Here is a 63,206-nt window from a genome sequence, read left to right on the forward strand (position 1 = left end):
TTGCTGGCACGGCCACTCTCCCAACCGCGTCACAACCACAGCTATCAGAGCAGAAGAATGACATTTTGCTAGATTGTGTAGTCAATCATCTGTAAGGACAAGGTGCCTTCACACACAGTCCCATTATAATGTGTTTATGGGCAATTTGCCAACTCACGTGTCTGTGATGAAAAAGACTTGGTAATAAACATCTTCAGGTGTGGCAAGCCCGGGCTCCCATGTTAGCATATGAATAAAATTATTGGAAGTTAGGGCAATGTTGACAGGTTGGGGAAGTTCACTCATCGCTGCAAAACAAATACAATCATTAAAAAATATATATTCATCACGTCATTGTAATGTACAGTGGAACCTTCAAATAGAAATAGTCCAAAGGCCATACAAAGTGACTAAAATGCAAGAACAGCGAGCCTCAAAAGTCACAAAAAAACTGTAATGAGCTTAAAAAAAATGTACAAAAAGCACAATTCAACATTCCTGAAAAGGAGTAGGAATAAGTTGTATAAGGGGTCATATTATGATTTTTCACTGTAGTCTACACAACATGTAATGGTGGGTCAAAAGAGTGGGAAGAAGTTTTAAATGGGTTATATTTCCTTTCTTTCTGACCGTCTCTCCAGGATGTGCCATTTTGTGGGCGGTATTATTTACGTGCGTCCACGACTGTGTCTTCTGCACGCCATCTTTGTTGTAGTTTTTAGCCTTTCCATAGCGAGTCTACTGACACATCCAAGTTAGAACTATACGCCACTTTTGTGTTAGAGATGGACGAATATCGGCCGGGCCTTTATTTGGCATTTTGACGTACAGTCGCGATCAAAAGTTTACATACACTTGTAAAGAACATAATGTCATGGCTGTCTTAAGTTTCCAATAATTTTGATCGCGACTGTATATCTGTATCGGCCTTTTTCATCTTTTTTTTTTTACAGCTCAACAGAACTACATCAGCAGATACAATATATAAACATATGATACAAGTATTTAGTATTTAAAAGAATAAATAAATAATCAAGTAGACTGCTCAAGCACCAGTCTGTTTGCCCTGCATGTCAAGACATGCCTTTTTTTTCACTGCAGCGCTCATGCGTCGACACAGATATCTTGAAATGCTCCTCTGACCTGCACCATTAGACACACGTGTTTGTGAAATCCCCTGATGTTGTTTGGTGCTACATTAACCACAACATTAGTGTCGCTTTACACATTATGTTGCTACGAGCTTGACGTTTCCTGAAAAATAATGTTTAAAAAACAACTTAAAGCCCTGCCCAGCTGTCTACTGACATATACTATTTATGTGTAAATAACTTTTACTGCAAATTAATATCAGTTATCATCAGTAGGGATGATGTTCGAAACCGGTTCTCCCGATTGTTCGATAAGAAAAGAACTGATTGTATGGATTTGAATCCCTTTTTTGAGAAACGGTTCCCCTTATTGAAGCCACTATATAGTAAAGAAAAGGTTTGTTTCTTTATTCTACTCCAGCAAGATGAGTGAGGAGGAGAGTAACAACATTAATCGCAAGCTAACGAGAATGATGGTGAAAAATCTCCTCCCTTCAACTTGGTCAACACAGACGAATACAAGTAGGTTAATAATTGTACTTTGCTGACATGTAATGGAGCAAAAAGTAAACAACACCATTACTCTGAGATTTTCCCTGCATGAATATTTCTTAGGTGGCCCACTTAAAGAGGCACTAACAGTCAATATTTTTTTCCATATACAACAACCTGTCTGGATTCGATAAAGAATCGGTTCGATAAGAGGATTCGATAATGGCGTCGAAATCGATAATTTCTTAACAAACATTATCCCTAGTTATCGGCCTCTTTGAGTATCAATGATTGGTATCGGTCCTGAAAAAAACCTATTGATCGATTTTTACTTTGTACCAGAAATGGCAACGGCTGAGGATTTTAACATGCATGTGCATGTACAAGACAGTCAGCCCCACAACAAGAAAATAGTGAAAAAGAAGGAGATTATTGATTACCGCACGGACTACAATGGCGGACTCGCACAAAGGGTTTTGGGTAAATTGATACCATATATGAAAATATCGGCTGGGGAAACATTTCACAGAAACATCAAAACTGCGCATTCTGAAGAGAGAGTCAGAAAGCGGCTCAAAGATGGTCTGTAAAACAAAATGTATGCAAAGTTTTGACCAAAAAAACACCATTACATGTTATGTAAACCACAAGGAAGTGTTTTAAATGGTGAAAAAAATCATAATATGACCACTTCATGTTGTGGGCATATATTTAGATAACAAGCCTTCCCACTCCTTGTTGCCGTGGTAATTGTCAGAATAAACTCCATAAGAATTATAATTACTAACTGTAGCTTATAGCTAAACACTTTGCCGTACATTTTTTAACGGCCCACGGCACATTCTAAAAATACTATTAAAAAAAACGGAAAAAGTGGAATAAAAAAGATAACAGCTGAAATTTAACGACAAAAAGTTACAATGTTGACTCTAATAATACAAAGCTGCCATGCAAACCTTTTTTTCTTTAAAGCTGGCATTGCTCAAAAAATAACATTGAATCCAAATGAATGCTGTTATGAATTATTGAACTATTTAAAAAGGAGCCATATGTAAGAATTGCATGTCAAGTCATCATTAAATGGCCCTGATATGTCAAAAGGCAATAATAAATCATGTTCTTTTCAAATACCTCCATAACTGATAACAGTAGTTCAGCCGGGATATGCTCATTTCCAAATTACATTTACAGCCCTGAAATCTTGTTATTGTTTTAATTTCAATGTCCCACCCTCCACCATTTGAGGTGGGCTGGGTTGGGGAGGCGGGGTTTGGTGATAGCGGGGGTGTGCATTGAAGTGTCCCGGAAGAGTTAGTGCTACAAGGGGTTCTGGGTATTTGTTCTGTTGTGTTTATGTTGTGTTACTGTGCGGATGTTCTCCCAAAATGTATTTGTCTTTCTTGTTTAGTGTGGGTTCACAGTGGGGCGCATATTTGTAACAGTGTTTAAGTTGTTTATAGGGCCACCCTCAGTGTGACCTGTATGGCTGTTGATCAAGTATTCCTTGCATTCACTTGTATGTGTGTGTGTAAATACCGCATATATTATGTGACTGTGCCGGCACGCTGTATGTGTGGAGGAAAAGCGGACGTGACGACAGGTTGTAAAGGATGCTAAAGGCAGTGCCCTTAAGGCACGCCCCCAATACTGTTGTCCGGGTCGAAATCGGGAGAAATTTGGGAGAATGGTTGCCCCGGGAGATTTTCGGGAGGGGCATTGAAATTTTGGAGTCTCCCGGGAAAATCGGGAGAGTTGGCAAGTATTGATATGGGTAGTGTTAGTGCCAATTTCGTTCTTAATGTTCTGATACGCTGAGGAAATGGATTCCAACATTAGCACGGCTGTTATGGCAATGTGAAACGTATGGAGACAGCCAAATCACATGATAAAATAATTCCTCATTCATGTTTGCATATTGTGGACTACATGTACCAAGTTATATGGCAATCTGAAATGTTTGAAACAGTAGCCTATAGGCATACCTTGGTAAAATGTCTCCTCTTTAGTTTTGGGCGTACATCAGTCTGCTAAGCATGCACTACTTATTTTCACCAGTATAACCATTGCTAGCGTGGGTTGTAGTTTGTTTTAGTCTTTGTTTTTTGATAGTGCTGACAATAACTATATGATTGTTTTGTCCACTAACGACGCCAAGATCATTATCCATGCATTTGTTACGTCTCGTCTCGATTACTGTAACGTATTATTATAGGGCGGTTTAGCTCGGTTGGTAGAGTGGCCGTGCCAGCAACTTGAGGGTTGCAGGTTTGATTCCCGCTTCTGCCAACCTAGTCACTGCCGTTGTGTCCTTGGGCAAGACACTTTACCCACCTGCTTCCAGTGCCACCCACCCTGGTTTGAATGTAACTTAGATATTGGGTTTCACTATGTAAAGCGCTTTGAGTCACTTGAGAAAAAGCGCTATATAAATATAATTCACTTCACTTCACTATTTTCGGGTCTCCCCATGTCTAGCATTAAAAGATTACAGTTGGTACAAAATGCGACTGCTAGACTTTTGACAAGAACAAGAAAGTTTGATCATATTGCGCCTATACTGGCTCACCTGCACTGGCTTCCTGTGCACTTAAGATGTGATTTTAAGGTTTTACTACTTACGTATAAAATACTACACTGTCTAGCTCCAGCTTATCTTGCCGATTGTATTGTACCATATGTCCCGGCAAGAAATCTGCGTTCAAAAGACTCCGGCTTATTAGTGATTCCCAGAGCCCAAAAAAAGTCTGCGGGCTATAGAGCGTTTTCCGTTCAGGCTCCAGTACTCTGGAAGGTCCTCCCGGTAACAGTTTGAGATGCCACCTCAGTAGAAGCATTTAAGTCTCATCTTAAACTCATTTGTATACTCTAGCCTTTAAATAGACTCCCTTTTTAGAACAGTTGATCTGCCATTTCTTTTCTTTTTCTCCTCTGTCCCACTCTCGCTTGTGGAGGGGGTCCGGTCCGATGGCCATGGATGAAGTACTGGCTGTCCTGAGTCTGGACCCAGGATGGACCGCTCGCCTGTGTATCGGCTGCGACATATCTGTGCTGCTGATCCGCCTACGCTTGGGATGGTTTCCTGCTGGCTCCACTGTGGACGGGACTCTCTCTGCTGTGTTGGATCCACTTTTGACTGGACTCTCACGGTTGTGTTGGATCCACTATGGATTGAACTTTCACAGTATCATGTTAGACCCGCTCGACATCCATTGCTTTCGGTTCCCTACACATGCGGTCCTCTCCAAGGTTTCTCATAGTCATCATTTTCACCGACGTCCTTCTGTGTGTGTTTCCCATGCCCTTATGTGGGCTCTACCGAGGATGTCGTTGTGGTTTGTGTTGTGCTTTGTGCAGCCCTTTGAGACACTAGTGATTTAGGGCTATATAAATAATCATTGATTGATTGATTGATTGCCATTTGTTGTGATATTGTACACAGACATGACATACTTTTTCCTGAAAATAGCCTAATTTCTGTGTAAAATGTGTTGGTTAGAGATTTGTTATTGACAAAACGCTTGTCTATTCAGCTATTATGGACCCAGTACCTCAATACCTAATAAGAGGCAGTGGAAGTTTGAAGTTATCTGGAGTAGCCCAGTAAATGGAGCTGGATTCGGCTGTGTATCTGGCAACCTCAGTCAGGAAAAGGGGGAGGGGACTACATCATTTTGACCGTGATTGCAGTACCATTTCTGGCCAGATTCTTACATCCATCCATCCATCTATTTTCTACCGCTTATTCCCTTTCGGGGTCGCGGGGGGCGCTGGCGCCTATCTCAGCTACAATCGGGCGGAAGGCGGGGTACACCCTGGACAAGTCGCCACCTCATCGCAGGGCCAACACAGATAGACAGACAACATTCACACTCACATTCACACACTAGGGCCAATTTAGTGTTGCCAATCAACCTATCCCCAGGTGCATGTCTTTGGAAGTGGGAGGAAGCCGGAGTACCCGGAGGGAACCCACGCATTCACGGGGAGAACATGCAAACTCCACACAGAAAGATCCCGAGCCTGGATTTGAACCCAGGACTGCAGGACCTTCGTATTGTGAGGCAGACGCACTAACCCCTCTGCCACCGTGAAGCCATATGGCTCCTTAAAGGCTCCAATTACTTTACATTTTAAAATATTTCGGAGTGAAATATTGCATTTTTTGTGAGTTCGCCATGATACACACATATTTGTTTCGTCTGTGTTGTGCATGTAAATGTAACATAACAAACATACCTGTGAGAACATAAAGAAGTGACGTCATCATCCAAAGGATAATAATCATGTCCGCCAACTTCCTTGTGCGGATTTCAGTCACTCAAGTCAACATCCTCGCTGAAAGGAAAAAATCAAAGAGTCGCGAGTTTGTTGTGGTCACTACATATACAGTATAAGTCATTCATTACATTATGTACATGAATTGAAATAATCACATGAAAACTCAAACAGAGCGCAGTTCCGTCAGTGCTTTCATTTCTAGACTAGGTAGAATTCAACAACACGCAAAAGTGTAACTTTGTTAGGGTCAAAGTCATTTAACTCAAAGGTTAAACTGTATTAAATATAGCAAGTACCTGCATTAGATGACATTTTACTCTCTGGTTTTATCCACAAGTACGACACCTGGAACGACCCCGCACAGGTTTGGGTTTGTCGTGAAAGTGCTGCGTTTAAATGCATAAAAGTAAATTCCAAATTAAAAAAGCCGAATTGAATAGGGAGGTTTAAAACAAAAACAAACACGTTTCACCAACCCACCAGTCAGCAGTGACTGATTATTATTAGCGTACAGTGAAACACCGGTATCTCACTGTACAATATGTAGGTGTAATTTTATAGCTATAGTCTATTTGTAAAAGGTACAATTTTCCCTACCGAGTCGTAAAGGCAGCAAGTTGATATCACGTGATCTTGCAAACCAACAAGGAAGTGGTAAGGAGAAAAAAACACCGGGATAAAATACATTGTTTGTGTTTGTGTTTCTGTTTATTTATTTTATTTACAGAAGCTGCAGTAGCTGTTGCTAAATTCCTGGGATTTGGAAAAATATACAAACTTACATTAATACAATTATACAGCGCAATTAGCAAGACATTTACAATTCATTATGCAATAACAATTGCTAAAGAGTCAAATAAACTTCAGATATACCAAAAAAAACAAAAATTAAATTCCAATACAATAAAAAATATGTTATCTCATATATGAATAAAGTTAAAAAATGTTGAAGTCACAGATAATACTTAAGAAAGGTAAAACAGCATAGCACAGATTCTTACTTAAAGGGGATTTCTATTACAGACTACAAATAATTAGTAATACAAATTTGGATTTCATTAATTTCATTTCATTTTTTATTTATCTCCTTCATTGATGTGCATCTTTGATCAGTAGACAATTAAACCTCAGCAACTAAACACACATTTACAGACCAATGCCTGAGAAGGAACAGGATGAAGAAAATCTTATATTTTCCTGCCCCCTTCGACATAATACTTAGTCTTACTTAAAGGCCTACTGAAATGAGATTTTCTTATTCAAACAGGGACAGCAGGTCCATTCTATGTGTCATACTTGATCATTTCGCGATATTGCCATATTTTTGCTGAAAGGATTTAGTAGAGAACATCCACGATAAAGTTCGCAACTTTCGGTGCTAAGAGAAATGCCCTGCCTCTACCGGAAGTCGCAGACGATGACGTCACGCGTGTGATGGCTCCTCATATACTCACATTGTTTTTAATGGGAGCCTCCAACAAAAAGTGCTATTCGGACCGAGAAAACGACAATTTCCCCATTAATTTGAGAGAGGATCAAAGATCCGTGTTTGAGGATATTGATAGCGACGGACTAGAAAAAAATAAAAAACGCGATTGCATTGGGACAGATTCCGATGTTTTTAGACACATTTACTAGGTTAATTCTGGGAAATCCCTTATCTTTCTATTGTGTTGCTAGTGTTTTAGTGAGTTTAACAATACCTGATAGTCGGAAGGGTGTCTCCACGGGTGTCTTGACGCACAGTGTCTCAGGGGAGTTGACGGCAGCTATGGACGGCACAAGCTCAGCTTTTCTCCGGTAAGAACTGACTTTTTAACCACAAATTTCTCACAGAAACCTGCTGGTTGACATTTGGTCGGAATCAATGTTGGCTTGACCGCGCTCTGATCCATAGGAAAGTTTCACCTCCAGGAATTTTAAACAAGGAATCACTGAGTGTTTGTGTGGCTAAAGGCTAAAGCTTCCCAACTCCATCTTTCTACTGTGACTTCTCCAATATTAATTGAACAAATTGCAAAAGATTCAGCAACACAGATGTCCAAAATACTGTATAATTATGCCGTTAAAGCAGACGACTTTTAGCTGTGTGTGTGTGCAGTGCTCATACTTCCTAAAAACCTGTGACGTCTTGCCTACACGTCATTATTACACGACGTTTCGAAGACGAAACACCGGGGAAATTTAAAATTGTAATTTAGTAAACTAAAAAGTCCGAATTGGCATGTGTTGCAATGTTAATATTTCATCATTGATATATAAACTATCAGACTGTGTGGTGGGTAGTAGTGGGTTTCAGTAGGCCTTTAATGGATAATTTGAATGGACTTTCTATCATTTCCTTGGGAAGGTGATGGCCTTCATACAATCCGCATAAATAAATAGTATTTTGTTGCTGCCTAAGGTAAAATACATTTAACTGCAGAAACACGACTGGTGACAGGATTTTGAGTCTAGAGCAGGGGTGTCAAACGTATGGTTTTAATCGGCCTGCGTGATGAGTTTGCCAAATATTTAAATGAGCTGCTTTTTTTTTTTTTAACAAAATAAACTGTTGTTCTAAATATATCCACTAGAAGTCACAATAGCAATTCTGTTAGGCAAGCCCGGTTCATACCGGGGCCAAGCAAGAGGTACACAAAAAAGGGTGACTGTGGCTCCTCCTCCTTGACCCACATGAAACCTAAACCTGCCGTTTTTAATGTCTTCCGCTTCGAATACATCGTCATTTGGCACCCTCGTTGCCCCAAAATGTCTCTGTCGAACATGAAAAAAGTGAATTTAACCCTTTTGAATAGTTTTTACCTTCAATCCAAGGACGGCTGTGATTTAAAGTTTAATCATGGCTTTGTAGATACACTGAGACGAAGTCTATTCTCATTTTGTTTCTCAAACTGCACCAATTGCCTCAGAATTTTGAACAAACAAGAAGTGTTTTGTCCAGAGGATTATCCGTGATTTGTACATTTTCATTAAGTGCTTGTTCTATTTTCGGCCAAAGTAAAACAAAGAAAACAACATGGAGTTGTCTTTATCTTTAAGTTGTCATGCCATGATTTTACCCTTCCGGCCCACTTTGGAATAGATTTTCCTCCAAGCGGCCCCTGGGCTAAAATGAGTTTGACGCCCCTGGTCTAGGGGCACGTGACTCCGCAATGTATTGTGGGGGCTGGGTATCTATTGTTGCTGGACAAAGTTGTTGTTTATCTGGTTGTATTTAACCAGCGCAATTGTGAGAGAGAGCAACAAACTTGATTAAAATGGATCGTACAAAAAGAAAAAACTCAATGAACAAACTGGACCTCGTTCCAAAGACTTGCCACCTTAAAGAATAAGTAAAATTAGTGGAACTGATCCATACAAGCACGTCCAATAGACAAGATTTGAGCATGCTGCTGAAATGGAGTTTGTTTTTATACAGGCCAAACATTTCGGAAGGCTCACGGACAAATCAACTTTACATCAGAATGAATTGGTTAACGTGGACCCCGACTTAAACAAGTTGAAGAACTTATTCGGGTGTTACCATTTAGTGGTCAATTGTACGGAAAATGTACTGAACTGTGCAATCTCCTAATAAAAGTTTAAATCAATCAATCAATCAATCAATGAATGAATCAATCAATCAATCAATCAATCAATCAATCAATCAACCAATCAATCAATCAAAGATGGTCCTTCTTTCAGAGGAGAGTCAACATGACTTGTCACTGTTTGGTGTCTCCTGGAGAACTGTGTTTCAAACTAAATATATTTCAAGTCTGAAATACACTATGCATTAATGCGGGAAATATTTAAAGTCCATCCATCCATCCATTTTCTACCGCTTATTCCCTTTTAGGGGTTGCGGGGGCGCTGGCGCCTATCTCAGCTACAATCGGGCGGAAGGCGGGGTACACCCTGGACAAGTCGCCACCTCATCGCAAGGCCAACACAGATAGACAGACAACATTCACACTCACATTCACACACTAGGGCCAATTTAGTGTTGCCAATCAACCTATCCCCAGGTGCATGTTTTTGGAGGTGGGAGGAAGCCGGAGTACCCGGAGGGAACCCACGCATTCACGGGGAGAACATGCAAACTCCACACAGAAAGATCCCGAGCCTGGATTTGAACCCAGGACTGCAGGGCCTTCGTATTGTGAGGCAGACGCACTAATCCCTCTGCCACCGTGAAGCCATATTTAAAGTTTTCGCATTTATTGATCTATGAGTATGGGTATTACTTTTTTCCCCAAATACCGTACATTTTTCATAACCCGCAACAAGCTTAGCTCCACTTAGCGAACGCTAACATCCTTCTAAATGCAACAGAGTAAAAGATGTTTCGATTCAAACTTACCAGTGTGAAAATGTCGGAAACCCACCAATATGTACTAGGTGATGGTGTTAAAAGTCATGTTTGATCGTCTCATGGCTACTTTCCAAGCTATCATCGTCGGGGTGTGCAGAGAAAGTTGGTCAGATATACATGGAGAGATTTAAAAACAAATAATAAGATCTTGAACTGAATTCCAAAAAAACAACAACAAGCAGCCACTGGAGAGAAACCAGTACAGGAGTGATGTGGTCATGTTTCCTTGTTCCTGTGAGCAGGCGTGCAGCTGCGCTTTGAACCAGTTGTTAGCGGTGAGTTGAAGACAGAATAATGCCAACGTAAACAAAGTTACAGTCGTCTAAGCAGGATGTTATTAGTGCATGCACGACTATTTCTAACTGGTTTAAGAGCAGGTAAGATTTGACCTTCTGAAGTAATCTAAGCTGGAAGAAAGCAGTTTTTACCACTTAGCTTATTAGCTTGTCAAGTTCAAAAGTGTTTTTAATAAAAACACCAAGACTTTTTGCATGAGTTTGGCAGTAGAACTACAGTGGACCAAGGGCACTGTTCAGGCCAGAAAATAAATAATGCTCAACAAAAATGGTGATCTCAGTTTTCCTGTCATTTAAACTAAGAAAATTAATAGTCTTTTACTTCTTACAAACCCCGCTTCCATATGAGTTGGGAAATTGTGTTAGATGTAAATATAAACAGAATACAATGATTTGCATATCATTTTCAACCCATATTCAGTTCAATATGCTACAAAGACAACATATTTGATGTTCAAACTGATAAACATTTTTTTTATTTGCAAATAATTATTAACTTTAGAATTTGGCGCCAGCAACATATGACACAGCAGTTGGGAAAGGTGGCAATAAATACTTATAAAGTTGAGGAATGCTCATCAAACACTTGTTTGGAACATCCCACAGGTGTGCAGACTAATTGAGAACAGGTGGGTGCCATGATTGGGTATAAAAACAGCTTCCCAAAAAAATGTTCAGTCTTTCACAAGAAAGGATGGGGTGAGGTACACCCCTTTGTTCACAACTGCGTGAGCAAATAGTCAAACAGTTTAAGAACAACGTTTCTCAAAGTCCAATTGCAAGAAATTTAGTGATTTCAACATCTACGGTCCATAATATCTTCAAAAGGTTCAGAGAATCTGGAGAAATCACTCCACGTAAGCGGCATGGCCGGAAACCAACAGTGAATGACCGTGACCTTCGATCCTTCAGACGGCACTGTATCAAAAACTGACATCAATCTCTAAAGGATATCACCGCATGGGCTCAGGAACACTTCAGAAAAAGACTGTCACTAAACACAGTTTGTCGCTACATCTGTAAGTGCAAGTTAAAGCTGTACTATGCAAACCGAAAGTGAAGTGAAGTGAAAGCCATTTATCAACAACATCCAGAAACGCCGCCAGCTTCTCTGGGCCCGAGATCATCTAAGATGAACTCATGCAAAGTGGAAAAGTGTTCTGCGGTCTGACGAGTCCACATTTCAAATTGTTTTTGGAAATATTCGACATCGTGTCAGCCGGACCAAAGGGGAAGCGAACCATCCAGACTGTTATTGACGCAAAGTTCAAAAGCCAGCATCTGTGATGGTATGGGGGTGTATTAGTGCCCAAGGCATGGGTAACTTACACATCTGTGAAGGCACCATTAATGCTGAAAGGTACATACAGGTTTTGGAACAACATGTGCCGCCATCTAAGCGCTGTCTTTTTCATGGACGCCCTTGCTTATTTCAGCAAGACAATGCCAAGCCACATTCAGCACGTGTTACAACAGCGTGGCTTCGTAAAAAAAAGAGTGTGGGTACTTTCCTGGCCCGCCTGCAGTCCAGACCTGTGTCCCATCGAAAATGTGTGGCGCATTATGAAGCGTAAAATACGACAGCGGAGACCCGGACTGTTGAACGACTGAAGCTCTACATAAAACAAGAACGGGAAATAATTTCACTTTCAAAGCTTCAACAATTAGTTTCCTCAGTTCCCAATCGTTTATTGAGTGTTGTTAAAAGAAAAGGTGATGTAACACAGTGGTGAACATGCCCTTTCCCAACTACTTTGGCCCGTGTTGCAGCCATGAAATTCTAAGTTAATTTAAAAAAAAAAAAAATCAAGTTTATGAGTTTGAACATCAAATATCTTGTCTTTGAAGTGCATTCAATTGAATATGGGTTGAAAAGGATTTGCAATTCATTGTATTCTGTTTATATTTACATCTAACACAATTTCCCAACTCGTATGGAAACGGGGTTTGTACAGTAAATTGTAAAACAGTACCACTGTTATTTTTACCGCAGAATTCTGGCGACTGAGTTGCCGCTTTTTTTCTGCAAAAATCTACATTTCCTCTTTTTACAGTGCATTACTATAAATAGAAAAGGGCACCACTCATGCTTTTACAGTAGATGTCTGGCGACTGAGTGGCCAAGTTTTTACAGTAAAATCTAACGATTTTACAGTTTAGCCTTGCGGACATGCCATTAATGATTGTACGGCTTAAAAAGGGTAAATATAAGTGTGCTGTTTGCAATTCCTCACGGTTACATTTTTCATAGTACAAAATATAACAAGAACACCGCCGGCTAGTTTATGTCACCATTAGTGATTTAACATAATTTCTTTACAATTCTTTATATTTTGCACAGTTACTAAGTTTAGATGTAAATATAAACAGAATACAATGATTTGCAAATCATTTTCAACAAATATTCAGTTGAATATGCTACAAAGACTAAATATTTGATGTTCAAACTGATTGCAAATAATCATTAACTTTAGAATTTGATGCCAGCAACGCGTGACAAACTGTTTTTTTTTTTCAAATAATAATTAACTTGGAATTTCATGGCTGCAACACGTGCCAAAGTAGTTGGGAAAGGGCATGTTCACCACTGTGTTACATCAACTTTTCTTTTAACAACACTCAATAAACGTTTGGGAACTGAGGAAACTAATTGTTGAAGCTTTGAAAGTGTAATTCTTTACCATTCTTGCTTGATGTACAGCTTAAGTTGTTCAACAGTCCGGGGTCTTGTTGTCGTATTTTACGCTTCATAATGCGCCACACATTTTCGATGGGAGACATGTCTGGACTGCAGGCGGGCCGGGAAAGTACCCGTTCTCTTTTACTACGAAGCCACGCTGTTGTAACACGTGGCTTGGCATTGTTTTGCTGAAATAAGCAGGGGCGTCTATGATAACGTTGCTTTGATGACAACATATGTTGTTCCAAAACCTGTATGTACCTTTCAGCATTAATGGTGCCTTCACAGATGTGTAAGTTACCCATGCCTTGGGCACTAATACACCCCCATACCATCACAGATGCTGGCTTTTGAACTTTGCTCCTAGAACAATCCGAATGGTTAAATTGAGTTGAGTTTGAGTTTATTTCAAACATGCAAGCACACAACATGATACATCACAAATGGTTATTTTCCCATTTGTTCAGGAGGACGCCACGTCCACAGTTTCCAAATATGATTTGAGATTTGGACTCGTCAGACCACAGAACACTTTTCCACTTTGCATCAGTCCATCTTAGAGCCCAGCGAAGCCGGCGGCGTTCCTGGGTGTTGTTGATAAATAGCTTTCGCTTTGCATAGTAGAGTTTTAACTTGCACTTACAGATGTTGCAACCAACTGTAGCTACTGACAGTGGTTTTATGAAGTGTTCCTGAGCCCATGTGGTGATATCCTTTACACACTGAAGTCGGTTTTTGATGCAGTACCGCCTGAGGGATCAAAGGTCCGTAATATCATCGCTTACGTGCTGCGATTTCTCCAGATTCTCTGAACCTTTTGATGATTTTACGGACCGTAGATGGTAAAATCCATAAATTCCCTGCAATAGCTCATTGAGAAATGTTGTTCTAAAACTGTTTGACAATTTGCTTACCAATTGCTGACCCTCACCCCATCCTTGTTTGTGAATGACTTAGCATTTCATGGAAGCTGATTTTATACCCAATCATGGCACCCACCTGTTCCTAATTAGCCTGCACACCTGTGGGATGTTCCAAATAAGTGTTTGATGAGCATTCCTCAACTTTATCAGTATTTATTGCCACCTTTCCCAACTCATATTATGTTTTGCATATGGTGATTTTTTATATTCATCTTGGAGAAAGTAAACCACCAAGTTTAATTAAATAGTGGTTTTTCAATTTCCAATCCAATCCACTTTATTTATATAGCACATTTAAACAACAATAACGTTTCCAAAGTGCTGCACAGCCATGTTAAACACAAAACAATATTATGCTCCACAAATGACTGAATAAAACAAAACATTAATACAAATAAAACCAATAAAAACAATATAAAAACAAATATGATTAAAAACTATTTTAAAGGGTAAAATCAATTAAAACAGTAAAATAAAAATAAAAGTGTATAAAAAACACAGAGGACAACAGAGGACAGAGGACCACACAACTCACGTGGTGTTAAAAGCCAAAGAATAAAAGTGGGTCTTAAGACGAGACTTAAAAGAGTCCACTGTGGAAGCAGTTTGAACATGGAGCGGCAGAGTGTTCCAGAGCTTAGGGCCGACCACAGAGAAGGCCCTGTCTCCCCTGGTCTTAAGTCTGGTCTTGGGCAGAACAAGCTGGAGCTGGCTTTCAGACCTCAGAGCGCGCGCAGGGATGTAAATTTGGATGAGGTCCGAGATATATTCAGGTGCCAGTCCATGTAAAGATTTAAAAACAAACAGCAATGTTTTAAAATCAATTCTAAAATGAACAGGGAGCCAGTGCAAACTCTGAAGAATTGGGGTTATATGCTGGCGTTTCCTGGCCCCTGTTAAAAGTCGTGCTGCCGCGTTCTGGACTAACTGCAACCGGGAGAGAGCTTTTTGGCTGATGCCAGCATAAAGTGCATTGCAGTAGTCCAGGCGACTTGAAATAAAAGCATGCACGACTTGTTCAAAAAGGTTAAAAGATAAAAATGGTTTAACCTTTACTAAAAGACGAAGGTGATAAAAACACGATTTCAGCACATAATAAGATAAGGCCCCTTAGCTTGATATTCACAGGTGGATTGGATCACTTCTCGAAGGAAATAGGCCCTAACTTCGGTATGCAAAAATGATGGCCCTATCCTTCAGAAGAGACTACAAGTCTAGCTCAACGCCAACATTTAGGTTATGACTTAAAGCGGTTGTTTCCCAGTCACTTACACACGAACATCTCCTTTTATGGTCAGGATGTGCTCTCCTGACCTAGCACACACACACACACACACACACACACACACACACACACACACACACACACACACACACACACACACACACACACACACACACACACACACACACACACACACACACACACACACACACACACACACACACACACACACACACACAAAGACAGGCAGGAGGAATATAAAACTGATGGTTTGGCTTCTAAAAATTAGGAGTGCCTCATTTTCTTGACCTGACCTCCTCCAGGAACTGCAGTCCTGTATAATGACACTTTCTTGTAAGAAAGCAACTTTTGGTTCAGTAAAGCGTCTCCGACGTCTCTTTTGATCCAGCGGCACTGCCGTGTCCTCCTTCTGTCCGGACGAGGATGACAAGACCAGAAATACACATCATTTGTTATCCAAATTGCTATCATTAGCTAACAGCATCCAAAGCTAATGCGTGTGCACGTGTTACATACGTACGTAATTACGTCTTAGAAGCCGTAAGAATGCGGGTTATATGACGTAAAATACAATGGAAAGTTAGTGCCCCGTAGGCATCTGTGTAAATGTTGCAAACAGCCCCTTTATATTAGCTGGCCACTATTTGGCGGGCCAAACGAAATGACAAAATGGGCCAAATTTGGCTTGTGGAGCACAGATTTAAATTTTTTTCCAAAATGTACACACTTTGGAAATAATAAGGTTAAGATATCATGTAACATAAAAATTATGATATGGAAATAAAAAGCGTATATTGAACTGGGAAATCTATAGAGATAACAAACTACATTAGAAACTGCTCATACTCAAGACAAATCATCATCATCAATCTTTATTGCAGACCTTAAGAGCCATAAAGGCCTACTGAAATGAGATTTTCTTATTAAAACGGGGAGAGCAGGTCGTTTCTATGTGTCATACTTGATCATTTTGCGATATTGCCATATTTTTGCTGAAAGGATTTAGTAGAAAACATCGACGATAAAGTTCCCAACTTTTGGTCGCTAATAAAAAAGCCTTGCTTTTACCGGAAGTCGCAGACAATGACGTCACCCGTGTGAGGAATCTTCACATCCTCACATTGTTTATAACGTGAGCCTCCAGCAGCAAGAGCTATTCGGACCAAGAAAGTGACAATTTCCCCATTAATTTGAGCGAGGATGAAAGATTTGTGGCTGAGGATATTGATAGCGAAGGACTAGAAAAAAAGAAAAAAAAAAAAGATAAATAAATGATAAATGGGTTGTACTTGTATAGCGCTTTTCTACCTTCAAGGTACTCAAAGCGCTTTGACACTACTTCCACATTTACCCATTCACACACACATTCACACACACTGATGGAGGGAGCTGCCATGCAAGGCGCCAACCAGCACCCATCAGGAGCAAGGGTGAAGTGTCTTGCTCAGGACACAACGGACGTGACGAGGTTGGTTCTAGGTGGGATTTGAACCAGTGACCCTCGGGTTGCGCACAGCCACTCTCCCACTGCGCCACACCGTCCCTATGCCGTCCCTAAAAAAAAAGTAAAAAAAAAAAAAGGCGATTGCATTGGGAGTGATTCAGATGTTTTTAGACACATTTACTAGGATAATTCTGGGAAATCCCTTATCTTTCTATTGTGTTGCTAGTGTTTTAGTGAGTTAAATAGTACCTGATAGTCGGAGGGGTGTGTCCACGGGTGTGTTGACGCTAGTGTCTGAGGGAAGTCACGGCAGCTGCATGGACAACGCAAGGTCCGCAGATCTCCGGTAAGAGGAGACTTTTTACCACAATTTTCTCACCGAAACCTGCCGGTGGACAAGTGGTCGGGAACCATGTTCGCTTGACCGCTCTGATCCATAGTAAAGCTTCACCTACGGGAATTTTAAACAAGGAAACACCGTGTGTTTGTGTGGCTAAAGGCTAAAGCTTCCCACCTCCATTTTTCTACTTTGACTTCTCCATTATTAATTGAACAAATTGCAAAAGATTCAGCACCACAGATGTTCAGAATACTGTGTAATTGCGCGATATAAAGAGACGACTTTTAGCCGCTAATGGTGCTGGGCTAATATGTCCCCTCCAACCCGAGACGTCACGCGCATGCGTCATCATTCCGCGACGTTTTCAACAAGAAACTCCGCGGAAAATTTAAAATGGTGATTTAGTAAACTGTTGCAATGTTAATATTTCATCATTGATCTATAAACTATCAGACTGCGTGGTCGGTAATAGCGGGTTTCAGTAGGCCTTTAAACATATAAAAACACAATACAAAACATTAAAAACAAAACAATAAAAAAATTGAAAACAAAACAATAAAACATAAAGCCCAAATGTCAGTTTCTGACATACAAACATGTGTGCCAATGGTTCCACAGTCCAGATGAGTACCTAACAGAACTACGGCCAGGGTTCGTTATCACAGTGATTATGTCCTTTTCAGACTCAGACGCCCTACACATAAACTTATACATAAGGTTGCATAGCAACGCTAAGAAAGTGGTCACCCCAACATTAACAAACATCTGGCTTGCACTGGAGCTTCTAGGAATTCCTAGGAGCAGCCTCATACAATCATTATGAGGAGCTTCTGTATGCTTTTCTGCTTATACTTGACCCACAGGAGGCAGTTTACAGAGGAGTGCGATATGTTCTGAATAATTTTATCAGTACAATAATAGAATGTCTTTCTCAGCATGTTGGCTTGGGCATACAGCATACGCCGCTGTCTGTCTAGGTCATCATCATCATCATCACCCAATAGGTCAATAATTGGGTGACGATGCAAAAATGATTGGTATGTTATATAAAATTAAAAACTCTGTAAATCAAAACTTCCGGACTTCCGTATCGTAATGTGTTGAAATCTGGTGAAATAATTATGAATCATACATCAATTGGAGAAGGACTTGGAGAAGGCATTCGACCGTGTCCCTCGGGAAGTCCTGTGGGGAGTGCTCAGAGAGTATGGGGTATCGGAATGTCTTATTGTGGCAGTCCGCTCCCTGTATGATCAGTGTCAGAGCTTGGTCCGCATTGCTGGCAGTAAGTCGGACACGTTTCCAGTGAAGGTTGGACTCCGCCAAGGCTGTCCTTTGTCACCGATTCTGTTCATAACTTTTATGGACAGAATTTCTAGGCGCAGTCAAGGCGTTGAGGGGTTCCGGTTTGGTGGCCACGGGATTAGGTCTCTGCTTTTTGCAGATGATGTAGTCCTGATGGCTTCATCTGGCCGGGATCTTCAGCTCTCACTGGATCGGTTCGCAGCCGAGTGTGAAGCGACCGGAATGAGAATCAGCACCTCCAAGTCCGAGTCCATGGTTCTCGCCCGGAAAAGGGTGGAGTGCCATCTCCGGGTTGGGGAGGAGACCCTGCCCCAAGTGGAGGAGTTCAAGTACCTAGGAGTCTTGTTCACGAGTGGGGGAAGAGTGGATCGTGAGATCGACAGGCGGATCGGTACGGCGTCTTCAGTAATGCGGACGTTGTATCGATCCGTTGTGGTGAAGAAGGAGCTGAGCCGGAAGGCAAAGCTCTCAATTTACCGGTCGATCTACGTTCCCATCCTCACCTATGGTCATGAGCTTTGGGTCATGACCGAAAGGATAAGATCACGGGTACAAGCGGCCGAAATGAGTTTCCTCCGCCGGGTGGCGGGGCTCTCCCTTAGAGATAGGGTGAGAAGCTCTGCCATCCGGGAGAGGCTCAACGTAAAGCCGCTGCTCCTCCACATCGAGAGGAGCCAGATGAGGTGGTTCGGGCATCTAGTCAGGATGCCACCCGAACGCCTCCCTAGGGATGTGTTTAGGGCACGTCCAGCTGGTAGGAGGCCACGGGGAAGACCCAGGACACGTTGGAAAGACTATGTCTCCCGGCTGGCCTGGGAACGCCTCGGGATCCCCCGGGAAGAGCTAGACGAAGTGGCTGGAGATAGGGAAGTCTGGGCTTCCCTGCTTAGGCTGCTGCCCCCGCGACCCGACCTCGGATAAGCGGAAGATGATGGATGGATGGATGGATGGATGGACATCAATTCAATTTTCTTACCTCAGAAGAAAGCCATTAGAATTGTAAATGATGCTGATTATTATGGTCATATGTTCAATTAAAAACATTAAAACGACGCGATCTTGTTGACCCCAAAACACTGCTATTGTGACGTACAAAGCTCATGACCGCATGCTGCCTCGGTGTCGAGAGGAGAGGTTCAAATCCAGGGAGAGTCCGTGCGACCTCAGAGGTTCATCGGTCTTGTAGAAAGCAAACCTGAGTACTCGTTTAAAAAGTAGACGTGTTTCTTCCAGGGGTTTTTATTTGTGGAACAGCCTGGATGATGTGGAACAGCCTGGATGATGCCTTCAAATGTTCTAGTTCAATTCACACTTAAAAAAAACATTTAAGACCGATGTTTTTGAAAAATATATCGCTCTCGATAAACACCAGTAGTTAGTACCATGATCAATGTTAACAGCAAAACTAAACGTGGTACATTAATACTAATGGAAATATAATTGTTTGCATTTAGTACATTATTGGTGGAAATGTATGAGTGTACATCAATTTTACATAGTTGTTGATCATTGTATTTACTGTGTACCCTATTTTCTGGACCATGGGGCACACCGAATTATAAGGCGCACTGTCGATCAATGGTCTATTTTCGATCTTTTTTCATATAAAAGGCTCATCGTATGATAGGGAGAATTAAAGGGGTCATATTATTGTCATCTTTTTCTAAATTGAAAACACTTCCTTGTAGTCTACATAACATGTAATGGTGGTTCTTTGGTCAAAATGTTGCATAGATTATGTTTTACAGGTCATTTTCAAGTCATTCAGGATGCGCCGTTTTGTGGGCGGTCTTATTTACGTGGCTCACCTTCGACCAGTCCTGGTTGTGGAGCTGTGGACCAGCTCTTTACTCTTGCGGGAATCCTGGACAAGGCCTGGGAGTATGCCTATCCAGTCTACATGTGCTTTGTGGATTTGGAGAAGGCGTATGACCGCGTCCCCCCGGGAGATCCTGTGGGAGGTGCTGATGAGGTGAGAGGAACCCTGGTGAGGGCCATCCAATCTCTTTACAACCAAAGCGAGAGTTGTGTCCGGGTGCTTGCATGTAAGCCGGATCCGTTTCCAGTGGGGGTTGGTTTCCGCCAGGTCTGCGCTCTGTCACCTATCCTGTTTGTGATTTTCATGGACAGGATTTCTAGGCAAAGTCCTGACCATGGCGGAGAGGGTATACGTCTCGGGGGACTAAAGGTTGCATCACTGCTGTTTGCAGATGATGTGGTCCTGATGGCACCTTTGGTGCGTGACCTTCAGCTCTCTCTGGATCGGTTCGCAGCCGAGTGTTTAGCGGCTGGAATGAGGATCAGCATCTCCAAATCTGAGGCCATGGTTCTCAGCAGGAAACCAACGGTTTGTACAGTTCAGGTAGAGAACGAGACTCTGTCCCAGGTGGAGGAGTTTAAGTATCTCGGGGTCTTGGTCACGAGTGAGGGAAAGATGGAGAAGGAAATCAGCCGGGGAATCGGAGCAGTTGGGGCAGTATTGCGGTCTCTCTGCCGCACTGTTGTGACGAAACGAGAGCTGAGCCAGAAGGCAAAGCTCTGGGTCTACAGAGCTATCTACATACCTACTCTCACCTAAGGTCATGAAGTGTAGGTCATGAATAAGATCACAGATACAAGCGGCCGAAATGAGTTTCCTCAGAAGAATGGCTGGCATCTCCCTTAGAGATAGGGTGAGAAGTTCAGTCACCCAAGAGAGACTCAGAGTAGAGCCGCTGCTCCTTCGCTTGGAAAGGAGCCAGCTTAGGTGGTTCGGGCATCTCGTGCGGATGCCTCACGAGGTCCTTGTGGTACGTCCCACTGGGAGGAGACCCCGTGGCAGGCCAAGGACCAGATGGGGGGATTACATCTCCTCTCTGGCCTGGGAACGCTTCGGGATTCCCCAGGAAGAAGTTGCTAATGTTGCTCTGGAGAGGGAAGTCTGGGGGACTCTGCTAGAGCTGTTGTCCCCCGCGACCCGATTCCAGATAAGCGGTTGTAGATGGATGGACCTTCGCAAGCGCCGTCTCTCATCTTCGTTGTAGCGGTGTAGCGTGCACGGACGGGAGTGGAAGAAGTGTCAAAAGATGGAGATAACTGTTTTAATGACATTCAGACTTTACTTAAATCAATAACGGAGCAACATCTTCTCATTCGGAAACAACAAGAAGGTGTACTGTGAAAAACCGTCCGACCGGAACTCTCTAATAACTAAAGTTCCTTGGGTGAATAATGTAAACTCACTACATCGGTATGTTTTAGCGCTTTCATGGCAAGTTTACTGACAGATATAAGTAAGAACTTTACACTACTTTATATTAGAGATGGCAACAGCGGAGGAGGAATGTCACATAACAAGAAGATAGAGAAAAAGAAGAAGCTTATCGACTACGGTGTCGTCACACACTACGAAGACGGACGCGCACAAATTAAAAATTTACTTTCACATAATATTGCGAAATAAAACGCCAGATAATATGTCTTAACTTGTACACACACCATAATAATGTTCGTATGTTGAAGCACAGTACAATCCATTAAGCGGTGCGGATTAATAGGATACCCAACTCATACTAAAACATTTTCATGTATTTTTGAGTGCCGTGTTTAATGTTCTCTATTTTTTATGGAACATATAAAATGTTGGTGTTTATTTACTTGAGTCATATTGCCATCATACCTCTTACCACATTTCTCTTATGTGTGACTGCCGTCTACCAGTCACACTTATTATTACACCATGTACCAAATAAAATTGCTTCGAGGTCGGTGAGCAAAACCAGAATGATTCCGTACATTAGGCGCACCAGGTTATAAGGCGCACTGTCGAGTTTTGAGGGAAAAAAAAGGATTTTAAGTGCGCCTTATCGTCCGGAAAATACGGTATATATGTGAACAGTTTTTATGCTGTGTACAAGATGTATTAGTAATATGTTGTGTAAAGCAAATGTATAGAACATTTCACATGTCTATGAAGCTCAAGATCAGAGTCTGATGTTTTGCGGTTTTACTTCATCTTGTATTTGAGTTTAATAGTTCAGAATAATTCATGGATGTAACATTTTTATTTTGTCAACCACTGACAGAACAAATAATAAACTAAATTAATATTCGTTAAATCCATTAAAATAAATGTTATCTAATTTTTTCTATCACTTTTTTAGGCCAAGAGTAGCTTCTTTTTTTAAACCTGCAGCCTGTTTTGTAAAGGTTTTACTATGTTATATTTTATTATAATTTATTTACTAAATAATATATTGCAAGAATAGGTTGGATTTGAGAATCGATTCCGAATCGAATAGTCACCCCAAGAAGCGGAATGGGATCAAATTGTGAGTTTCTGAGAGATGTATGGTTAAAGATCAGATGGGACTTTGCAGCGGCTGTACTAAAGCTTCCAGAAGAAGGGAAGTGGTCCTAATGACGTTACAGTTGAGAGATCCGAGGGGGAAAAAAAGTCAAAAAAGATAATGAATACGAAATTGTGTTTTTATTAAATGACTTCCATGCATGGGGTTAAACAAACTTCTTCCGGCATCTGAAAGTGAAGCATTCAGCCGAGCAGAGGAAATGCTCCTCATTACGAGTCGCAAAAACAAACAAAGTCCGGCCAAAAAACAGCTTACTGTGATGGAATCATTTCCTCAAAGTCCCCTGGAAGAGAAAAAAAAGGATGACGATGGAGAAAAAAAATCACTCAAGCACGTTGCTGAAGATGTATTCCTCAAATTTACAATGCGTTTATTTTAACACCTACTAAAACTATGTTGGAGTCAGAGGACGCTCGAAAATATTCCGTTGCTCCTACACGGCAAATCCCACAACACTTATTATGTCGTCCATCCATCCATCCATCCATCATCTTCCGCTTATCCGAGGTCGGGTCGCGGGGGCAGCAGCCTAAGCAGGGAAGCCCAGACTTCCCTATCTCCAGCCACTTCGTCTAGCTCTTCCCGGGGGATCCCGAGGCGTTCCCAGGCCAGCCGGGAGACATAGTCTTCCCAACGTGTCCTGGGTCTTCCCCGTGGCCTCCTACCAGCTGGACGTGCCCTAAACACATCCCTAGGGAGGCGTTCGGGTGGCATCCTGACCAGATGCCCGAACCAATTCATCTGGCTCCTCTCGATGTGGAGGAGCAGCGGCTTTACGTTGAGCTCCTCCCGGATGGCAGAGCTTCTCACCCTATCTCTAAGGGAGAGCACCGCCACCCGGCGGAGGAAACTAATTTCGGCCGCTTGTACCCGTGATCTTATCCTTTCGGTCATGACCCAAAGCTCATGACCATAGGTGAGGATGGGAACGTAGATCGACCGGTAAATTGAGAGCTTTGCCTTCCGGCTCAGCTCCTTCTTCACCACAACGGATCGATACAACGTCCGCATTACTGAAGACGCCGCACCGATCCGCCTGTTGATCTCACGATCCACTCTTCCCCCACTCGTGAACAAGACTCCTAGGTACTTGAACTCCTCCACTTGGGGCAGGGTCTCCTCCCCAACCCGGAGATGGCACTCCACCCTTTTCCGGGCGAGAACCATGGACTCGGACTTGGAGGTGCTGATTCTCATTCCGGTCGGTTATTATGTCGTGTTTTAGAAAATCTTCAAAAAGATTCTGTACGAAAACCAAAAACGGATTCTGGCCTGATGCGCTAACCACCTCGTCAGCACAGTCGACCACGAATCCTTACGGTGATGTGTTTACATACCCCTCAAAATGTAGGTAGTTGGAGTTTAGTATTTAATGCCTGCAACGTACAACGCTCCATTTTTGTTTAGAGAAGTATTTTTTTTAAAGGCCTACTGAAATGAGATTTTCTTATATAAACGGAGATAGCAGGTCCATTCTGTGTCATACTTGATCATTTTGCGATATTGCCATATTTTTGCTGAAAGGATTTAGTAGAGAATATCGACGATAAAGTTTGCAACTTTTGGTGCTAACAGAAAAGCCCTGCCTTTACCGGAAGTTGCATACGATGACGTCACAAGTGTGGGGGCTCTTCACATATTCACATTGTTTTTAATGGGAGCCTCCAACAAAAAGAGCTATTCGGACCGAGAAAACGACAATTTCCCCATTAATTTGAGGGAAAATGAAAGATTTGTGTTTGAGGATATTAATAGCGACGGACTACAAAAAAAAAAAAAAATCAAGTTAAAAAAAAACTACGCAATTGCATTGGGACGGATTCAGATGTTTATAGACAAATTTACTAGGATAATTCTGGGAAATCCCTTATCTTTCTATTGCGTTGCTAGTGTTTTAGTGAGTTTAATAGTACCTGATAGTCGGAAGGGTGTGTCCACGGGTGTGTTGACGCCAGTGTCTGATGGAAGTCAGAGAACAGTTCGAGATGCTACCTCAGTAGAAGCATTTAAGTCTCACCTTAAAACTCATTTGTATACTCTAGCCTTTAAATAGACCTCCTTTTTAGACCAGTTGATCTGCCGGTTCTTTTCTTTTTCTCCTATGTCCCCCCCTCCCTTGTGGAGGGGGTCCGGTCCAATAACCATGGATGAAGTACTGGCTGTCCAGAGTCGAGACCCAGGATGGACCGCTCGTCGGGACCCAGGATGGACCGCTCGCCTGTGTATCGGTTGGGGACATCTCTACGCTGCTGATCCGCCTCCGCTTGGGATGGTTTCCTGTGGACGAGACTCTCGCTGCTGTCTTGGATCCGCTTTGAACTGAACTCTTGCGGCTGTGTTGGAGCCACTATGGATTGAACTTTCACAGTATCATGTTAGAGCCGCTCGACATCCATTGCTTTCGGTCCCCTAGAGAGGGGGGTTGGCCACATTTGAGGTCATCTCCAATGTTTCTCATAGTCAGCATTGTCACTGGCGTCCCACTGGGTGTGAATTCTCCCTGCCCACTGGGTGTGAGTTTTCCTTGCCTTTATGTGGGTTCTTCCGAGAATGTCGTAGTAGTAGTGGTTTGTACAGTCCTTTGAGACATTTGTGATTTAGGGCTATATAAATAAACATTGATTGATTGATGATGATTGACGGCAGCTGTATGGACGGCACAAGCTCAGCTGATTTCCGGTAAGTGGTGACTTTTTACCACATTTTTTTCACCGAAAACTGCAGGTTAACTAATGGTCGGGATCCATGTTCGCTTGACCGCTCTGATCCATAGTAAAGTTTCACCTCCGGGAATTTTAAACAAGGAATCACCGTGTGTTTGTGTGGCTAAAGGCTAAAGTTTCCCAACTCCATCTTTCTACTTTGACTCCTCCATTATTAATTGAACAAATTGCAAAATATCCAGCAACACAGATGTCCAAAATACTGTGTAATAATGCGGTTAAAGCAGACGACTTTTAGCTGTGTGTGTGCGCAGCGCTCATATTTCCTAACAGTCTGTGACGTCACGCGTACACGTCATCATTACGCAACGTTTTCACTTTGCGGGAAATTCAAAATTGCAAGTTAGTAAACTAAAAAGGCCGTATTGGCATGTGTTACAATGTTAATATTTCATCATTGATATACAAACTATCAGACTGCGTGGTCGGTAGTAGTGGGTTTCTGTAGGCCTTTAATGCAGCAGTTTTGCCTTATTGAAGAAGCCCTTACATTTTTACAAAGTGCAATTTCTATTTGTTCTGAAAAGAGCAACTGAATACAAACTCGATGAGGCCATCCCTGAAGGAATTGCGTGTGAATGCTCCAATGCTGAAGTCGAACTGAAATCCGGGATTTTTTTTTTAGAATTGTTGAAGGAGCACACAATTCCCAAATGGGCTGAATATTTTGAAGTTGGAACATTTTAAATCAGATGAAAAATGTGGGGATTGTGGAACTTTGAAGAATGTACCATTCATTTCAATGGGAATTTCTCCCAAATTTGGGAGTTTCGGAAAAAGCGGGACTTTTTTGAAAAAGGTAAAAAAAAACTTGAATGGTCTGAATGAGTTGAAATGGTTGGTGTTGGAATTTTTCAAATCGGTCAAGAAATGTTGACGTAGTAACATGTTGAATTGAGAAATTGTATTACAGAATTCCTGGAATTTCGAGAAAACCGGGAATTTTTCCAGTTCAAAAAACGACTTCGTTTTTATGTCCTGATTAAGAGGAATGTTTTGACGGTAGAATGGTTGAAGTGCGTTAAAAAATGTGGGGAGTAGTCGTCGCCAGAAAAAAGGATGGAAATAGGGCTTTGGAAAACGAAGAATTCTGGAAAATCCTGGAATTTTTTTGAAGTTGGAAAAAAAAGTAGTTTAAATTTAAAGGATGGTGGACTGTGTTGAGGGTGGAATGGTTTGAATTGGTGGAAAATGTGGATATGGTGGAAGTTTGAAAAATGGGTTGAGTTGAGTTTATTTGGAACATGCAAGCATACAACATGATACATCACAATCCATACTTGCCAACCTTGAGACCTCCAATTTCGGGAGGTGGGTGGTGGGGCGTGGTCGGGGTGGAGCGGCGGCGTGGTTGGGGAGGGCCGTGGTTAAGAGGGGAGGAGTATATTTACTTCTACAATTCACCAACTCGAGTATTTCATATATATATATATATATATATATATACATATATATATATACATATATATATATATATGTATGAAATACTTGACTTTCAGTGAATTCTAGCTATATGTATATATTATTTTACATATATAAATAAAATACATAGTTGAATTTCAGACGGCACCTATCAAATACACAGTAAAAAAAACACAGTTGTTCTACTAACTGTACTGTGCTTGCTGGTTTTTAAAAAAACAACAACAACACTTACCTTTCACTATTTAAATAACCTTTGTTCTGCCATTTGCGTACTGGCTTGAGTCACTTGCCGTCAGGTGCGCAACACCACATAAATCGTTGGCCAATCAAAAAGCAACCCCATAACGCTATAGCCAACATTCACCAGGAGATGGCGACAGACAACATAGAATCACTCTATTACAGACGGCGTCACCATGGCTGTAACTTCCTCGTTCTTCTGCTTCGTCTCCTTGTGTGTGCAATTTTTTATTAAAATCCGTAGATGTTGTAACGTGATTGGGCAGGCAAGCTGTTTATATAGTGGGAAAGCGGACGTGAAAACAGGCTGTCCCCACTCAGGTCCGCAAGGAGCTGGAGGGGGCGTGTCCTCCAGCTCCGCTGAATTTCGGGAGATTTTCGGGAGAAAATTTCTTCCGGGAGGTTTTCGGGAGAGGCGCTGAATTTCGGGAGTCTCCCGGAAAATCCGGGAGGGTTGGCAAGTATGTCACAATCTCCAGTTTCTCTTTTCAACATGTTGGAAAAGGAGTAGGAAGAAGCAGAGCTTATTTAATCCTACCCCTTTTCTTTTACATAACGGTTGCGGAAACTTTTGTCCACTTCCTGTTCTCAATTTATTCACAATATAGCCCATAAGTAATCATAATGAAAATAAATAAATAATACTTGGTGACATAAGTTATATTTCATATGGTGAGATGAGTAAGATTATTTTGAAAATGAATGGATGAAATAAATTCGGAATGTTTATCATGGTTCTTCTTCTTTGTACTTTGTAAACAGTTTAAGTTTGAAGAGTTTCTTGAAGTGGATCATATTAGTACATTGTTTTATTGCTTTGCTTAATCAATTTCATTATTTAATTCCACATACTGATATACTGAAGGTCTTAAGTGTTGTACGTGCATACAAATGTTTTAAATTACATTTTTTTCAAAGATTATATTTCTCCTCTTTTTTTGAAAATAATTGTTGTATATTCTTGGGTAGCAGGTTATCGTTTGCTTTGTGTATAATTTTAGCTGTTTGCAAATTCACTATGTCGTGGAATTTCAGTATTTTTGATTCAATTAATACAGGGTTTGTATGTTCTCTATATCCAACATTATGTATTATTCTAACTGATCTTTTTTGTAACACCGTTAATGAATGAAGTGTACTTTAGTAGATATTTCCCCATATTTCTCAGATATGGTAACACTAGTGAGCAGTAGAGAATATAGAGTAATGTTTGGTCTCGGACATATTTAGATTTATTAATTTCTGACGTGTTTCTTGCAACTTTATGTTGCAAGAAACATAAAGATTTCCTGTTCAATTTATCATCAATCAATATACCTATAAATTTGGTTTCATTTACTCTTTCAATTTCTATTACGTCTATTTATATTTAACTTTGAATTTCTCTTATAATGTTACCAAATAGCATTATTTTAGTTTTACTGAGATTGAAAGATAGTCTGTTTTTGTCCAACCATCTTTTTAATTTGTTTTTTTCTTATGTTATTATTTGTATTATCTTCTGTGTGTTCTCTCCTGAACAAAACGCTGTTGTATCATCCGCAAATAATACTAACTTTAAATCTCTTGTAACTTTACAAATGTCCTTTATATAGAGATTGAATAATTGTATTGATCCCTGAGGTACACCACAGGATATATTTAGCGTTGTAGAAGTGTGTTCGCCTAGCTTCACGTATTGTTTCATGTTTGTTAGATAACTTCTTATCCAGTTTAAGACTAACCATCTGATGCTATATCCTAGTTTTTTGATTAAAATATTGTGATTAATTGTGTCAAATGCTTTAGTTAGATCCATAAACACTGCTGCCGCACATTTTTACTATCTATTGCATTGGTAATTTATTCTGTAATTTCAATTAAAGCCATCGAAGTTGAAACATTAGCTCTGTATTCATATTGGTTCTCTTTTCAGGAAAAAATGTCCCGGAAAACCTGAAATTCTAGGAAATCTGTGAATTTTTGGAATTTGTCAAGAGAAAACCCGCGATTCCCATATAGGTTGAACAGTTTGCAGTTGGAACGATTTGAATCGGATGAAAAATGTGGAATATAGAGCGTGCCAAAATATAGAGAAGAATTTGAAGAAGTGTAATAAGTGGATGAATTTTGGTGTAGAATGCTTTGAAGCATTCACACAATGAGCATTTTGCTAAAAGTAAGATTTGGTGTCTTCGTGTGATGTGTCCTGTAAGTTCTCGAATTGTCCCCTTTCAAAATACTATTTGTTCAAATAAAAGCACCTACTCAGTGGCCTAGTGGTTAGAGTGTCCGCCCTGAGATCGGTACGTTGTGAGTTCAAACCCCGGCCGAGTCACAACAAAGACTATAAAAATGGGACCCATTAACTAACTGCTTGGCACTCAGCATCAAGGTGTGTTAAATCACCAACAATGATTCCCGGGGCCGCGGCACGGCTGCTGCTCACTGTTCCCCTCACCTCCAAGGGGGTGAACGAGGGTATGGGTCAAATGCAGAGGACAAATTTCACCAATGATTGTCACAATCATTGGTACTTTAACTTAACTTCATTAGAACTACCATTATTTTTTTTTATAAAAAAGGAGGGGAAAATTGTGAAACCAATATTTTTGTTAAAAAAAACGTAAATCACTATTTATGTGAAAATATTGTGTAAATAATTTTTTCTGAGAAAAACATGTAAGGAATTTTGTTGGGAACCCCAAAAAACGCAAATCAAATTTTATGTAAAAAAATTGAGAGAAATAGAAAATAACTAGTCACATTTTTTGCCAAACTATTCTGAATGAGACGTTTTATGGAACACATTTGTTGTCACCAAAATAACTTGAATTTGACACCTGTTGTCATATTCGGAGCACTTTGTGTTTTTCTTTTCGTCACTTTGTGATTTTGATGTAACCTTGGTACTCTGTCACATTTATTCCGAGTGATGGAATAGATTTGAGTTTTTAAGTCACTCGTAAGGACTTGTTTGCACCATGTTTTAGTAGATTATTGTTGTTTGGTCAGTGTCTGAATTTATTAAATGGAACATTTCTTGGCACCAGTTCCTCCCCGGGTGTTGTTGATTTGGCTTCCATTTTGCTCCATCACAAAGCAATAGCATTGCAAAACTCTTATATACTGTATACAATGGAGAATTGTATCGTATTAGAGACCCTTTTATGTGGTACCATGATATATTTGGGATATTGGACAGTAATACTTCATGCCATACTTGCTATTTTTCAGCGTCCAATATATCCCGCAGACTGTTCTTCCTCATCGTCATCATCTTCATCGCTGCTCTCACAGCAAGCCTCACCTAAATCTGGGGGCTGCGTTGGTTTCAGATCATCTGAGTCAGTCGGTTGGTCTTCTTGCAACAAAGTCCGATTTGTAGGCGTGGACATGAAAAGCTCCTGATCAGACAGGTTTAAGTTTGTGCTGTTCAGATTCTCTTTCTCCTGAACAGCGAGTGGATCCAGAGTGACGGTGAAAAGGTCGACGTCCTCAGAGATGTCGCAGATGTTCTCTTTCATTTCCTCATCTGACTCACATGTGGCTTGAACTTTGATCGCAGTCTCAAACCACTTATTAGACTCTCCTTGTTCAACTCTGCTCTCTTCTTCCCCAGGAACAGTCTGAAGTGCTGAGTCAGCTGTATCTGCTTTAGTGTCAGACCTGATAGTGGAACTCTGAGAATCTTGCGACTGAGTCGATTGGTCCGTTCTGAATACATCGTATTCCCGGCATAAACTTGGCCCGACGGTGTTTTCAGTATTTCTGTCGATGTACACCTTACTCTCTTCATCGTCTTCATCGTACTCCTCTTCCCCTGAGCTTGTGGTATTGGTGGCAGGAAATAATGCTGAGGTGTCCTTTTGTCTGTGTGTCTCCGAGCAAGTGGAGATCAAATCAGGGATGACTTCCTGTAACGGCCGCCATGAAGCATGGGCCAGGATATTCTACAGTGGGAGAAAAAGTTCATATCAATTCTTACTGTAGAGCATGGGTGTCAAACTCTGGCCCCTGTGTAATTTAATTTGGCCGTTGGGGCAATATCAAATTAACATTAGAGCTGGCCCGCCGGTATTATACAGCATTCACCGCTGATACTCGTACTTGCCAACCCTCCCGAATGTCACTGTGCCTCCCGAAAAACATTCTCCCGATTTCCACCCGGAAAACAATATTGGGGGCGTCCCTTAAAGGCACTGCCTTTAGCGCCCTCTACAACCTGTCGTCACTTCCACTTTTCCTCCATACAAACAGCGTGCCGGCCCAGTCACATAATATATGCGGCTTCTAAACACAGGTATGTGAATGCAAGGCATACTTGGTCAACAGCCATACAGGTCACACTGAGGGTGGCCGTATAAACAACTTTAACACTGTTACAAATATGCGTCACACTGTGAACCCACACCAAAAAAGAATGACAAACACATTTCGGGAGAACATCCACACCGTAACACAACATAACAAATACCAAGAATCCCTTGCAGCAATAACTCTTCCGGGACGCTACAATATAAACCCCCCGCTACCAACAACCCCCCCACCCACCCATTAATTTTCAAAATGTATTAGCCTGTGGAAAAAGTTAATGTTGATTTTTACCTCAGAAGGCTGCAAATAGAAAAGAGGCATTTAATTTTTTATTAAAATTGTATTTAATATGCCTTTAATGTTTTTTTCGTTTGTTTTGTGAAAGTTGATTTTGCACTATTAAGTTATATAAGCGTTGCTTGTTCCATATTCAGTGTTAAAGCAAATCAGTGTAGCAAACTGAGCAATAATTATTGATATTTTATTATTATTATTATTATTTGAAACTGGATTTTGCATGTCACTATAAAGTTGTGTAAGTGGTTGCTTGTTCAACATTCAATGCAAAAGTTGTCCGGGTCCCTTTTGAAAGGTTAATTTGTTGAACCTTGGCCCGCGGCTTTGTTCAGTTTAAAATTTTGGCCCACTCTGTATTTGAGTTCGACACCACTGCTGTTGAGTCTATCTAGGAACAAAACATTATTAGCCAAGCATCATTCGCCCAACAAGCAGTATCAGACCACTTTTGTGAAAAAGTATGTGATCACCATTGCTGATGAATGCCTTTAAATCGCTGCTCTCCTCTAGCCAACACTTTATCTCTTTCTAATCCCCCGGCTGACAAGCGGCTAGCAGCCAATTATGTTTCTCCATCAAAAAGTGGAGCCGCTCACTGAAACTAATAATGATTATAATCACTTCCATTAGTAAATTGTAGTAAACTGACAAGACTACACATGTTACACACAGTTATTAATATACATTTCACAAGTAGCTTAACAAGAGTGTATATATTACGGGTGTAACGGTACACAAACATTTCGGTTCGGTACTTACCTCGGTTTAGAGGTCACGGTTCGGTTCATTTTCAGTACAGTAAGAAAACAACAAAATTGAAATTTTTTTATTTACCAAATGTGTAAACAATGGCATAACATACACATACACACAGGGTCTATTGCCAGGGTTAATGTGGTCAACATATATAAAATAAAAACTACATAAGATAAGGCTCAGAATGGCTTTTCAACAAAACCTTTCTACATATAAAGTGCTTTTTTGATTAATTGATTGAAACTTTTATTAGTAGATTGCACAGTACAATACGTATTCCGTACAATTGACCACTAAATGGTAACACCCGAACAAGTTTTTCAACTTGTTTAAGTCGGGGTCCACGTTAATCAACATTAAACTGCCTCAAGTTGTTGCTTGGATTAAATAAAATGACAAAACTTTTCTTCTACATATAAAAAGTGCAACATTAAACAGTTTCAAGTCAAGTCAGCCTCAGATTAACTTTTCTTCCCCCCCCCCCATCCTGGCTAACTTGGCAGTAAGAGGATATATGGACTCATTGTTCTTCCACCATAGAAGTGGACTTATATCTGCTGCTATAAAAACATTTGTTATTGCTTTAAAACTGCCTGACTCGCCGAGGAGAGGCTGCTTGAATGCGGTGGTGACGCTTCAAATGGGTTAGCATGTGTCATGAGAGTAGCGTATGTGTGTGTGTGGCCCGGGGAGTGGCTAGTGTTTTGTTGGATTGGCTGTGTGCAAGACGTCAATCAAGCCATGATTTGCAACTAGTGATGTGAAGTGAATTATATTTATATAGCGCTTTTCTCTAGTGACTCAAAGCGCTTTACATAGTGAAACCCAATATCTAAGTTACATTTAAACCAGAGTGTGTGGCATTGGGAGCAGGTAGGTAAAGTGTCTTGCCCAAGGACACAATGGCAGTGACTAGGATGGCGGAAGCGGGGATTGAACCGGCAACCCTCAAGTTGCTGGCAAGGCTGCTCTACCAACCGAGCTATACCACCGGACTATTCATTTACCCTGGCGTCCAAAGCTATGGAGACCCACTGCCGGGTAGAGTGAAGGGTGTTGCCCCCGAGAATACATCGGCCCTGGATGAGTGTCTCCCCTGCGCTCCTCGACTACGGTCTGGGAGCCGGAAGCAGGAAAGGTGCAACACATGTTTGACGTGTTGTCAGGAGCAGCTGCTGAACCTCCGTCCTCCATTGTTGTATCGCGCAGCCAAAGTGTTCCCAAACGGAAGATCTTAACAAGGCAGGAGGGTCTTCCAGCTCTGGCTTTTACATGTTGTCCTAGCCCGGTCGCTGCTACCATGTGTACTCGTTCGGGACACTTCCGAACCGAACTGAAACCCCGTACCGAAACGGTTCAACACAAACACACGTACCGTTACACCCCTAGTATATATATATATATATATGTATGTCAAAAGTTTACATACACTTGTAAATGACATAATGTCATGGCTGTCTTGAAGTTCCAATATTTTCTACAACTCTTATTTTTTTGTGATAGAGTGATTGGAGCACATACTTGTTTGTCACAAGAACATTCATGAAGTTTGGTTGTTTTATGAATTTATTATGGGTCTACTGAAAATGTGACCAAATCTGCTGTGTCAAAAGTACACAGACCGCAACATACATCATCAATTTTGGTGATGTAGAAAAGTTGCAATCAAATCAAATGAACTTCATGGCATGGCCTCTTAACTTCATGTGAGTGATTATGATTGACAACACCCGTTGACTTCTCTGAGCTCATTCAAATAGGGCTCATGTGATGCAGTCATTAGACTCGGTTACAAAGGCGATAATGGGAAAGTCAAAGAAACTCAGCACAGATCTGAAAAAACGAATCATTGACTTGAACAAGTCAGGAAAGTCACTTGGAGGCATTTTAAAGCAGCTTAAGGTCCCAAGAGCAACTGTGCAGACAAGTGTAAGTATGAAGTGCATGGCACAGTTTTGTCACTGCCACGATCAGGAAGAAAACACAAGATTACAAAAAATCTGCCGCTGAGAGAAAATTGGTCAGGATGATCAAGAGTCAACCGACAACCACCAAAAAGTAAGTCTGCAATGAATTTGAAGCTGCTGGAACACAGGTGTCAGTGTCCACAGTGAAGCGTATTTTGCATCGCCGTGGACTGAGAGGATACCATGCAAGAAGGAAGCCCTTGCTCCAGAAGCAACACCTTAAGGCTTGTCTAAAATTTGCTGCTGGACAAAAATAAGACCTTGTGGAGGAAAGTTCAGTGATCAGATGAAACAAAAACTGAGCTGTTTGGCCACAATACCCAGCAAAATGTTTTGTGGAGAAAAGGTGAGGCCTTTAATCCTAGGAACACCATTCCTACCGTCAAGCATGGTGGTGGTAGTATTATGGTCTGGGCCTGTTTTGCTGCCAAAGGAACTGGTGCTTTACAGAGTGTAAATGGGACAATGAAAAATGAGGATTACCTCCAAATTCTTCAGGACAAACTAAAATCCTCAGCCCGGAGGTTGGGTCTTGGGCGCAGTTGGGTGTTCCAACAGGACAATGACCCCAAACACATGTCAAAAGTGGTAAAGGAATGGCTAAATCAGGATAGAATAAAGGTTTTGGAACGGCCTTCCCAAAGTCCCGACTTAAACCCCATTGAGAACATGTGGACAATGCTGAAGAAACAAGTCCATATCAGAAAACCAACAAACTTAGCTGAACTGTACCAATGTTGTCAACAATTCAACCATAAGCTTGCCAGAAGCTTGTGGATGGCTACCAAAAGCGCTTTATTGCAGTGAAACTTGCCAAGCGACATGTAACCAAATATTAACATTGCTGTTTGTGTACTTTTGACCCAGCAGATTTGTTCACATTTTCAGTAGACCCATAATAAATTCATAAAAGAACCAAACTTCATGAATGTTTTTTGTGACCAAAAAGTATGTGCTCCAATCACTCTATCATAAAAAAAATAAGAGTTGTAGAAATTATTGGAAACTCAAGACAGCCATGACATTATGTTGTTACAAGTGTATGTAAACTTTTGACCATGACTGTATATTGATATGTATATATATTCATATGTATACATGTGTTTATAATGTCATATAGATGTGTGTGTATATGTGTATACATATACAGTATATGTGTGTATAAATGTGTGTATATATATATATATATATATATATATATATATATATATATATATATATATACTCATGTGATGCAGTCATTAGACTCGGTTACAAAGGTGACAATGGGAAAGTCAAAAGAACTCAGCACAGATCTGAAAAAAACTAATCATTGACTTGAACAAGTCAGGAAAGTCATTTGGAGGCATTTCAAAGCAGCTTAAGGTCCCAAGACCTACTGTGCAGACAATTGTTTGTAAGTATAAAGTGCATGGCAAAGTTTTGTCACTGCCACGATCAGGAGGAAAATGCAAGCGTGTTTTGCATCGCCGTGGACTGAGAGGATACCATGCAAGAAGGAAGTTCTTGCTTTAGAAGCGACACCTTAAGGGTTGTCTAAATTTGGCTGCTGATCACATGGACAAAGATAAATGAAAGTTCTGTGGTCAGATGAAACAAAATTTGAGCTGTTTGGCCACAATACCCAGCAATATGTTTGGCGGAGAAAAGGTGAAGCCTTTAATCCCAGAGCACCACCTACCACCAAGCATGGTGGTGGTAGTATTATGCTCTGGGCCTGTTTTGCTGCCAATGGAACTGGTGCTTTACAGAGAGTAAATAGAACAATGAAAAAAGAGGATTACCTCCAAATTCTTCAGGACAAGCTAAAATCATCAGCCCGGAAGTTGTGTCTTGAGTGCAGTTGGGTGTTCCAACAGGATAATGACCATAAACATACGTCAAAAGGAATGGCTGAATCAGGCTACAGTTAAGGTTTTAGAAAGGCCTTCCCAAAGTCCTGACTTATATGTGTGGACAATGCTGAAGAAACAAGTCCATGTCAGAAAACCAACACATTTAGCTGAACTGCACCAATTTTGTCAAGAGGAGTGCTCAAAATCCAACCTGAAGCTTGTGGATGGCTACCAAAAGCACCTTATTGCAGTGACATTTGCCAAGGGACATGTAACCAAATATTAACATTGCTGTATGAATACTTTTGACCCAGCATATTTGGTCACATTTTCAGTAGACCCATAATAAATTCATAAAAGAACCAAACTTCATAAATGGCTTTTGTGACCAACAATCCAATCACTCTATCAAAAAACAATTATATATATATGTATATATATACACACACACTCATAATATATATATATATGTGTGTTTGTGTATATGCATATCTGTGTGTATATATGTATGTATATATATATATATATATATATATATGTATGTATATATATATATATATATATATATATATATATATATATATGTGTATACATATACAGTATATGTGTGTGTGTATAAATATGTCTATATGTGTGTGTATATATATATACATATATATATATATATTGTATATACAAACCCTGTTTCCATATGAGTAGGGAAATTGTGTTAGATGTAAATATAAACAGAATACAATGATTTGCAAATCATTTTCAACCCATATTCAATTGAATGCACAACAAAGATAAGATATTTGATGTTCAAACTCATAAACTAGAGTTTTTTTTTTGTGCAAATAATAATCAACTTAGAATGTCATGGCTGCAACACGTGCCAAAGTAGTTGGGAAAGGGCATGTTCACCACTGTGTTACATCACCCTTTCTTTTAACAACACTCAAACGTTTGGGAACTGAGGAAACTAATTGTTGACGCTTTGAAAGTGGAATTTTTCCCATTCTTGTTTTATGTAGAGCTTCAGTTGTTCAACAGTCCAGGGTCTCCGCTGTGTTCATGCACACCCACGGCTTAGCTTAGCAATGAGCATGCCTGTTCCTGGCTTGTTCTTACTGGGTGTGTAACATGATTTGCCTCATCCTCAAGTGATAATGTTATTTATAAGAAACAGAGTTTATTTGTTGCAATGGGGGTGATAATTATTAACTTAGGGGAGCGGCGCGACGCTGTGGATGAACATACTCTGCATGCCTAACTATAAAAGTTACAGTTTTAACGCAACTAATAATGATGATGGATTAATTCGTAATAATTTTGAAAGTTCTACTTACATTTAATGCGTTTGGAACGGTTTCTTTCAGTTTCCCAAGCAATCCAGCGATGTGGAGACCACACAACAAGGCCATCACAACACAAATGCCCAAAATCGTAGATCCAACAATTGTACCTATAAAAGAGACTGAGAACACACACGCACACACACACACACACACACACACACACACACGCACACACACGCACACACACGCACACACACGCACGCACGCACGCACGCACGCACGCACGCACGCACAAATATATTGAGGGTTAGTTGCTTTTCTAGCTACAAAGTCCACATGTCATACAAACGCATTTAAAAATAAGGTAAACACCAATTGTTTATGTGTACACTGTTTCAGATCACATTTTTGAATGAAGGTGTTTCTAAAAGCTAGAAAATAACTTTTCTGTAGAAATGGCTGGTGAATACTGAAGAGCTCTAGGATAATGTGGGAATTTTTAGAATGTGGACATTTGTAAAGAATAAATGTTGCGATCCCGAATTGCTTGGCATGGGTTAAAACTAGGGATCCATCAGCCACTAATCAGTATCGGCCAATTTGTGTGAAAAAGTATGTGATTGGTCATTAAAACAATCTATATGAAAGAATTAAGAAACCTTTGAAATTGAAGTCTTGAAGTAACCCTATTGCTGGAGAACGATGCTAAACATGTTACACACCGAGTAAGATAGAGCTAGCAGAGGTAAGCATGCTAATCGCTAAAATAAGAAAATAAATAAGAAGTATCTATGGAACCACATTACAGCACAAAGTAAGCAGCGAATAACAAGCAAGTAGACTGATAAGCATTAGAGAGAGGATAATATAATGGTGCTTTCTTGCTGTGTAGCAACCAGGAGTAAACATAGAGTGTAGATATCAAGGATAGTATCAGTATTAGGGATCCAGCATGTGTAGATAACCCGTGATACAGTCCATACCTCTGTTTTTGTACAACAGTTTTGGGTCTTTGTTGGTAAATCTTTACTATCAAAAATGTGTCTTTACTTTGCCTGCCAGGAAAAACTGTGTTTTGCAGTAAACAAAGTAACAGTGGGGTACTGAAATTGTAAGACTTGACTTAAGTTAGACTGCAATGTTTTTCAATTAAGGACACTTATTACGTATGTCTCCCTTATGTGCTATTATGTGCTTAGTTGTTGTGTAGCTGCTAGCTCCTCGTAGCCTTTCGCCTAGCGTGTTTACCTTTTTGTAAATGAGTTGACTAAAATACAAAAAAAGACCAACTTTGTGTGTTTATTGGAGGACATTTAGATGATAACTGGCTGTACAGCTTTGCACAAGTAAACATTGCAGAGATGCTTGTATCGGACATTATATCCAACATTTCAGATGCAAACTGGTATAGTCCCATTCTTGTTTTTTTGCCCCCATTAGACCAACATCAACATCACCCTTAATAAGTTCTAACGTAACTGAAATAAGCGGTAGTTATCTTACCTCTCGACCCTGCTCCGTCAGTAAAAGTGCAGACCCAGTCTGATGGCTTCGTGTTCTTATTCATGGTAATAACAATCTGAACCTGTACACAGTACTGCGTGGCTGCCTCCAAGTTGTGGAGAGTAACACTATTCTCTTTCGTTTCTATGGATCCCTGCAGAGCAAATGTAGAGGATAACAAAATCAGTCAATGTAAATAAAGTTTAATTGCCAGCTCCTGACTGTGAGAGATAACTAACCACTACCCCACCGTACTGCCTGTAAAAACAACAGAAATTGAAATAACTCAACAGGTGATATCACACAGGGTATTAGTGAAGATTTCTACACAATGCAAATAAATTATTTACATTACAAAACATGACATTTTGAATTGGGTTTAATCATTTTAAACCTACAGGTCATACATCTTAAATAATTTAAGTTTGACCAGTCTACATGCAACAGGTGTGCTCCAGAGCCCTGTCCTGGGGTTCCTTCTCTTCATCATTCCTCCTTCCCTGTTGGCAATATTTTTCATTTGAGGAAAACACCCAGCTCAACCTTACCGGCAAACGTTAACCCCAACTGTGATAAATAACCTAGGCTAAAACGGAACGCCTTCACATTAGCACAAACTCATTACCGTCAAGAGCAGACCTGGGCAAATTAAGGCCCAAGGGCCACATGTGGCCTGTTGAGCTTTTCAACCTGGTCCGGACATTCCCAAATAATTGTTTTAGATGTTTAAGATGGAAAGCGTAGCTGTCATTATGATGTGCAGTGATGTTTTCTAATGACCGTGAGTCTTCAGCTATACTAAGTCTTTCAATGGTTGTAATCTTCATCATATACAAGTTAACTATGGTCATCTAATTAGTTACTATGGTCATTTAATTACTTACTATGGTCACTATGAGGTATCTCAGATTGTAGGTGTTTTTTTGTTTTTTTTTACATTTTGTTGCATTTTGGTTGCGTTTCGGTTGATTGTGAAAAATGTTGTTAATATTCAGTGTTTTATTTTTGATAGGTAAAATTGTAAATCTCGCATTCTTTATTTTCATGTACATTCTGGGTGTCTCAGTCAGTAAAAAAAAATTCAAATTCCATTGTTTTTTTTAAGGCGGTCTGTCATAACGTTTTTAGCTTTCAATCATTATTGTGAGGTTTTGTATTAATATTCCTAAAAATAGATATACTGGCTCCCTGACACACTTTTTAAAATAAAAATCTGGCCCCCCCACGTAAAATAATTGCCCAGGCCTGGTTTAAAGTCAAGTGGACAGTCTCTTACTTGTTTATTGTGGTCACCTCCCGATTACGGAAAAATGATCCTATTAGTCCCCTGCCCCAGGGGAAATGTGTTTTCATGATTATATCCCCATCGTGTTGATAACTGAGGAAGAACCCAAACATTGAATGAATCAATTGTAAATAGCTTACCTCTATTTCTTTAGATTTCCTCCACAAGACTTTAAACTTAGCTCCGTAGAAGCCCATGATGTTGTTGTTGCGTATCTTCGAGCTTTTGTCAGCCTCAGGCAGTGATATGTTGATTTGAAAGCTGTTGCCATTCTCAGCCAGTATGACTTTTGGAGGGCCTATGATCGCTGGAAGCGAGAAGAGGACATACTTTATAGTTAATTACTTGCTTTCCCTTTTTGAAATACTGCACAGATTTTGTGAAATGTGTTGAATAAAACGGATGTCACCTGAAAACGGAAAGTCATAAGTAGAGATGTCCGATAATATCGGGCTACCGATATTATCGGCCGATAAATCCTTTAAAATATAATATCGTAAATTATCGGTATCCGTTTGGAAATGATCAGTATTGGTTTCAAAAAGTTAAATTTATGACTTTTTAAAACGCCGCTGTACGTAGTGGTACACGATCATAGGGAGACGTACAGAGTGCCAATGAACCTTAAAGGCACTGCCTTTGCGTGCCGGCCCAGTCACATAATATCTAGGGCTTTTCACACACACAAGTGAATGCAATGCATACTTGGTCAACAGCCATACATGTCACACTGAGGGTGGCCATTTAAACAACTTTAACACTGTTACAAATATGCGCCACACTGTGAACCCACACCAAACAAGAATGAGAAACAGATTTTGGGAGAACATCCGCACCGTAACACAACATAAACACAACAGAACAAATACCCAGAATCCCTTGCAGCACTAACTCTTCCAGAACGCTACAATATACACCCCCCACTACCATCTTCCCATTGGTGAAAAGAAACTCCATGTCAACCAATCATGGCAGTACGGGCCATTCCGTTGCTGAGGGAGAAGGGAAAGTATGAGTAAAAACTGCCAGCAATAACTTGAGATAGAGCAACAAATCATGGCTACGAAACTATTTCACTATGCTGCCCACCATGATGTATTCATCTTTACGGTCAATTTTGAATGATATATTTTATATTGGCATGCTGAACTATGCGAATGCTTCAATAGACATGTTAAAATATAACATTTATTTTCTATATATAAATATATATATATACACACAAATATATATATATATACAACAGTACATATATACACACACACGTACGTGTATATATATGTACGTATACATGTGTATATGTATATATTATATATGTATATCATATGTATATGTGTGTATATATATATATATATATATATATATATATATATATATATATATATATATATATATATATATATATATATATATATATATATATATATATATATATATATATATATATATATATATGTGTGAATGTACAAACCCCGTTTCCATATGAGTTGGGAAATTGTGTTAGATGTAAATATAAACGGAATACAATGATTTGCAAATCATTTTCAATCCATATTCAATTGAATATGCTACAAAGACAACATATTTGATGTTCAAACTGATAAAGATTTTTTTCTTTCAAATTATCATTAACTTTAGAATTTGATGCCAGCAACACGTGACAAAGAAGTTGGGAAAGGTGGCAATAAATACTGATAAAGTTGAGGAATGCTCACCAAACACTTATATGGAACATCCCACAGGTGTGCAGGCTAATTGAGAACAGTTGGGTGCCATGATTGGGTATAAAAGCAGCTTCCATGAAATGCTAAGTAATTCACAAACAAGGATGGGGTGAGGGTCACCACTTTGTAACCAAATTGTCGAACAATGTTTTTCAACGAGCTATTACAACTTGCAGCGTAAAATACGACAGTGGAGACCCCGAACTGTTGAACGACTGAAGCTCTACATAAAACAAGATTAGGAAAGAATTCCACTTTCAAAGCTTCAACAATTAGTCTCCTCAGTTCCCAAATGTTTATTGAGTGTTGTTAAAAGAAAAGGTGATGTAACACAGTGGTGAACATGTCCTTTCCCAACTACTTTGGCACGTGTTGCAGGCATGAAATTTGAAGTTAATTATTATTTGCAAAAAAAAAAAGGTTTAGGAGTTTGAACATCAAATATCTTGTCTTTGTAGTGCATTCAATTGAATATGGGTTGAAAAGGATTTGCAAATCATTGTATTCCGTTTATATTTACATCTAACACAATTTTCCAACTCATATGGAAACGGGGTTTGTAAATATGTATATGTAAATGTGTGTATATAGATCCATCCACCCATCCATCCATTTCTACAGTCGTGGTCAAAAGTTTACATACACTTATGAAGGACAAAATGTCATGGCTGTCTTGAGTTTCCAATAATTTCTACAACTCTTATTTTTTGTGATAAACTGATTGGAGCACATACTTGTTTTGTCACAAAAAACATTCATGAAGTTTGGTTCTTTTATGAATTTATTATGGGTCTACTGAAAATACCTAGGAGTCTTGTTCACGAGTGAGGGAAGAGTGGATCGTGAGATCGACAGGCGGATCGGTGCGGCGTCTTCAGTAATGCGGACGTTGTACCGATCCGTTGTGGTGAAGAAGGAGCTGAGCCGGAAGGCAAAGCTCTCAATTTACCGGTCGATCTACGTTCCCATCCTCACCTATGGTCATGAGCTTTGGGTCATGACCGAAAGGATAAGATCACGGGTACAAGCGGCCGAAATGAGTTTCCTCCGCCGTGTGGCGGGGCTCTCCCTTAGAGACAGGGTGAGAAGCTCTGCCATCCGGGAGGGACTCCAAGTAAAGCCGCTGCTCCTTCACATCTAGAGGAGCCAGATGAGGTGGTTCGGGCATCTGGTCAGGATGCCACCCGAACGCCTCCCTAGGGAGGTGTTTAGGGCACGTCCAACCGGTAGGAGGCCACGGGGAAGACCCAGGACACGTTGGGAAGACTATGTCTCCCGGCTGGCCTGGGAACGCCTCGGGATCCCCCGGGAAGAGCTAGACGAAGTGGCTGGGGAGAGGGAAGTCTGGGTTTCCCTGCTTAGGCTGTTGCCCCAGCGACCCGACCTCGGATAAGCGGAAGATGATGGATGGATGGATGGGTGAAAATGTGACCAAATCTGCAGGGTCAAAAGTATACAGACCGCAACATACATTATCAATTTTGGTGATGTAGAAAAGTTACAATCAAATCACGGCATGGCCTCTAAACTTCATGTGAGTGTATATGATTGACGACACCTGTTGACTTCTCTGAGCCCATTAAAATAGGGCTCATGTGATGCAGTCATTAGACTCGGTTACAAAGGCGACAATGGGAAAGTCAAAAGAACTCAGCACAGATCTGAAAAAAACGAATCATTGACTTGAACAAGTCAGGAAAGTCACTTGGAGGCATTTCAAAGCAGCTTAAGGTCCCAAGACCTACTGTGCAGACAATTGTTTGTAAGTATAAAGTGCATGGCACAGTTTTGTCACTGCCACGATCAGGAGGAAAATGCAAGCTATCACCTGCTGCTGAGAGAAAATTGGTCAGGATGATCAAGAGTCAACCGGGAACCACCAAAAAGCAGGTCTGCAATGAATTGGAAGCAGCTGGAACACAGGTGTCAGTGTCCACAGTCAAGCGTGTTTTGCATCGCCGTGGACTGAGAGGATACCATGCAAGAAGGAAGTTCTTGCTTTAGAAGCGACACCTTAAGGGTTGTCTAAATTTGGCTGCTGATCACATGGACAAAGATAAATGAAAGTTCTGTGGTCAGATGAAACAAAATTTGAGCTGTTTGGCCACAATACCCAGCAATATGTTTGGCGGAGAAAAGGTGAAGCCTTTAATCCCAGAGCACCACCTACCACCAAGCATGGTGGTGGTAGTATTATGCTCTGGGCCTGTTTTGCTGCCAATGGAACTGGTGCTTTACAGAGAGTAAATAGAACAATGAAAAAAGAGGATTACCTCCAAATTCTTCAGGACAAGCTAAAATCATCAGCCCGGAAGTCGTGTCTTGAGTGCAGTTGGGTATTCCAACAGGATAATGACCATAAACATACGTCAAAAGGAATGGCTGAATCAGGCTACAGTTAAGGTTTTAGAATGGCCTTCCCAAAGTCCTGACTTATACGTGTGGACAATGCTGAAGAAACAAGTCCATGTCAGAAAACCAACACATTTAGCTGAACTGCACCAATTTTGTCAAGAGGAGTGGTCAAAATCCAACCTGAAGCTTGTGGATGGCTACCAAAAGCACCTTATTCCAGTGACATTTGCCAAGGGACATGTAACCAAATATTAACATTGCTGTATGAATACTTTTGACCCAGCATATTTGGTCACATTTTCATCCATCCATCCATCCATCCATTTTCTACCGCTTATTCCCTTTCGGGGTCGCGGGGGGCGCTGGCGCCCATCTCAGCCACAATCGGGCGGAAGGCAGGGTACACCCTGGACAAGTCGCCACCTCATCGCAGGGCCAACACAGATAGACAGACAACATTCACACTCACATTCACACACTAGAGCCAATTTAGTGTTGCCAATCAACCTATCCGCAGGTGCATGTCTTTGGAGGTGGGAGGAAGCCGGAGTACCCGGAGGGAACCCACGCATTCACGGGGAGAACATGCAAACTCCACACAGAAAGATCCCGAGCCTGGATTTGAACCCAGGACTGCAGGAATTTCGTATTGTGAGGCAGACGCACTAACCCCTCTTCCACCGTGAAGCCCGGTCACATTTTCAGTAGACCCATAATAAATTCATAAAAGAACCAAACTTCATAAATGACTTTTGTGACCAACAATCCAATCACTCTATCAAAAAACTATTATATCTATATGTATATATACACACACACACTCATAATATATATATATATGTGTGTTTGTGTATATGCATATCTGTGTGTATATATGTATGTATATATATATATATATATATATATATATATATATATATATATATATATATATATATATATATATACATACACCTGTATATATACACTCACACATATATATATACACACACATGTATATATGTGTGTGTGCGTATTTATATACAATATGTGTGCATATATGTATATGTATGTAAAGTGAAGTGAAGTATATTTATATAGCACTTTTCTCTAGTGAAACCCAATATCTAAGTTACATTTAAACCAGTGTGGGTGGCACTGGGAACACGTGGGTAAAGTGTCTTGCCCAAGGACACAACAGCAGTGACTAGGATGGCGGAAGCGGGAATCGAACCTGCAACCATCAAGTTGCTGGCACGGCCACTCTACCAACCGAGCTATACCGCCCCATATACATATATACACACACACATATACACACACACACGCACACACACACACACACACACACACACACACACACACACACACACACACACACACACACACACACACACACACACACACACACACACACACACACACACACACACACACACACACACACACACACGTATAAAACAGGAAAATTACAACTGGGGGTTTAAAATCTCGCTCAAAGACACTTGGACATTAGACCAATGCTACAATGAGCCAAACCTGTCATTAAGGTGTACAAACACATTTTTTTAAAACATGCAAAATAACATGGAATGGGTTCTGAAGACCTGTGTTCCAAAATCCTGTTTTTGCTTTGTTCCTATGAGTGTGAAAAATTGAATAAACAAAACCGAATGATTGATTCGATTAATGAATAAAGCTGACTTATCACCAATGGCAACACAAAATTGACCCTAGTGTGTGAATGTGAGTGTGAATGTTGTCTGTCTATCTGTGTTGGCCCTGTGATGAGGTGGCGACTTGTCCAGGGTGTACACCGCCTTCCGCCCGAATGCAGCTGAAATAAGCTCCAACACCCCCCGCGACCCCGAAAGGGACAAGCGGTAGAAAATGGATGAATGGATGGCATCACAATACCGAAATATAAGTGCAGTTAGTACAGGAAATATAAAAAACAGTGTTTGAAAACAAGGGAAGTTTTTGTCAAGATGGAATAATATGACGAGTAAGGCGTAGAAAAACAAGGTAGAATTTGACTAAATAGAGAAAACTAGTCCTGCTTACATACTTTGTTCAATCGGATTGAAGGGAATTTCTTTTGACGCTGCAGACCAGGTTCCGTTGTGGAGAGCTTGCACGCTCAAGTAATACTTATAATTGTCCAAGTCCAGCTGTAAAGATGTTTCCATTGTCGTGGTGTTCTGCGGTTCTTTTTCCTTACTTCCCCTCAACCTGCACAAAGACAAACAGAGCTTTCACATTTTTACACAAAGATTGTTCTTTTCTAGGTTTAAAATCACAACAGGTGTAACGGTACATGTATTCAGATTCTTAATAGACGTGTACGGATTTCCCACATGCTACACAATAAGTGAGGGAAAGGAAGTGCTCTATAAGTGTTATACGTCTACTCTAAACAAATACAGGCTAGCTCGTGGGGTGTCATGGCTAGCGATACTCTTTCACATCCCTATGAGATACAAATTAGGTGTAAGAAAAAATATCGATATGACCATTTAGGCCGCGACGGTTACAAAAAAGGCCAGCAAAATTCTGGAAGTACTGTTTAAAACCTGGCCTTGACAAGACCCAACTATCTAACTTTCTTCTCCACCTTGTCCAGCAAAGACTTTGAAACTCTCCTGACTACAGACTTTGAATCTGGTTGGTTCTGCAGTAGAGAAGGGATTCATGTGGCCCCCATTCCAGGGTGGATCTTGCAGGACAGGAAGGTAGAGGGGTTAATCCTTTTGCAATGCAGTCTGCTGAATATGATGGAAAGCGGCACTCTACATAGCAACTGATGCTGTGGTCAAAGTTGGAATTGCCACAAAACACAATTGAAGATATTCAACTCTACTGCCGTCTGGCGGCTTCAGTGAATAGTGCGCCTCCCCGGCCCCCTATTTGTCACGTTTTATGTGTCAGGTAAACCGCAACCAATGGGGCCATATGAATACCCTTCCTAATGTAGGATACCGTATTTCCTTGAATTGCCGCAGGGCATATAGTATGCGCCGGCCTTGAATTACTGCCGGGTCAAACTCGCTTCGCAAAATAATTAGCGCATGCTTGGTATTACCGCCTGGTCAAACTCGTGACGTCACGAGTGACACTTCCCCTGTCATCATTTTCAAAATGGAGGAGGCTGATTTCAATACCGGTAATTTGAAATCGCATAAAGGGAAGAAGATTAAGAGCTATTTAGTAGGATTTAAGGTCCAAGCTTACATCACACTCACATTTTTACTGCATGCCTTTGGTAAGTGAGAAGAGGTTTTAAATTAATTAGCGCCCCGGCGGCAATTCAAGGAAATACGGTAGTCCTGAAAATGGTGAAGGGTGAATTTACCTTGCGAAGACCTTGTACTGAGTTCCTGCTGGAGATCCAGGCCCAGGATCCCAATGCAGGATATGGCGGAAGTGAACGGAGTCAACCGATAGGTTGCACGGAGCAGGAAGTGAAGCGAGCACTGTGCAAAAATGAAAGAGTGTTACTATTGTGTCACAAATCAAACTCTTACGACAGTACACTTCAATAAATATACTGTGTTCTTGGTTCCGGAGTGTGCACAATTTTATTATGAAGGGCTGGCCTGAATCTACTACTGCTGTGGCAAAATGATCGGAATTGGCAATCGCAATATTTACCCGTTTTTCTTTTCAATGGTGAATTGCAAACACTCGTTATTATCTTAGTATTATCCTCAAATATTGGGACCGCCTAATACATTTTCTATTAACTTTTCCCCATATTACTCAATTATAGATCTGATTATTTAATTACTTAGCAACATACAGTGCATTGGGAAAGTATTCACACGCATCGCTTTTTCCACATTTTTTTGTTACAGCCTTATTTCAAAATGGAATTAATTAATGTTTGTCCTTAAAATTCTACAAAAAATACTTCATAATGACAATGTAAATTATTTTTTTTTAATTTTGCAAATGTATTAAAAATATTACAAATTACACGGACATAAGTATTCACAGCCTTTGCTCAATAATTTGTTGATTCACCTTTGGTATCAATTACAGCCTCAGGTCTCTTTGAATACTTGTCACAGCTATCTACAGGCAGTTTTGCCCATTCCTCTTCGTAGCACCTCTCAAGCTCAATCAAGTTGGCTGTAAAGCGTTGGTTTTCCTCCAGGATTTCTCCTTTATTGTGCATTTTATTTCTTATTTTTTTATGTATTACATAGTTATCATAATTTGCATAATTTAAGTATTAAAATTACAAGTCTGTTCAACTTGAGCATCACAAAATTCCATAAAGAAATGAAAATTGGGATTTTTCCCCAAAATGTGCATGTTATCCACGTCTTAGTACCGGTTTAAGCACACGCACCATTTTTAAAATACCAATTTGGTACAAGTATCCGGTGAAATGTAAACGATACTCATTCCAACTGATGGCACAGATTAATAATGTGGACATGTTTGTTACTGTAAACTAATAATAAGTAATACTCATGTTTATATTGACACATGGGTGCAGTGTTGTTCAATCGAGGACACGTATGCTTAGCTGTTGTGTAGCCGCTAGCTCTTGAAAGCCTATAGCCTACCATGTTTAGCTTGTGTAAAGAACTTCCCTAAAGTACAAGAAAAGACTAACCTTGACTTCTTGTTGCATTTTTTTCACTTTTTAAGTACCCATTTGGGCACCGTTCAAGCAACAGCAACATTTTTGAAGTGGCAATTTGTTACAAGTATGTAAACGATACCAATCCCTACTTAAAGAGGAACTACACCTTTTGGGGGAAATTTTGGCCGTCGTTCACAATTGTTATAAGAGACAAGAAGACAGATGTAGTTTGTTTGTATGCATTTTAACTTAAACATAAATATATGGAGTCAATGGGAGGTCCTCTATTGCGCTAATAAATTCCTCTTAATAACCGTCCAAAAAGAGCCAACAATACTCCATTTACCTGTCATGACTGAATTTAAACCAAGTATTAGTGATTGTTATCATACATGCTACCGCAGACAAATTATTTTTAGCGGCGCTTTATCAATGAGAGCTAACTAGTTTGTTCTGCTATTGTTCTGATGTCATCAGCTGGTGAGTGGCTTTTTTCATCTGGGAGCTGGTTTGTTCTAGATCATAAATCATGCCTCTCACTTGGATTTTAGACATAAACCGATATGTTGGTCAACTTTGGCATTCAATTTAGGCCTGGAAATGGCAAGAATGACACGAAAAGACGCTTGGTTCCTTTTTTTTTCTTCCCTGTGAGGATTGTGAGTCATTCTCCATCAAACATATAAACATCCCATCAGTCAGCATCCCAGTGGCAGCAGACATTGTACAGTAAGTGATTTTTTAATTATGTTTGTTGGCTCTCATGGAGTCTGCAGTGAGCAGTAATAGGTGACGTTAAAATAAAGCAAACCTCATGAAGCATGTTTGAAATGAATGTGCTGCATATGCCTAAAATGAACAAAATAGGTAAATATCACATTTTATTGTGAATGTGCCCGTTAATAGTGTATATAAAACCTTGATGGAGGTGTTTAAATGTTTTTTGAAGTGCTTTAAAGGCAGAATAGGCTGACTCCAATAGGCTCCATTGTAAGCGGACTTTTATTTGCATTTATTTACTTGTTTTACGATGTAATGCATACAAAAAAAGAAAAAACATGTGTTCTTGTCTTACATAAGTATTGTGAATGCCAGGCAAAATTGCCCCAAAAAGGGCAGTTCCCCTTTAAGGGCGAATTGAGACACTAGGGTTGTGTTTGAAATCGAAAGTGGACAGCGGTACATAACTAAAATAAACAGACACACTGTTAGAAAGCCTACAATTTTTCATATTTTGTGTCATGCGTCACTGATAGGATATAAGAGTGTTCTGGCGGGCTTTGTGGCGTCATACTCTCTCTGTTCAGCGGACCTTATAGGCAACATAAAAAACCTGTCTCTTTTCTCCTGAGTATAAAACGATTGCAGCTTGTAGTTTCAATGTGCACAATTAAATATCTTAGTTGCACGGACAGCATTGTGTTTATATAAGTTTAGTATGTCGTTTCTTGATGGGGCAGACGTTAATGCCTCTTGTTTTCGTGTTAGGATTTAAGCTAGCAATCTAACGCCAGTGCGTCTGGGATTTATTCAAAGTGCGGTGATAAATAACGGTTTTTCAATTCATTTAATTTCAAATGGTAATACTAACTGTCAATAGTTTTACCACGGTTATCATTAATGATGTTTATCCTTAGTATGTTTTAAAGGGGAACTGCACATTTTTTTTAATTTTACCTATCGTTCACAATCATTATGAAAGATATGATGACGAATGTTTGTTTTTTTTAAATATATTCTAGCTTGTACATAAAAGTCTGCCTTTGGGAATGCCTCTATTTCGACAAAAAAATTCATTAAATAACATTTCAAAACGTGCCAACAATACTCTATATACATTTTGTGATTTGAATATTAACCAATTATTAGTGACATTGTTAATATAAACGCTAATGCAGACAAACTATTTATAGCGGCGCTGTGATCACTTCTGTGTGTCCCTATGTTTATATTAGCCAGTGGTCTGCTGTTTTGTTGCTTCCGATTATTCTAAATCATAAATTATGTATCTCACCTTGACAGAAGAAGTCTGGGTAGGTATTCCGACAAGTTAGTACAATTTGAGAGCCACTTAGGACCCAATACTGGCGGGGACGACAGGAAAAGACTGCTTGGTTCCCCTTTCTTTGTGAGGATTATGAGACATTCTTCACCTAGATGGGAATATATGAACATCCTAATGCCAGCAGAGTTTGCACAGTAAGTGATGTTTTATTATGTTTTTTGTCTCTCATGATGTCTGCAGTCAGTAATAATCATAAAAATCAATAACAAATCATTTTGACCGTACATGCTACTTTACCCTTACTGTGGATGGTTACCTGATAGGTGGCAAAGGTTGTAATACAATCAATGATCAGGTCAAAGATCAGGTCAAAGATCAGGTCATTGCATACGTCAGTGCAACAATGAGTTAATTGACTTGGACTGGTGTGCTTGCTGGTAGGTTTCACTCCAAAATACACCCTGACTGAACTTTAAATACAATTTTAGCAAGATATGAATAAAAAAATGACATGCATTCAAGAGGGGGGGGGGGGGGGGTTGCCCACATCTGAGGTCCTCTCCAAGGTTTCTCATAGTCAGCATTGTCACTGGCGTCCCACTGGATGTGAATTCTCCCTGCCCACTGGGTGTGAGTTTTCCTTGCCCTTTTGTGGGTTCTTCCGAGGATGTCGTAGTCATAATGGTTTGAACAGTCCTTTGAGACATTTGTGATTTAGGGCTATATAAATAAACATTGATTGATTGATTGATTGAATGTAGTCTGTCTATCTGTGTTGGCCCTGCGATGAGGTGGCGACTTGTCCAGGGTGTACCCCGCCTTCCGCCCGATTGTAGTTGAGATAGGCGCCAGCGCCCCCCGCAACCCCAAAAGGGAATAAGCGGTAGAAAATGGATGGATGGAATGATTGATTGAAGGTGCATTTGTTTTAGTGGGCTCTTTGTTTAAGTTTTAAGTTGTGATGAATCTGATTTTTTTTTTTAAATAACCATATGACAGCACGAATGTAAATGTAATTGCCCCATTATATCATTACACAATTGCCTTTGTTTTTTATTAGATTTTTTCATGAATAAATTAATGGATAACTCGCTTTGAAATCATAACTCAAGGTGACAAGCAGGTGTAGATTATAAAACAGTATATAGACTATTTGTTACATGAGCAGATAATATAAAAGCTTAAAATATATGCAGCGCTATGCTTCACATATATATTGTCAAAATGGAAAGAACAAATACATTTAGTATGAAAGATTAGGTACTTTATTGATGCACATTCTTTTAAGCTTTCACAGGCAACATAAAATGATGTGGCAGGCCAGATCTGGCCAGCTGTGCCTGGAGTTTGACCATGTGACCAAGACCGTCTTAATGCAATGGCTTACCTGGCTGAAACCCAAGGGCCCCACCCAATCAGGGGCCCCCAATTTTGATGGCAGAATGCAATGATTTGTGTTCATAGCTGTCAATCACAAACTGCTAAGTTTCGCTCTATCTCTCTATGGGCTGAGTTGTATTTTCCAACTGCTCCAACAAACGCTATCTCAATTATTCCGCATGTCTTGCATGTATGGAACATTTGACGATGAAGACCCTTTGAAGTAATTCTGCCAACTTCCGTTAGTTGCAGCATTTTTTTCACGCACTTAATGTGGTGGGTTTGTGTGTTTTGGTATTTACAGCACTGCTCTTTTGACGATGCAGCATTTCAAATTTGCGGCACTTCCCCTTTTTAAAGGCTACAATTGTGACTCCGATTAGCCAAATCGGCAAATGTTTTTTTATCATCTTTAGAATCCTAAAAAAAAGACGTGTGTTCTTGTCTCTCATAAGTATTGTGAATGATAAGCAAAACTCCAAAAAGAGTGCAGTTCCCCTTTAAGTGTTGTAATGCTTAGAATTGCTTTATATTATTTTCCCTGAAGGCTATATTACTTTTCTTTTGTTGAGAATATTTCTTGGGTAGCAGGTTATAGTTTGCTTTGTGCATAATTTTAGCTGTTTGCTAACACGCCAAATCATTCAATTTAAATATTTTGGATTTGATAAATAAAGGCTTTACATGTTCTCCATAGTCAACATTATGTATTATTCTAACTGACCTTTTGTGTAACATGATATAGTGAATGAAGTGTACTTTTATAGTTATTTCCCCATTTTTCTACACAATAACTTAGGTATGGCAACACTTTCGAGCAGTAAAGAATGTGTCTTGATTTTTGGTCTCAAACATACATCTTTTAAGTATTTCTTGCTATTTTATGTTGTATAATTTTATATGAGCTTTCCAGTCAATTTTATTGTTTATTACACCCAAAACATTTAATTTATTTTACCCTTTCCATTGTCTACTCTGTCCATTTGTATTTGTGTTTGACTACCTCTTTTTGGTTAAAAAATAAAATTATTGATTTTTACTGAGATTTAAACATAGTCTGTTTTTTGTCAAACCGTCTCTTAAATTTATTAATTTCTTCTGTTATTATTTGTATTAGTTTATGTGTGATCTCTACTGAACAAAACACTGTCATTTTGTTTGCAAATAATGTTGTCTGTCTATCTGTGTTGGCCCTGTGATGAGGTGCCGGCTTGTCCAGGGTGTACCCCGTCTTCCGCCCGAATGCAGCTGAGATAGGCTCCAGCACCCCCCGCAACCCCGAACAGGACAAGCGGTAGAAAATGGATGGATGGAATAAGGTAGGTATAATGTTCACTTTCCAAAATGCAGGTTGAACATGTCAACTGTCTTAATGGATAATCCAGGCCCAATTTGTTTTTTTATTTAGCTGCCTTAATAATTGGACAATCATAATAGTTCAAATTCTGTCACGGCCCGGGTGCATGCAAATGCGCATTCATCAATAAGCACCGCGGAGCACACCTCAGGACACGCCCATGGAAGCTCCCCTCCTGCACGCATTACTCCGCCGGCACCCGGGGGCTGCAATCTATCAGCAATCAGCACACCTGAGCCTGATGATCAGACTTGCCTTTATAAATCTGCTCAACCTGCTATTCCGCGCCAGAATGTAATCTATTCGCGTACAACCTCCGTTCCCGCGTTGACGAGCTGTGTGTCTCGTCTTTCCTTGTTTCTCTGCTTCCTGGATCTCGACCTCCCACTTGGACATGGACCTCCTACGCCCCGCTATAGCACCCGACTTCCTGCTTGATTCACGGATTAGTGAGTTTGCCCTGCCCCTTTTGGACTTGGCTCTTGCTCAACATTTACGGTAACACTCAACAGCAAATTCATACACATAGTCACACACACACACACACACACACACACACTTTTGCCTTGTTTAGGATTATTATTGTTTGTTATTTTATTCATATATACAGTGGGCCAAAAAAGTATTTAGTCAGCCACCGATTGTGCAAGTTCTCCCACTTAAAATGATGACAGAGGTCTGTAATTTTCATCATAGGTACACTTCAACTTTGAGAGACAGAATGTGAAAAAAAAATCCAGGAATTCATAATGTAGGAATGTTAAAAAATGTATTTGTAAATTATGGTGGAAAATACGTATTTGGTCAATAACAAAAATTCATCTCAATACTTTGTAATATAACCTTTGTTGGCAATAACAGAGGTCAAACGATTACTGTAGGTCTTTATCAGGTTTGCACACACAATAGCTGGTATTTTGGCCCATTCCTCTATGCAGATCTTCTCGAGAGCAGTGATGTTTTGGGGCTGTCGCCGAACAACACAGACTTTCAACTCCCTCCACAGATTTTCTATGGGGTTGAGGTCTGGAGACTGGCTAGGCCACTCCAGGACTTTCAAATGCTTCTTACGGAGCCACTCCTTCATTGCCTGGGCGGTGTGTTTGGGATTTTTGTCATGCTGAAAGACCCAGCCACGTTTCATCTTCAAAGCTCTCACTGATGGAAGGAGGTTTTGGCTCAAAACCTCACGATACATGGCCTCATTCATTTTTTCCTTAACATGGATCAGTCGTCCTGTCCCCTTAGCAGAAAAACAGCCCCAAAGCATGATGTTTCCACCCCAATGCTTCACAGTAGGTATGGTGTTCTTGGGATGCAACTCAGTATTCTTCTTCCTCCAAACACGACGAGTTGAGTTTATACCAAAAAGTTATATTTTGGTTTCATCTGACCACATGACATTCTCCCAATCCTCTGCTGTATAATCCATGTTCTCTCTGGCAAACTTCAGACGGGCCTGCACATGCACTGGCTTAAGCAGGGGGACACGTCTGGCACTGCAGGATTTGATTCTCTGTCGGCGTAGTGTGTTACTGATGGTAACCTTTGTTACTTTGGTCCCAGCTCTCTGCAGGTCATTCACCAGGCCCCCCTGTGTAGTTCTAGGATTTTTGCTCACCGTTCTCATGATCATTTTGACCCCACGGGATGATATCTTGCGTGGAGCCCCAGATCGAGGGAGATTATCAGTGGTGTTATATGTCTTCCATTTTCTGATAATTGCTCCCACAGTTGATTTTTTCCCACCAAGCTGCTTGCCTATTGTAGATTCACTCTTCCCAGTCTGGTGCAGGTCTACAATTCTTTTCCTCGTGTCCTTCAACAGCTCTTTGGTCCGGGCCATAGTGGAGTTTGGAGTCTGACTGTTTGCAGCTATGGACAGTTGTCTTTTATACAGATAACAAGTTCAAACAGGTTCCATTAATACAGGTAACGAGTGGAGGACAGAAGAGCTTCTTAAAGAAGAAGTTACAGGTCTGTGAGAGCCAGAGATCTTCCTTGTTTAAAGTGACCAAATACTTATTTTCCACCCTAATTTACAAATAAATTATTAAAAATTCCTACAATGTGAATTCCTGGATTTTTTTTTTCACATTCTGTTTCTCACAGTTGAAGTGTACCTATGATGAAAATTAAGTGGGAAAACTTGCACAATCGGTGGCTGACTAAATACTTTTTCGCTCCACTGTGTGTGTGTGTGTGTGTGTGTGTGTGTGTGTGTGTGTGTGTGTGTGTGTGTGTGTGTATGTATATATATATATATATATATATATATATATATATAATAAATCATTGAGTTAAATACTACGCCCCGTTGTACATAACAAATATGAGTGTAAAGCTTTTTGCATAGGTCTTTGCAAAGGTGATTTTTTTCCCAAATATATTTAGCTTTGGACATTTTTTGTCACGTACTCAAAATAAGAATACATTGAGATGCTCACCGCAGTCAAGGAGGAACATCAGATGAATAGAATGAGACAGCCAGTTCATCCTGTTATATCCTTACGATACCAATGAGGGCCCTGTGATGAGTGGCGACTTGTCCAGGGTGTACGCCGACTTCCACCCGATTGTAGCTGATATAGGCACCCCAAAGGGAATAAGCGGTAGGAAGTGGATGGATGGTACCAATGAGCCTCGTTTACCTGTCCGTAAACAAGACACACATGATACATCTGAATTCGACACAACAAGCTGCTAATAATGTATGTCATGTTATCATCAATTCTTACCATTCCACGCTTGCCTAAAGACGACCAGGTATTTGAAGTCACAATTTGAACTTTCGTTTTGACTAGGCGACAAATACTTCACAATAATGATGGTAACCTAACGCTAGTTAGTGAACATATTTAAATTCATAATCACAAGAGTCCAGCGTCTTAGCAAAAAAAGAGGAAATTTCCGAGGTAAAAGTAGCAATATTGCGGTAACATTTTACTTATTTCTTCCTACGGAACGTTCTTGGTGAGACCCAAACCTACCACTTCCTGACACATTTTCAACGTAAAAGCCCACAGCATGTGAGTGAGAGGGCGTCAACTGACAATGAGAAAGAATGAGGAGGCTCCAGCACCCCCCCGCGGCCCCGAGAGGGACACAGTAAAAAATCGATGGATGGATGGTGGCAACAACAATAATGTAGGTGCTATATAATTGCAGCGATGGGTTGAAGGTGTATTGTACAACTGCAAATCACTGTTCTAAATGATTTTTACCATTGGTCTACATTTTACTGAAACAAACCGGATAATTATTGGATTGTATACACAAACAAGAGGATGTAGTTTTGTAATATTAATAACTGTTACATTGAACAGCATTCGCAACAAACATAAACGTTGAAAGCTTATTTTGAAGGTATGGCACAGCGGTTTCCGGTAGTGTGGTGAGCGATCACTTTCCAAACGTCACTCGGTAGTTTCCGTCTTTCTGGGCAACTCAAAAAGACCCAGAAGTTATTGTTAGTCTTCAATTATTAGATTTGATTTAATATAAAAAGCCCTATTAAATGTATTGTTTTATTTTTAATCCTACTTTTGTTTAATTTTTACAACTGATCATTAACTGCTCATGATGTCCTTTTCTATTCTTGTATTTATGTAGGTTGTATAATTGTATTATGTTGACGACATGAAAATTACTTATATACTGTAAATTGAATTAAAAGTGTCTTTTAATTAACACTGTATTGTATATTTAGTTTTGTTGACAACAAAGACAAAGTAATTGAATGCAATTAAGGGTCTTATTATTACAGTACATGCGTACACACACACACACACATATATATATATATATATATATATGTATGTATATATATATGTATATGTATATATATATATATCCATCCATTTTCTACCGCGTATTCCCTATCGGGGTCGCGGGGGGCGCTGGAGACATGGATATATATATATATATATATATATATATATATATATATATATATATATATATATATATATATATATATATATATATATATATATATATATATATGAATAAACAAAAAAAACAACCCTATATGATTTTTAACTGCAATAATCACTTTTTAGCTGCGTAGCCTTTTTGTACAACATTTTGGTCAACATTGTTATATTTTCAAAATAGGTTTTATATTACATTTGAGAAAGGGCGTCTCATATGTATTATTGGTCTCTTTTATGTGAATGTTATTTTAGCTGAAGTATAATTAGGTTCTCGAGGTAGGAAGTAAAATAGTTGTAAAACTATAAATCCTACTTGAATTGTTGGTTTAGTGTTGTACTTTTAAGCTTGTGAAATACAACTATTTATTTATGTATATATCATGCTTCATAGAGTAATCTGTAAATATAAGTGTATTCTGTAATTTCCTATTAAATACTACATTTATGTTAACTTAGTTAAATAATATGCTTAATGCTTTTTCTTCTTTCGCTTGGGGGCGCCAGAGCACTACAGAAAATATTGGGACTTTTTCAAAATTATTTTAATTCAATTACACCAAAAGCAGGATTGGGTAATCTTGACTGTGTTTTTGATTCATGGTTTGCATCCTCTAGGATTAAGTTGACATATCTTCGGAGGCTTCACGTTTGAAGGAAAATGAAGGACTGTGGGGGCTAAAAAAAACATTATTTTAGGTATTGTGTTATAGTTGACAAAGCAGATAGTTGTTGGTGTTTGAGCTAACATATTGTATACACCGCATCAATATAAATTAGTGTAGCATTACGGAACATACAGAATGTGCAAAAAGCAACTCATGTAATATGGATGCTCATAATTTCGGGTGTTTGTGAATGCAACCTCACTCGGTGCATGACGAGGAAATGCTGTATTATTGCTGTTGTGGCTTCTAGCTGGCCTAGCACTGTGGTGCCAGCAATGTTATGAAGGCTGCTGTTGGTGTTGAAGGCTAGTAATAAGCAGAGGTGGGTAGAGTAGTCAGAAATTGTACTCAAGTAAGAGTAGATAGATAGATAGATAGATAGATAGATAGATAGATAGATAGATAGATAGTACTTTATTTATTCCGTCAGGAGAGTTCCTTCAGGAAAATTAAAATTTTCAGCACAATCCCAATCAAGATCAGACAAACATTACAGGGAGACAGAACAGGATCGCTGATGGGTCTGCCGGCTTCCAGCGCCCCTTACAAAAAAGATGACATACAGGTAAACAAGGGGTCGGGGGGAGAAAAAATAGAAGATTAAAATAAAATTAAAAAATCGGTCTTAGCCTAGGCCCTGAAGTGGGGGTGCAGACTGAGGCCAAGGGAAAAAAAAACCACAACAACTCATAGCCATAGTACACATCCCTCTTCCATGTGTGTAAGAGGGAAACATCAAACATCAAAGAACACAGAGGACATTAAAGACATTAAAGCAGCAGATACAACCAGACACTTCTACATACAGCTATGAATAAAAAGTAAAAGAAACATATCCACTGTGGTGGCCTCTGCGGTGTTCCACGCCATCGTCTGCTGGGGTGGAGGGAGCATGGCCAGAGACAGAAGCAGAACCAACAAGGCAACCAAGACAGCCGACTCCACTCTCGGCCAGTGTCCAGTCCGCATGGATGAGCGAGGATACGTCCAAGGTGACTGAGGTGTCCGACACCTGCTTACCCAGTCAAGACACCGCGAAGCCTCTCCGTCCCAGTAGCTCAGTGCTAGCTCCACAGTCCTGTCCCCTCATCCGTCTCTCCTCCAGTACATCCAAACAGACTCTGGTGTAGCAGAGACCCTGCAGCTGGTCTCCATGGCCAAAAGGCTCCGGGGAGGCAGGTCCAGAAGTCCACAAAAAAAGTCCACAAAAGTACTGTTACTTTAGAGATTTATTACTCAAGTAAAAGTAAGGAGTAGTCACCCAAATATTTACTTGAGTAAAAGTAAAAAGTAAGTTGTGAAAAAACTACTCAAGTACTGAGTAACTGATGAGTAACCTGTTTGTTTAATGATTACGGCAACAAATAATGCACAACATAAAAATAGCAATGAGCAAATTCAGAGCCAGGAATACCTCTTAAGCAATTAAAACAATTTTATATATTAAATAATAATACATTAAAATAAATACAAAAATAAGGCAAATTGAGCCACAATAACTTAACAGCACCATAGGCTCAGTAGGCATTGATTGATTGATTGATTGATTGAAACTTGTATTAGTAGATTGCACAGTACAGTACATATTCCGTACAATTGACCACTAAATGGTAACACCCCAATACGTTTTTTAACGTTAATCAATTAATAAATGACCAAGTCGAGGTGATATACCTCATATATACATATACATACACACATATCATATATATATATATATATATATATATATATATGTATATATATATATATATATATATATATATATATATATATATATATATATATATATATATATATATATATATATATATACAGTATATAATGTATATTTATTTATTTTGCCGTTTTTGTTGACATGTTAAATGTGCTTTAATGAATATACATGCATGTTTAACACATAGATTCCTATCTTTAATGAAGACAAGAATATAAACTGGTGTATTACCTGATTCTGATGACTTGCATTGATTGGAATCAGACAGTATAGTGCTGATAACGTCCCGGTTTTCAAATGGAGGAGAAAAAAAGTTCCTCCTTCCTGTCTAATACATCATGAAAGTCGTTGGTTTTTGGCATCTTATTTGTCCAGCTTCCATATTCGTTTTTATACACTTTACAAGAAATACATTGGCGGCAAACTCCGTAGCTTGCTTGTATGCGCTGGCTTTCGGAGACTCTTATTTTGTTAGCGCAGGCGCGATGGAGCGGCACTTTTATTGTGAAGACAGGAACTGTGCGATCGGTCTTTAGGCTTTTGACGGGAAGTACGGTTGAAATAAAAAGTGTCTTTTTTCCTTTACACTTTTGATTGATTGGTTGATTGATTGAAACTTTTATCAGTAGATTGCACGGTACAGTACATATTCCGTACAGTTGACCACTAAATGGTAATAAGTTTTTCAACATGTCGGGTTCTACGTGTGACAGTCACGTGACCACCTGGCTCTGTTTGATTGGTCCAACGTCACCAGTGACTGCATGTGATTGGTGAAACGCAAGCATGCGTAGTTCCTACTTTGAATGTGTGTCTGACAAAAACAAAACAGACAAAGCGTGCATTAAGAGATCAATAAAAAAAAAAAGTAGCGAGTAGCGTCCTGATTGCAGATAAATGGAGCGGAGTAAAAGTAGCGTTTCTTCTCTATAAATATACTCAAGTAAAAGTAAAAGTATGTTGCATAAAAACTACTCTTAGAAGTACAATTTATCCCAAAAGTTACTCAAGTAGATGTAACGGAGTAAATGTAGCGCGTTGCTACCCACCTCTGGTAATAAGTTTAAAGGCCTACTGAAACCCACTACTACCGACCACGCAGTCTGATAGTTTACATATAAATGATGAAATATTAACATTGCAACACATGCCAATACGGCCGGTTTAGTTTACTAAAATGCCATTTTAAATTTCCCACGAGGTATCCTGTTGAAAACGTCACGGAATGATGACGCTTATGATGACGCGTGCTTGTGACGTTATTGGTTGGAGCGGACATTTTAGCCCAACACCACTCTCGGCTAAAAGTCGTCAGCTTTAATTGCATAATTACACAGTATTTTGGACATCTGTGTTGCTGAATCTTTTGCAATGTGTTCAATTAATAATGGAGACTATAAAGAAGAAAGATGTTGGTGGAAAGCGGTGGATTGCAGCTGCCTTGAGCAACACAAACACAGCCGGTGTTTCTTGGTTTGTTGTGAAGCTTTAATAAGGAATACAGCGGTCAAGTGAACATGTTTCTCTACCACATGTCAACCGGCAGGTTTCGGTGAGAAAATTGTGGTAAAAAGTCGGCTCTTACTGGAGACATGAGCGGAGCTTGCATCCTCCTGCAGTTGTCAAAGAGGCATGGCTCCTCCATGGCTTCCATCTGAGACACTGGCGGTCGCCACACACCTCCGACATTAAGGTATGACTTTATAATCTCACTAAAACACTAGTAACACAATAAGCAGATAAGGGAATTTCCAGAATTTTCCTAGTAAATGTGTCTAATAACATCTGAATTGCTCCCACTGCCCTCACCTTTTTTTCCCCTAGTGCTTCACTCTAACTTTCCTCATCCACAAATCTTTTATCCTTGCTCAAATTAATGGGGAAATCCTTGCTTTCTTGGTCCGAATCGCTCTTGCTGCTGGTGGCTATGATTATAAACAATGTGAGGATGTGAGGAGCTCTACAACGCGTGACTTCACGCGCACATCGTCTGCTACTTCCGGTACAGGCAAGGCTTTTTTATTAGCGACCAAAAGTTGCAAACTTTATCATCGATGTTCTCTACTAAATCCTGTCAGCAAAAATATGGCAATATCGCGAAATGATCAAGTATGACACATAGAATGGACCTGCTATCCCCGTTTGAATAAGAAAATCTCATTTCAGTAGGCCTTTAAAAAGAACGTCACACTGTATGCTTGAATCTGGCTGATATATTAAAAATAATATAACAACTAATACATTATTTACAAGATGTTATTTGCACAATATCACTACTACTTAATTATTTGCAAGATGTTATCCATCCATCCATCCATTTTCTACCGCTTATTCCCTTTTTTGGGGTCGCGGGGGGCGCTGGCGCCTATCTCAACTACAATCGGGCGGAAGGCGGGGTACACCCTGGACAAGTCGTCACCTCATCGCAGGGCCAATGCAAGATGTTACATGTACAATATTGCTACTACTACATGACTTACAAGACGTTACTTACACAATATCAATACTACTGCTGAAATTGTTTCTGTTGTTTTGTACGCAATTCAACATGTCCGGAAAAAAAATAATAGGAAGAAGCCACGTTTATTTCAACCCACCCTTTCGTTAAGGTTAGGTTATGTTTATTTAAAAGGGGCTGTGCCTATTAATGAACATCCATTAAATTGCAATAAATAAGCCAGATTTCGGACACGTGCCAGTTTCCATTCGTAGTCTTGGACATAAAATTAAAAAACTGTTAAAAAAATACTACAAAAGCAAAATTTTTTAGAATAAATATTTTATATTATAAACATAAACCCACATCATACAGCATGGTAAAAATAACAATGAAATAAAACAGATACAAGAATACAGTTTCAGTAGTACAGTTACGATATAGTTATTACGATTAATGAATAAATAAAAGACGGCTTCCTCCCAATTCCAAAAACATGCACCTGGGGATAGGTTGACTGGCAACACTAAATTGGCCCTAGTGTGTGAATGTGAGTGTGAATGTTGTTTGTCTGTCTGTGTTGGCCCTGCGATGAGGTGGCGACTTGTCCAGGGTGTACCCTGCCTTCCGCCCGATTGTAGCTGAGATAGGCGCCAGCGCCCCCCGCGACCCCA

At 40.0% G+C, this 63,206-nt stretch overlaps 2 protein-coding genes across 6 annotated transcripts in view; both read right to left on the reverse strand.

Annotated features, from left to right (window-relative positions):
• Positions 1-6,480, reverse strand: part of crfb2 (cytokine receptor family member b2) — a 22,013-nt gene extending 15,533 nt beyond the window's left edge. Inside the window, exons 1-4 of one of the 4 annotated variants that reach the window (XM_061918606.1) lie at positions 6,438-6,456; positions 6,137-6,226; positions 5,799-5,897; positions 158-287 (exon numbers count right to left, since the gene is read on the reverse strand). In XM_061918606.1, the coding sequence (XP_061774590.1) occupies positions 158-287; positions 5,799-5,847 (179 nt within the window). In that variant the 5' untranslated portion in view covers positions 5,848-5,897; positions 6,137-6,226; positions 6,438-6,456. The other 3 variants (XM_061918607.1, XM_061918608.1, XM_061918605.1) reach the window with 3 other exon arrangements.
• Positions 6,481-22,877: 16,397 nt separating this feature from the next.
• On the reverse strand, positions 22,878-56,803 carry crfb1 (cytokine receptor family member b1). 2 transcript variants are annotated; one of them, XM_061918610.1, is made up of 9 exons: positions 56,517-56,803; positions 56,226-56,429; positions 47,795-47,915; positions 46,511-46,674; positions 40,525-40,691; positions 39,100-39,253; positions 37,648-37,775; positions 30,371-31,100; positions 22,878-23,063 (listed from the first exon to the last, which is right to left on the reverse strand). In XM_061918610.1, exons 2-8 carry the CDS (start codon positions 56,272-56,274, stop codon positions 30,381-30,383), a joined length of 1,503 nt encoding a protein of 500 aa, XP_061774594.1. In that variant the 5' UTR covers positions 56,275-56,429; positions 56,517-56,803; the 3' UTR covers positions 22,878-23,063; positions 30,371-30,380. The 2 variants fall into 2 exon arrangements, with proteins under 2 accessions (XP_061774594.1, XP_061774593.1); XM_061918609.1 differs by lacking the exon at positions 22,878-23,063 and having other exon boundaries at positions 26,721-31,100; positions 56,517-56,802.
• Positions 56,804-63,206: the final 6,403 nt, after the last annotated feature.

This window comes from Nerophis ophidion, linkage group LG13, assembly GCF_033978795.1.
Source record: "Nerophis ophidion isolate RoL-2023_Sa linkage group LG13, RoL_Noph_v1.0, whole genome shotgun sequence".
NCBI classification, from domain to species: Eukaryota; Metazoa; Chordata; class Actinopteri; order Syngnathiformes; family Syngnathidae; genus Nerophis; species Nerophis ophidion.

What these genes read in the sequence shown, in the direction of transcription:
- crfb1 (XM_061918610.1), bottom strand. Translation starts at nt 56,274, where the DNA reads ATGAACTGGCTGTCTCATTCTATTCATCTGATGTTCCTCCTTGACTGC. An exon ending in GATGTTCCTCCTTGACTGCG is followed by an intron (nt 47,916 to 56,225) that starts GTGAGCATCTCA and finishes ATTTTTGCACAG; the next exon opens with TGCTCGCTTCACTTCCTGCT. An exon ending in CAGTACAAGGTCTTCGCAAG is followed by an intron (nt 46,675 to 47,794) that starts GTAAATTCACCC and finishes GTCTTTGTGCAG; the next exon opens with GTTGAGGGGAAGTAAGGAAA.